We start from the raw sequence: 72,089 nt of genomic DNA, 5'->3' as shown, positions 1-72,089 counted from the left end.
GCAAGATCCTTTCCTTAACTCTAGCGCAGATAAATTAAGATCGTTTGCTCAGCTCTAGGCACTCATTTTAAAACATATTAGGTGAGAAACATCAATCAAATCATCAATGATTCATTGGTCGACTGAAGGGAGACCTTCTTTAGGATGATTTGAGTGTATACTGTCATTTATATTTTAACCCCCGGTTTTTGCCGTCAGTTATGACTTTTCAATTTCAAATTCGATCAAATTCGAAATTGATCAGTATTTTTAAATTTGGATTGAAAATCGAAGATTAAATGTCCAAAAATACAGGTAAACCCGATCAAAACAGATCAACTTCGTCTTCAGTTGATTCAAATTTTGAAGTAGAAAAAGTGTGGTGTAAAACAAACATAGAAACCGTGGGGTAATACCTAAACAGTTAAACGGATCCGTTCCTAAAAAAATAGAAAAGTAAAGACGAGATATAAGGATTTTAATTAAAATGAGTTCAGATTGAATTCGCCTGATTTTAGTCAAAGCAGAGAATTCAATATACAGTATGGCCTCTCAATCTCGTCTATAGACAGATAAGGAAACTGTTGGTATCGTTCATATCTGAGTGCATGACATTAGTTTGGCTTTTAGTAGTGAAGCAAATCCAAATGAATCTTTTATAGGTGGAGTTTTTATCTTCTTTGGTCGGATTATAATGTTAAAATTGGTACGAACCACACAATCGGATAGAAAAAGAGTGTACGTGAAATCGCTTTCACCAAAAAGATAGAGAAATTGAAACCAAGAGAGCCAACGCTCAGTCTTATATGCATAACCAAAAATCTCTGTCTTATCGGATTGTCTTGATTTGACTTCCGAATACTATCTACATTTACATGTGCATTTACACAAAAATTGTACGAAAATGGTTTTTGATGAATTAACTAAGATGTGGTAATGCAATGAGGAGGTTCCCAAAACACTAAAGATCTCCTTGGTTCTGGTTTGCAGTAAGCTGGAACTATCAAATGCTCAACAACCTGCTGCTTTTTTCCATTACCGTTCGGTTTCTGTTTCTCCTCTTTATAATCACTTACTCCTTTTGTTGTTGATGGAAGTAAATTATTACTATTACTGTTGGTGTAGTAATTATTCTTACAACTTGTGAGATTATTACTGTTGTAGTTGTTGTGGTAAGTATTTTTGCTGTTCTGTTGTTGGTCAAGTAGATGATGAATTCCACTAACTGGTACCACTGAGGATGTATCTTTTCTCCAACAGTACTCGTATCTGTTGAAAGTAGGCTCTACCGCGGCAGTGGCCGCAACTGTTTCTTTTTCCGGTACTAACCGGGATGCCGACATTCGTGGTGCCCTTGCAGCTAATTTTGGTGGTGATATTGGAAGTGACTGTGGTACTAGTTTTGTTGATGGTGAATTCATCGTTTTTTCAATCTTGTTTTCCAGGTTAGATGATGATGACCAATTATTCCTGTTGTTAGTCAGACCTGTAAACTTATTCGCCATCAATGCTGATCTGTGAACATTTATCACTCCAGTTGGCAATTTTGGAACTCTGGCACTAGTCATTTCCAACACAATCGTTTTGTCTTCTTCCTCTTCGGTTATGGGCTCTTCTTCTTGATATTGTTCAATCTCATCATCATGACAGCATCCGAATTCTACTTCCTCATCGGTCTCGAAACTATTTTCTTGGTTCTTGATGGATTCTTGGATAGGTGAAGAGAAAGTGAGAACAAGACGACCATCTCGACGTTGCGCATTGAAGCAGTTTGTAGAAGTGGGAACAGAGACAGCTTCAAGAATTAATCTTCCATCTTGACGATGAGTTTTCATTTGAATACCTCCTCCTCCTGGCTTTGAGAGTGATTTCAGTGGGGGTGGGAAATTAGAGAGTGATTTAAGTGGCGGTGGGAAAGATCTACGAACTGATGGTGGTGGTGATGATGATTTCTTACTATAATTCATTATTACTGCTAATTCCTTCTTTTCTTCTACTACTACTTGTTCGATTGATTCTTCTTCTACTTCTTGAATGTCTTCGTCTTCTTCTTCAGTATCGGAAAGACTAATGTCTGAATGAGGGTAACCATCAGAGCCGGATTCAGAACCTAAGTTTTCAGTACAAATCTCAAGGCTTTTAAGAGATAGACAACTCTTGGATTGTTTCACAAGAGGATGAACATATGGAGGTGGAAGAGATGATGGTTTTTGAATAAGAATTGAACACCAAATATCAAACTGTCCTGGTTGTTGTGGTTTTTGAGAATAATCATTCTTTGGTTCGACATATTGATCAGCAACTTTAGAAAACATGTCAACCGCTGAAAGTGTCCTCCTCATTAAAGTAGCACTACCACTACTAGTAGTACTAGTTATATATTCTGGTTTCTCACATTCAAATCCTTGTACTTGGTTTACACTTGACATCCTGATTATAAACTTTCTTTAAAATAATAAGTATCAACTCTGCAAAACAAAAGAAGAAAATCAACATTGTTAGCATCTGAAATCAACTCCAATTGTTAGTATCAAAAATGAAATTAAAGTGAATAAGATATTTAACTTACCAAAAACAGTGAAGGAACGATACAACCAAGCATCCAATAATGAAAATTAAGAGCTCAATGCAAGGATTGAGCTTTAAATTTTTTGGGTTTTGATAAAGTGATGAATATATGGAGTTTAAGTGATGAAAATTGTGAGATGAGAGAATGATGGATGGATTGAAGATGGCAGGAGCGGGTGGTATTTGTAGTTGCAGAAAAGGGGCAATGGAGCCCACGCTCCACTCCGCAATCAAAAGAAAAAGAAAGATTTTTATTGTTATTTGTGATGTTTCAGTCATTCATTATTGAGTGGAATTCATTTCTAGGCAGCATCATTGGGTGGAAAAACCAAGTTGAATTTAACTGAAAGGAAGAATTCAGAACGCGTCGAGTATGTATTTTTTCTAGAAATATGGTCTCCAGCTGTTCGTATGTATTTCCACGACTCTTAAACTATAACATTCACCTACGTGTTATTTTGATTTTGTTATCTCATGCAGTCATGTATAAGATAAGAGTGAATCATTGGCATGAAAAAATATAAAATATAGTAAAATATACGAAAAAATAAATATTTGCATCAAAGAATGCAAATATTCGTGGATTTTTGAACTTCTATTTACAAATGCATTCTCCAATGCAAAGATCCATCCTTCATTCTGTACGCGGCAGACCAAGAATCTTTCCTTCATATTTCAGCTGGCTCTGATTGGGCTTCCTCAGCGATACATGCAGAAGCAAAAGCTCTCTTAAATGCTTTAAATTGGCTAGAAAATAATATTCTTTCAAGCGTCTGTATAGTCACAGACTGTAAACTCCTTCTGGATTCTATCACTAAAAAAGATACAGATGCATTCTGGGTTGCAGAGAATACTATTAAAGAAGCAATTTCTTTGTTGGATAAACTTCATCAAGCTCAAGTAAAATTTATAAATAGAGATTACAATGTTGCAGCGGACTCAGTTGCAAAAGAAGCAAGGATCAGAAGACTTCATCATATGTCAACGCACTTGTGTCAACGAGTGCGAAAAGAGAATAATACTTCTACTACTTTTGATGAAAATGAAATTGTAGATCTTTTATATTACATTGCTGGAATTAATATATTAACCTTTTCCATCAAAAAAAATATGCAAAGATCCGTTCTCTCTCTCTCTTTCATATATTATATTATTTTTTATATTTTCCCACGCCAATGATTGGTTCTTACCTTGTGCATGGATGCATAAGATAACAAAAATTTTGATTATCTTAGACGTATAATTGGACATACAGCTAACTAAGTAAGATATTAATGCGCGATACACCCTGTTGTTTGTTTTTTTTCTAACTTAACTAAGTCGTCTGAATCTAAAACATTATACTTTACTCTGACTTTACTAAATACCCACCGTCAGATTACAAAAAAGGATAATTGGATTTTAGTATTCAGGTTTTGCACAACACTAGGCTTTGGTCTAATATTTGTACAACGTTAGGGCTTGGTACCTGAACTGGTTGATAATTATTCAAAAAATTATATAAATTTTATTATCAAAGGAGTTTACTATCTTACCCTCTCGTTTATTAATATTTACAAAATTCTCAGACCTTAGATAATCTCTCCTGCCTTCACCGCTACCATCATTTCTCTGTATTCATCTCTCTGTCATTACAAATGCAATCACCAACACTTTGTTTCTTTATTTTTCTTGTGGTTGACGGTGCAGGTGGTTGAGAATATGTGAAGATATCTATAGATTGGGTATTTAATTCGTAGAAGAGAAATGTTCAAATTGATAAAATTAGGGTTTATAGATTAAGAATCAGAAGAACATGTTAAATAGAGAAAGTGAAGTTAGGGTTTTCTTTTCGAAATCAATTAAAGTTTCAATTTAATGATGGATACGAAGAGATTGAAGATTTGGATGATTATTTCGGAAGGTGGATCGATATTGTTGAACTCAAATTAAAAAAAGGTGATAAATTAGAGATGAGAAAGAATTTGGGAAATTAATTTAGGATTTCGTCTGAGAGTTAGTGTTAGTGATGAAGATTGTTGGGTATTGGTTAAATTGAACAGAAGGGTTATTGTCAAACTGATGGTGTGGAGTTGAATTGATGAAGAATTGAATAAGTTAGGGTTTCATATAACAAAACTCAAAGAAGAATTAAAAGATTAAATGATGTTCTAGTGGAGTGATTAGATTTGGGTATTGAGTAATTGAATGGATTATGATAGAATTGCTGGTGATGAGGTGATTGATTCCATGATTTGAAATGATAATTTTAGGGTTTCTATATAAGTGGTTGGTGATTCAACAATTCATAGGATGTTAAGGTTTGGGTAAGTACCTAACTTGTTTTAATTTCAATATTTTGAATTGAGTTGATTGAATTGTTTAGTCTCTCTGATTGTGAATAAAACTGGGATTGAGATAAGTGTAGAATGTAGTTGTGGTTGTGGTGATTCTAAAGTTACAGGTGATATAATGGCGGTTAGCTACAAATAGTGGTGTTACGGAGTTTACAATGAAGGGTTGAATTGGTGGTGAAGTATAGAAGGTATTAGTGGAGCTGTGATGTGCAATACCATAAGATTATTTATTTTCCTTACAACGGTTGGATACTAGACCCGCTTCAAGGGTATACTTGTAAATTTCGTAATATAAAATATTTTTATTTCATAAATTTAATTAATGTATTGTCTTTAATAGTCAACGTGGGTCAACATCTGGTCCACGTACTAAGCCCTAACATTGGACAAATGTTAGACCAAAAACCAGCGTTGGACAAAACCCGAATACTAAAGTCCAATTATCCCTTACTAAAATATTTTGAGTCTATTTAGATATGTGCCTGGCTGAGTGAGGTGGTGATACCTGACTCAAATATCTAGTATACATAGATATGTGCCGAATCAGATTTATATTTTGAATCAGACCCAAACAAACTGGTTTACACTTCAATCTCCGGCTCTTTGCTGAACTGATGAGGATACCATCTCTCTCTGCTTTTATCTACTACGTCATCGTCCACTCAAACAAAAGGTATTGGTGTTGCCCGAAGTGACACAACCGCCGCTCATACGTAAGTATTCTGGTGGAAAGCTGCTTAACTTGTCTTTTCCCAAGATCATTCTCAATCATCCAATATATCACGCTTCAGCTCAAAATAGTAGGAGTATATTTTCCGTCAGCTGTTAGAAAAATGTTTCTTTTCCCGTGAACTAATCAACCTTTGGAACCCTGCTAATGACATGATTGACCAGTGTAAATTGCTAGAAAAATACACGGCCAATGAGCATGAGTCAAACCCTAGCCACTGGACCACACTATTACTATGTGTTGCCTACTCTCTAGAGCTTAAAAGTTTTATGCATGCATGGCCAATGAGCCAATGAGCATGAGTCAAACAGTAGCCATATTTGTTGATTAAAAGTATTACTAGATAACACTAGATTAATTATAAAATTGATTAAGAATCTATAGATTAAAACCCTTAATTATGTTTATAATGGGATTCCCACAACAAATTATGTAAAGTATCAACTAAGTCAAATCGAAACAGCAAACACCCACCGTCTCTTGATTTATTCGTTAGTACGCCATAAGGATAATAAAATTGGTGAAAGTTAATGGACGGCCGTAAGATTCTAAATACAATATTTTAGAACACCAATCTTCTTAATTTGTAAATTAAAGTTGAATTAGTAAGAAGATATATTTGTAAATTAAAATTGAATTAGTGAGAAGATATATGGTTGTTTTGATAGAGCTATAGCTAGAGATGATAAATGATGATGAGATGATAATAATAAAGCTTGTTGTAGATAAAAGAAGGTGAGTGTGATGAGACCAAACATGCATTATGGAAAGAAAGAAAGAGAGCATATGGTTCTGTTTTTCCAGCTCTGCTTCTTCTCTGATTCCCACTTGAGTACATATTGATTGAATAAACGACAAATTATTCTTCAATAGGAGCGTTCAATAAGGCAAAAAAGGAAACTTCTTCTAACTACAACCACACGTTCACTGTTACATACACCATACCGGCAATACCCTCCCTCATCAATGGATAATCAAATTCCAGTTGTATCTATACGTACATACACATTACAACTTGGAAGACATGACGACAAACTAACCTTTTGTTATTTGTAGATAGGACGAATTATGGACCTTTTAATTTAGCAACGTTTATCATTCCGAGACCGATATAAACGTTTCTAACTGATTTTATTTTATAGTACAACGGTATTTACCCAGTTTTACACCACGCTTTTTTTATTCTGTTTGAATTTGAAGAAATTGAAGTCGAAATTGTACTTTTTACACTAACAACAATGTCTTATAGGCATTATATTCAGAACAAAAGCACCACCTCTCCTTTCAATTGAGTCCGTCTTTCTAAGGGCTAAAGACCGTAAACCAAGGCACCACCTCTCCTTTCAATAAACAAATTATTGTACAAAAGAACAACAAAAGGTTGGGAGATTAAAGAAGAAAACGGAAAAGTAATCATCCCCATCAACAATGTTTCATAAGTTTTGGAAACAACTTTACAAGAAGAACATACAATAGTTATGAAACATTACATCATTGATAAAGAAATGTTTTGTTAATCATGCAATCAAAAAAGAAAAATTCTCTTAAGAGGATTAGATGAAGATCCCTCTCCAATAATAAGCTAGCTTTTTACTATACTTATGAATAATATTTCGCCATGTGTATGTTGTATATACGAACACGTACCATGACACGACAAAAAACACTAGAGTTTCGAAAGCATTTGTCGAGTGGTCCAACTCGTCTCTTTCAGATTATGAGAGCTATGGCAGCTTTGGTTTAACCTTTCTTGATCGAATCATTTGTTGGAAAACAGCCATATATAGCGAATTATTATGATATAGAATATCTCGATCGTACCCGGATGCAAGCATACTTGTGGTAGCATTTTCGTGCACACTTTGTGCTTTACTAGTACACATTACTATACGTGCACAGGGCCTGTTATGGAAGGCACTTATGTGTAATATCCCCTTGCCACCCAAAGAGCTTGGTACATATTTCCTGAATACCGTCATTTAAGAAGCACCGGGAAGTCCGGAACGGTAATAATAGGCCTATCAATATATGTTCGATATCCGGAATTCGTTTCCAAGTATTCGGGATTCTATAGAATTTTATCCATTTTATCGGATATCGATAGGATATTTATCGGGTATTTCTTCCTTAACCTATTGGAATCAGATTAGGTTCTATCCATTTGGTTAATATCCGATATTCGATAGAACATAGATTTATTTGTGATTTACCCTAACCATATTTGTGATTTACCCTAATATCCGATACAAATATCCGATATTCGATATGAAATGTTTGAAAAATTGAACTTAAATTTCAATTATCAACACGTTTTAAAGAGTTTTTAACATTTTTTTTCAGAACCGGATATTATCAGATAAATATTCGATATCCGATAGCTTAGCCTATCGGAATCGATATCTGATTTTGATATCCTATAGGATATTAACGGATATCGAATATTCGATAGTGCTTAACCTGTCGGATATCAGATTTCTAAATATCTGACGGATATTCTTCCATTGACAGGCCTAGATAATAATTCGCTATGATGGGAGAACCGAAAATCAAAATAAATCATAACTTTTTTTTAATCATACTTGAAATTTACTGTAATAGTTTTTTTTAGTATTTTCACAAATTGACTGATTATAAACTATAACATTTTACTTTTTCCCAAAATCAAAATAAATCCTAGTTCTTAATTTTTTTTTAAATAATATACCTTTTTTATCAATCATCATTACATCAATCAAAATGAAACTAACTGGTACACGTATCGCTGCCACGGTGGAGAGGGTTGACCGAAGAAAAACGAAACATCGTTGATTGCATAACGCGTTATATATTCTTTTTTGTTGGATTGTTATTTTTGAGGCATATACATCATTTTAATGGTTGCATAACCAAATTACTGGATGCATGAACCAAATTGACTGTATAAACTGTTATGCATCCTTTGCGATGGCTCCATAATTTGTTATGTATTTTTTCTTTTTGTTGAAATGGTATTTCTAGGCATATACTACTTTTGTTTAAGAAAAAAAAGATATTTTCGCAGTTTCATTTTTGTCAAAAAAAAAATTCATAAAAAAAAAATTGTCTAAAAATAGGCCAAATTGAAAAAGTGAAAGTGTCACTTTTCCTGAAACGAAGCGAGAATATCACTTTTCCTGAATCGGAGCAAAAGTATCACTTTCCCTGAAACGGAACGAAAGTATCACTTTTCTTGAAATGGGGCGAAAGTATCACTTTTCATGAAATTGGGCGAAAGTATCACTTTTCCTGAAATTGGGCAAAGGTATCACTTTTTCTGAAATGGCGCCAAAGTATCATTTTTCCTGAAACGGGGTGAAAATATCACTTTTCCTGAAACGGCACGAAGGTATCACATTACCAGAAACGTGGCGAAAGTACCACTTTTCCTGAAATAGCGCGAAGGTGTCACTTTTCCTAAAATGGGGCGAAGGTATCACTTTTCCTGAAACGTCATGAAAGTATCACTTTTCCTGAAACGGAGAGAAAGTATCATTTTTCCTGAAACGAGGTGAAGGTATCACTTTCCTGAAACGACGTGAAGGTATCACTTTCCTGAAACGAGGTGAAGGTATCAAAAAAATTTGCTTTGGGCGGAACCAAGATTTTTAAGGAGGGGTGCAGAAATTTGCTTTGGGCAGATCAAAAAAATTTAGGGGGTTCAAAATGCAAAATTAGGCTTATGGATAGTTAAAAAGCTTTGCTTTGGGCCCAAATTAAGCTTTGGAGCCGGCTGGGCTGGGGGTGCAAGTGCACACCCCTGTACTGGGCTGGCTCCACCCCGGAATGAAAGTATCACTTTGCGAAAGTATCATTTTTCCTGAAACGGGACGAAAGTATCACTTTTCTAAAACAGGTGAAAGTATCATTTTTCCTGAAACGGCAAAGGTATCACTTTTCCTGAAACTAAGCGAAAGTATAATTTTTCCTGAAAAGGGGCGAAAGTATCACTTTTCCTGAAACAGAACGAAAATATCACTTTGGGAAAGAACCATTTTTTCTGAAATGGGGCAAAGGTATCACTTATCCTGAAACGGCGCGAAGGTATCACTTTTCCTGAAACCACGAAGGTATCACTTTTCCTAAAACGAAGCGAAAGTTTCATTTTTCCTGAAAAAGGGCGAAAGTATCACTTTTCCTAAAACGGAGCGAAAATATCACTTTGCGAAAGTTTCATTTTTTCTGAAATGAGGTAAAAGTATCACTTTTCCTGAAACGATGTGAAGGTATCACTTGTCCTGAAACTGGGCGAATGTATCATTTTTCCTGAAACGGGGAGAAAATCACTTTTCCTGATTGCATAATGGCTATGCCCCAGAAAAAATAGGATACATAAAGAGTTATGTAATTGGATTAAAAGGCACGGACAATCTTGTCCAGTGAAAAAGTTACCAAAAAAGGAAAAAACACACTGAATTTTACTTGTGATAGGCATCTGTGAGGGAATTTTCAATCCCAATCTTTTTATCAAATTGTACATTTGTATTACTCTTTTTACAAATAAGTGGTCATAAAAGGGAGTTCTTCCCATCAGGACCTCCGGTCGGTCAACCTAATTAAGTTTTTGTTTTTTTCCAAAAGAATCACTCACTTGAACTCCATAAACACAATCAATAAAAAAAAAATATCTAAGATGATATATTTTTCTTCCTCAATCATAATTAGACTGAAATGGATTTTTGGTATTGATTATTCTTCAAAAATATTAATTATGTCACAGATCTTATCTAAATTTGGTGTTAGAGCCCAGCTTATTGTTAAGTTACCAACCAAAAACTTTGATAATTGAACTAATGATCTAACTTTTCATCCTAAAAATAATCTAAAAATAATAAATGTAAGAAATATATTTTAAATTATTAACTTCTTTTTTTTTGTTGATTTAGAATTTAATGATCATTATGGGTTATATATAATAATTTTATCAACTATGCAGAATGATCATGAAGATCTATTTGATTAACTAAAACACTTATTTTGAATGGGTTTTGATTAATAAAAATGTGAATTACCATTAACAGAAGCCTAAATCAAAATTGATCGTGCAGGAGTGATTAATATTTTTTGGAAGAGTTGTTGGGAGTAAATCAACTGTATCCACAAACCTAACTTCAAACCTAATCAAACAAAAATATAAAAGAAACAAAAATTAAGCATCAGCAAATCATGAAAAAAATAATCCTATAAAAAGAAAATAGTGAGGAAAAAGAAGAGATTCGTCGTCTAGAAAAGGTACTACGTACACTCAGCAATCAGTCACTGACTTGACTTTTTACTTTGCAGACAGACCAACAAACAAAGAAAGACAACCACCCACCAACTGCATGCACTCATGATCGTCCCCGTCATCTCATTTTCTGACTCCATTTTTTCCCATTGCTTCAAATAAAATATATCTTGTATGTCTAAAATCAAATGTAAACAGTAAAGGAATGTAGACAGTGGTAAAATTGTGAGTGAGGATATCAATAAATTGGATTGTAACGCATGTTTTGCATCCGCAAACCCCGATATAAATTTTCTTTCGAGATTAAATCTCGAATCTTTTAAACCATATCTGTTTACTCATGATTCATGTGGATCTGACTGAAAGCACCTGATTTGAATTAGATCTGATTCAATATGTTTGTTTTGAGTTAGATTTGACTCAACTAACTCAAAAATATATGAGACAGTGGTTTGGTTCTATGAGTCGGGGATATTTTATTACCTGACTCAAACAGGTCCAAGTCAAGAATTAGGTTTGAGTCAGAACTCAAATCAGATCCTCAAAATGGAAAACAAACGGTTTGACATTTGACTTTCGTCGAGTCAGAGGTTGACTCAAATCAAAATCACAAGTCAGATGCAAACAAACTTGGTGTTAGTTCGGCCGCTGCAATAGCCTATTAATTGGATTGTGACGCATGTCTTCTAAACTACGTATGCACGGTGAACATCATTTCCTCGGCTCTCTAGCGCTAGTAAGACTTGCAGTTTTGCTAGGACTTGTATGTTCACATAGGTGGAACATACTAGAAGGAAACAAAAACATCAAGTCTATTTTCCACGTTTCAAATCATGGATCTGGCCTACACCACGTGATACGCGTATGGTATATATCGTACCTTAGTCTAAGCCACTCCTTCACTCTATAATAATGTACGACAATCACTTCAGCAAAGGTGAGGTGATTGTTGGTTGAGGAAGAAATAGCAGCCGGATAGTACAAGTGTCATTAGCAAGTAAAGGAGTCGGTCAAAAGGAAGGGACAGTACCAATTTGGATCGACTCATTTCAAGTAACTATCAAACTAACTTGAAATCCCTTTCATGCATAAAGCAGAGAACTCTATATATGGCCTCTCAAGCTCATCTATAGACGGATAAGCTAATTGTTGCTGACCATATCTAAGTGCATGATCATGCTTTGGCCTTTAATAGTGAAATAAATTGGCACAAACCACACAAGATTTGATAGCATCCGGACACGTTGAGAGACAAAAAAAACTAATAGCTATGGGGTAAGAAGATATTGTGAAATCGCTTTCACCAAAAAGATGGAGAAACTGAGCCTAACGCTCATTCTCGTGCTTATCTTATCGGTTTATCTTTCGAGTTTGGAGCATTTACATGTGCATTTCCACAAAAATAAGTGTATTTATTTGGTTTGTTGGTTGGTCATATGCGACTTTCACTGAAAAGACTAATCGCAAAATCGGATCGAAAGAGAGTGTGAGATGGCTTTCACCAAAAAGAGAGACAAGTAAAAAGCAAGGGAGCCAGTTCTCATTCTTAAGCGTATCCAAAATCTCTTACCGGATTGTCTTTGGAGTTTGGAGTATTTACATGTGCATTTGGAGAAAAAAAATTAGTTTATCCTGTTCTTGTAATATAACTGACATGCACGTTACCCTTATAACTGAGAATCCCTATTTTCCTGACCTGATGATTATGCTGCTGCTGATCATTTTTTTTTCTTTTTTTTTCCTGATAGGTAGAACAACGGTTGCTAGACTACATCTAAATTCCTTTAGATTAATGGGAGTTTATTTCGCATGTAATTATAAGGTTCTAACCCTATTTTCGTAATGGGAGGGAACATAAAAACCATTAGGCCACTTGATGGTTTTTTTGGTACTAACCTTATCTGAGCGCATGGTATTAGTTTGTCTTACAGTAGCCAAGCAAATAGGTGGTATTTGGCGAGCTATAAGGCTAAGTTTTATAGACTAGATCGAAGATGCTAGATTAGCTAGATATTTTGGCTGCGACAAGATACGAAGTAATGAACGTGGGAGAGGCGCCCATTTGCCGAATGGAAGAGTGCCAATACACGTCATGCATGGCCCCCTAAATTTGGTGATTAAAAAATGTGGAAGAAAGAGAGAGCGTACGTGGAACAAAAAAAGGAATCCAACTTTATCAATTTTCCATAATATTTATTGTTTTTACAGTCCTTTACGTACTCAAAAACCGCTGGACACAAATTCCTTTTTTCTTCTGTGGACTCGTGCCCCCGGCAAACATGCAAGGTGAGTTTGTGTCCGACGGTTTTGAACTGGTTTATTCATCTCGGTTTGTAAAGAATTTTTATTGTCTTTATATGCAGAAATAGTATTTTAATGAAATAGAAAGAGTATGATGGAAAGAGAAGAGTGATTAAAATATCAGTTAAATTTTGAGGCGTTGTTTAGTTCAGCGTAGTCAGCCAGTTGACTGGTCAAGCGTTGTTTGGTTCAGCGCTCAGCTCTGTTTTACTTCATAACTGGCATGCTAGATTAGAACTTCTATAAGACTTAGGTGGTTGTCCTAGCTGACGTGGATTGTCAATCTAATTGTTAGATTAGTATCCATAAGACTTAGCCTAATGTCAAAATTAGTAGTGGAAAGTATAAACCACAAAGAAACTAATCACAATGTCAAAATTAGTAGTGGAAAGTATAAACCACAAAGAAACTAATCACAATCGGATAGGAAGAGAGTGTGAAATCGCTTTCACTAAAAAGCTAAAGAAATGGAAAGGGAACGAGCCAACGCTCATTCTCTTATCGATTAGTCTTTCGAGTTCGCAGCATTTACATGTGCATCTCCACAAAATTATTCTTTTTTGCTTTTATTGTCATAAGCAACTTTCATCGTAAAGACTAATCGTGAAATTGGATAGTGTGAAATCGCTTTCACCAAATGGATAAAGCGGTAACTCCAGTCCAACTGGCTGGGCTCGGTAGGGGCCTGGATCCGACTTTCGCGTATCAAAAAAAAGAAAACTTCTTATTTACCTGACATGTAACTTAGTCATTTATTGACTTAAATTTCAACTCTTCGTAAGGAGGTAGGACACTGCGGTGGGGTGGGCAAACGGAAAGATTTGAATATTCATATCCCACATTGAAAGGCCCAAGTGGTAAATAAATGGAAAAATGCTCAAATTTGAGCATTTACCTATCCCGTCTCAGGTTGAATGGATCAAATGGGTCTTTGCCAACGGCTGGTTAGTTCAACAGATCTAATTTTATTATCTTCAAACGCTTTCTCATTCTAAAATTACACCTTCTAGACCAGTAATTTCCAATAAATATTTTCTAATTTCAAAGGAAAAAAGGAATAGAAAATTGTCCGATTCATCGCAAGCACAAAATATTTAAGGGCAAAAAGTTCGCGGTCCAAAGAATAGATTAGATAAAGATAAAGTTATTGACCAAAGTTATTTTTTTTTACGCTTGATCTGATTAATGGTGTCCAAAAGACACAAAACTCTTTGGTGTATTATTTTTAATCAAAGTTTTCAAATATCTGGAAATCCAAGAAGTCGTGACGCATGTGGGTTGTCAGGGTATTTTAATACACCCAGCAAAGACAAACAGTTTGTCAGCTATGATGATGCAGATGAATCATTACAAAATGAGCGGTAAAATTGAAGTCAATGTGGTAAGTCTATTCGATTTTTTGTTAGAATAACAAAGTTGTAAATTTATTCAAATTGCACCAATGTAAAACTCGAATGGAATGCAAAAAAACATGATATACGGATTTCAAGTGTACAGGTCGTTTTCGTATCCTTAAGAAACTTAGTTGACATAACCTGTTACGTGGAACGGATATCACACGACAAGTTTGTTAGACGGCATATAGTTCCCAAATCATTCCAGAATTGTGGTGGCATCTAATTTTTTGTAGGTTTTTCCAATGGATAATATTGTAATTAATATCATATTTACTATGGTAATAAATGTCGTCCTTAAATGTGGTAGTTAATAATATTGTAATTTAATATCGTAATTAATATCGAAATGAATATCGTAATTAATAGGATTGTAATTAATATGACAATTAATATGGTGGTTAATTTTTGTAGCTACCTTGCACTTGCCAGAAGTTATAGCAACTAGGGGTGGCCTAAAAATTCCGGTTCTAAGAAGAAAAAAACATATGAACCAAATTAAACCAAAAAATTAACTTCATAATTATTAAATTCAATTTATATAATCATCTCTCTGTACAAAAATTACAATTTCATTTTTCACAAAAAAATGAAAAAAATATATATATGCAATCTCTTAAAATAAATACAATCCCATGAAAACCTATGGATCCAATTGCGACAACTAAAAAATACCAGTGGACAAGCCTAAAACAACTAAGATATTCATACTGCAGCGACCTAATATTTTAGATATGATTTTTAGATTTGATGGAGCATTAATTCCAGATCTGGTTCCTCCCTCCGAAATTGACAAACTTGAGTGACTTTTGCTAGGATTTTTTGTAGTGAACTGTGTGGGTGGTTTGGTTCCAAGAAAGAAAAGAGTAAATCCATCAGCTGCAATTCCAAGATGACACAAGCAAGATGACATAAAAAACAACGCATCAGAACCGGACTGCGGTTGACTATCTTGTTTCCCAACTTTAACCCATTAAAATCAAACTAGTTATCCGTGCAACTAAAATTAGCAACAGAAAATTCGCAACAGCTGGTAAGCTGTTGCTAATCTGAGTTGCTAATCCCAATATTTGATGTAGTGTGTGTCGCACATGGATATAGTCTGGGTGTTCTTGCTTTTTCTACTCTAGGGGAACTCGGAGAAGATACTATATGTTTTTTCAAACATTTGAAGAATTGTTTAGTTAGCAACGATGCTAGCAGTGATTTTGGTAGTTTTATTTTTCATAGGCTAGGTATTGCTATTCAAAAAAGGGTTGGTGCCCAGTTTGTTCTAGGTTGCCAAACTTAGCTTTGTAATAGTATCTTTTTTTAATAAGAAAATATAATAAGAAATAAATAATAATAAATTAAATAATTCTTTTTTAATATTTAATCTGTATTTAATTTTTAAAAAATATATAAAAAAAATTAAAATAAAAAATATAAATAAGGGCAGCTTTGGTATTAAGCAAAATATATGGATAAGGGGCTTTTAAGAGTACTACCTAATAACCCGTTAAAATAAAAAATATAAATAAGGGCAGCTTTGGTATTAAGCAAAATATATGAATAAGGGGCTTTTAAGAGTACTATCTAATAACCCGTTTTTGTTTTCATATGGTATGCCCCTGAACATGGTTCGGACTCAAAACAGCTTTGTAAAAGAAATGGTTGGGCCCATTTACTTATGCCAGTGATAGAGGTGACAAGCCCAAGTGCCGTTGGATCTCCGCGTGGGATTTCATTTCAAAAATCTTTTGGCGAGTCATCTGACCATGTGTCGACCTTCAAGCGTAAGCAGATCGAGCCTCTCGACAGTATAATAATATGATGAATGTTTAGATATCACCAAAATTGAAGCGCGGTAGCTGCTGTATCCGCAAACCATGCACACTAGACCCAACCTTGTCTGCAAACATCTCTCGCACTTAACTCCATCCAGCTATTTTAACACTTTCACTCCGAACTCTCACGAATTCAAAACCCAATTCCAGCAAAATTATCAGCACCAAATTTCTTGTTCAAAGAAACTCTGAGATAACAAAAAACGGAAGAAATGGAAATCTCAGAGAAGCAGAATCAATCTTCAACCAGTTACCTACTAAAAACATCATATCCTGGACAGCGATGCTCACTGAGTATGCTGAAAACAATGAAATTACAAAAGCACGGAGGCTGTTTGATGAAATGCCTCAACGAAATACTGCAACTTGGAATGCTTTGATTACGGCTTATACTCGTAGTAATTCTCACATTAACGAAGCGTATGAATTGTTTTGTAAAGTTCCTGAGAGAAATGTTGTTACATATGCTGTCATGATAACGGGTTTTGTTCGTGTGGGAAGGTTAAACGAAGCTGAGAAGATTTACTATGAAATGCCTGTAATTGGTAGAGACCCAGTTGTTTCAAATGCAATGATTAATGGGTATTTGAAGCTTGGTGAATTGGATAGAGCGGTTTATGTATTCGATTCTATGGCGGAGAGAAATGTGGTTTCATGGAGTTCTCTTTTAGATGGGTACTGTAAGAATGGAAAGATTAATGAAGCTGAAGTCATGTTTCAGAAAATGCCAGAGAAGAATGTTGTTTCGTGGACTACAATGATCAGTGGGTACATGAAGAGTGGACAACGGGCAAAGGGGTTTGAGTTGTTCTCGAAGATGAGAAGAGAAGAGCATGTTGAAGTAAATTCTATTACCCTAACGGTGATTTTGGAGACTTGTGGAAGTTTGGGTAGATTCAAAGAAGGTATTCAGATTCATGGATTGGTCATCTTAATGGGTTTTGATTTTGACGTCTACTTGGATAATTCAGTTATTAACATGTACTGCAGAGTTGCACGGATGGATGACGCAAGAAATGTATTTGACATGATGAACAAGAAAGATGTCGTATCTTGGAATTCATTGATTACTGGTTTTTTTCAGAACGCTGATACCGAAAAGGCTTGTAGATATTTTGAGAAAATGCCGAGTAAAGATGTTGTTTCCTGGACTAATATGATTATGGCCTTCTCGAACCAGGGAAGAATGGAAGATTCTATGAGATTATTCAATGAGATGCCCAGGAAAGATGGTATTGCTTGGACTGCCATTATTTCAGGATTCGTGGCAAGCGGAAGATTTGAGAAGGCTTTCCGGATGTTCATTCAGATGGTTCGAGAAGCAATCAAGCCAAATTCTCACACTATGAGCAGTGTACTTTGTGCATCTTCAGGGTTGGCAAGTTTAAACCAAGGAGAGCAGATACACGCAAATGTTGTTAAATTGAAAATGGAATCTGAGTTATCTATCCAAAATTCATTGATTTCCATGTACTCAAAATGTGGAGATGTCAACACCGCGTACAAAATATTTTCAAGTATTAGTACACCTGATCTTCTATCTTTCAACTCAATGATCACATCGTTTGCTCAACACGGTCTTGGAAAAGAAGCTTTAGAGTTATTTACGAAGATGCTGATAGAAGAAGGCTGTGAACCAAATGAAATTACCTTCCTAGGGGTTCTTTCTGCTTGTGTTCATGTCGGTTTAGTAAACGAAGGTTGGAATTACTTTCGAGCAATGAGTTCTATGCATCATATAGAACCAGGACCAGATCATTATGCTTGCATGATCGACTTACTTGCACGGTCAGGACTCTTTACTAAGGCACTTGATTTGATCCAGTCTATGCCTATGAAGCCACATTCTGGTATATGGGGAGCTTTACTCAGTGGAAGCAGAACCCACATGAATGTCGATATTGCAGAGCTTTCTGCCAGACACCTTATCGAACTGGAACCTGATAATGCAACTCCATATGTGGTTTTATCCAACATTTATTCGGTTGCAGGGCTTCAAGAGGATGGGAAGGAATTAAGATTGATAAAGAATCGTAATGGAGTGAAGAAAAGTCCTGGTTGTAGTTGGGTTACATGACTTATGCCACTGAATATTAAGTCAGTCAGGCAATCATATTGTAGCCCCCCACCTTTCGGATTTCTTGGCTCCGCCACTGCAGTCAGGCATTGAGCACACCAATAGGAGCCAATGCAGCTGCTGCTGCTAGCACTATGGCAGCACGTTCAGCAGTCAGTGGTTCAACGGTTTCTTCAGGTTTTCTGCTTGCCCGAGGTGTTGGTGATACCTCTGCTGCTGTTTGTTCATCATCTCCTATTTCAGTATTATTGACAGATTATCTCACTGTATTAGAGATATGATATCTGCCTGGCTTACTCGGCTGCCTTAGTCCACACCAACTGGGACCTGCATACGATACACGTCACTTGTAACGGACCCCACACGCACGTGTGGTGCAGGCGTGCCAAATGGGGAGCCTAGTTAGCAATTCGGGATTCGGCAAACTTACGGAACGGCAAACGTACGAGTATTATACGGTTTTGTAAAATCCAGATTCGGTCCGAAATTCGGTCAACGGGACGTGATTCGTCATTAATTCGGAATGGCATACGTACGTGTATAATTCGATTTATAAATGTGAGTTCGGCTCTGAAAATTCGGTATCTATATATAACAAATAATTTGTATTTATAAGGTCATAGACCAATTTTTATGCATATGTGTGAGTTATTTAAGGAAAAAATAAACTCAATACGATGATATTAATAATATATACAACATTAGTTATCCAAGGACGTCGTATGGTGGTTTAGTTTGGTTAGTGAGTTTGAGATCTCTCTCACCTTCACCTTCAAATATCTTCAATCGTTTTTGTTTCATAAAAATTATAACACGTCTAATATTCGGTCGTGTATGCTCGGGAGGCAGTAAAGCCCAAAAAATGGAGTCTTTGAAAAGTAAAAGCTAAAGAATTTATGGCGAATTAAGCAGACGTATCATTCGGGATACGTAAAATTCGTGAACGATTCGCGAATAATCCGGGAATACCACATAATACGCGATTTGGGTTCGGAGTTGCAAACGTACGCGAATAAGTTCGTGATACGGAAAAATTCGTCAATCATTCGCGAACTTACTAATTAGGATGGGGAGATATTTCCATTCATCTTATAAACCCTAGAAAAAACTCTCTGCTCTGCTGCCTCCTTCTCTGGTAACTCAAAAAGAAAAATGGGTGCCAAAGCAAAGACAGCTTCCAACAAGAAAACCCTTAAAAGGGTTACTGCATCTGCTTCTAAATCTAAAACCAAATCGTCTGATTTGGTGGTTGCTGCTCAGAAACCCGAAACTGCTGATTTCTTGGTATGTATCTCAAAACCCTAATCAAAATTAGATTTTTTTCAGTTGTTTTTTGAAGATTTAGAAGAACCCTAACTTTGATTTTGTTGTATTTTTATGTTTGATGTAGCCATTAGAAGGTGGACCAGCTAGAAAACTACCAAAGAGTGGAAAACCATTGGATACTTCATCTGCTGTTTTGTATATTGGTAGAATTCCTCATGGGTTCTATGAAAAGGAAATGGAAGGTATAATTTGTGATCTCTTTAATTTTTAGTATAGAAGTTCTTATTTCTCAAATGAAATTTGTGCTTTTGTAATTGGGTTTTAATTTTATTTCAATTTTGTAGAGTTTTTTAAGCAATTTGGTTCTATTAAGCGGTTGAGAATCGCGAGGAATAAGAAGGTTTGTTCTGTTTATAAGTTTAGGGATTATTCGGGTTTGTTTGTTTTGTAATTTGTACTGATTGTTGAGTTTTGGGTGTTTTACAGACAGGAAAGTCTAAGCATTTTGGGTTTATAGAGTTTGAATCTCCTGAGGTTTGTACTTGTACTTGATGTGTTTCGATTCTATATGTAGCTTGTTCAAGTTTGTATTGTTGGAACTGAATGTTCTTGTTGCCAAATGTAGGTGGCGAAGATTGTTGCAGACTGTATGCATAATTATCTGCTCTTTGAGCACTTGTTGCAAGTTCATATTATTCCAACAGAGAAAGTTCATCCTAAACTGTAAGCAATTCTTTTGATTTATTTGGTATTGGCCATAAAACAAGATGCGGTACTGGGTATGAAGCTTTTACCTTGTGCATTAAGAGTATCGGATACTGAGTTATCTAAGATTCTATGTAACAAACCTTATCAAGTAAAACTTCTACCTCAAGCCCCTGAATAGCAGAACCTACACATGACCTATGTGGTGTCTTGATCCTTATTTTGTTTTGTGATAGTATTTGCGCGCATGACAGATATTGTAGGAATGTGTCCATTTTGTTTTCAGCATACCCAGTACCGAGTGATAGCTTCGTGTAAGACACTTGGATTAGACCTTTAATATGCTAAACATGAGAACTACAATTGTTTGTCATTTACTTGGAATTTTTCCCTGTGTATTGAGATTGAGAAATAAGGAAAACTGGTTCTACTTAGATGAAGTGTTTACAACATTAAGAGCTCAACCCATGACTTGGGTCCTGTGTCGTTAGACATAAGTACTACCAATCTTAGTAAGCATGTGAGACTATCTTATGGGTGAAAATGAGAGAAGAAGCTCAGAATTCGGTTGTTGTTGTTTTTGTCATAAAACTTGTGCAATATTGAAATGTGTTACTGTATTGTCCTGTCTTCATGACCATCACCCATGCCATATCTGGTTACCCCATAAGTGTTATTCCCAAGAAAGAGTCTTAGTTTGAATTTCAGTGTTATCATAATCTGTTGAGTCTTATATTAGCAAGGCCCTTCTTTGGGTTGAATCAATAATGTTCTTGAGTTACTGGAAAGCCTGCTAATTTTGTGGTGTTCTTTTATAGTTGGTATGGTGTAACCCACCGATACAAACCGTTGAACTGGACTCAAATTGAACGCAACCACCATAACAAGGTATTGTAATTTTAAGCTACACATTGTTGACAGCAAGGACTAGTATCTAACCAAACTTTACACTGCCAAAGCAGACTTCACACTGTATTTTCATGTCACTCTTAACGCTTATGATGATTTGTGTACAGGAAAGAACACTGGAAGAACATAGAAAATTGGTGGAGGGAATCATGAAGCGAGACAAGAAGCGACGACTGAAGATAGAGGCTGCTGGTATTGATTACGAGTGCCCAGAAATTGTAAGAATCACTTTATTCACTTTGCTAGTTTTTTTCTTTCTCATTTTGCTTTTCATTAGGATTAATCGATCATTAGGTTACTTCACTGATCTAGTACTCTATTTTTCATAGTTCATGGTAAATTGATGTAAATTATCTCGTTTTAATTGCTTGACTTCGTTTTTTTGCCTCAAAATCTTGACACCCAATCTCAGCTATGTATGTCAAAATCAGAACATTAAGTCATTCAACCTATTATGTCTAACTATTGCATACAGCAAGCATTGTGATGATCTGAACAATCGATTTTCTGAGTTGGATTACTCTCAATTGTTTTGAGTTTTACAGTCTTCCCTGGATTACTTTCACTTTGATGTATATCAAGTCTGTTAAGTTAGCTATGATACAAAGCTGATTATCTGGGGCCAAATATATATATATATATATATATATATATATATATATATATATATATATATATATATATATGCTAGTTTGGATGTCCAAATACAATTCTTTGCTTGGATGCAATTCAAAGTTCAATGTAACCTGGCTTGAAGCTTTGGCTTGATCCAGTATATTTAGCCATATTTTTTCTTATATGTGTGTGACCTTGTTTTTACAGGTGGGTAGTGTCCAAGCTGTTCCAAAGAAGATCAAGTTTACCGAAGATTAGGACTTTTACTAAGGTACCAATCAAAAACGTAACATACCATTCAGTGTTGGTGGCTTGTGGCGGACATATACCCTGCCAATCTCTTTCTTCCTTTCCTCGGCTGTGTTCTGCGTTGGTATGAGTCGGTCCTAGTTTCTGAACACCCAATAGTTATGCAACTGTGATAGAATTAGCAGGAAACTCTTGGCAAATTTCTTTGTAATATTTGATTTTGATTGTTTTGGAAGTCGCTATTTAGTACAAAAGAATTTTTAATCTATATATGCATGTAGAATTAATTGTCAAAGATATCTGATCAAGTACTTTCTAGTCCTGTCTTTCTCAGCTGCTCATACCTTGTGTAAGTATAGAGGAGCTGGATCGTTTGTACATGTTATAATGGCTGTTTTGACCTATACTGAGCCCAGTGTTATCACCTTGGGGATAGATGTCTAGTTTATCCAGAAAATCCGGCCCATGGTTCTTTTTTTTTTACCTAGCATGTTTACTCATTTTTCACAAGATTTTAATGGACTAGTTAATCCGAAATTGTCAAAATAACAGTTCTTGTTGTAACTTTTTCAATTTAAATTATAACTGACCCAATGATGGTTCCTCGAATGCTTACACTCATATGCATATCATGTTATAATCCGAACTGGACAAATAATAACTTTTGGGATGCTTGTATCAACTTCAGTTCAAATAAGAAGTGGACAACCATTAGAAAAAAAAAACATCGAGCTAATTCAGAAAAATCTAGAAAAATTGTTTAAAAGGGTATTTTGGTCATATCCGATTCAGTCAGATAACAACTACATAAATAATGGCTCGTTGAGATGCTTACAACCTCTATGAAAAGAAAAAAGTACAAGGATCCGATGACATGGTTAGAATGACATTATCATGACATGGTGACACCATTTTTTCTAAAAAAATCCAAACGAAGATGAATTTGAAGTTAAGATTTTGGTGACATGTTCCTCGTATAAAACTCTAAATTCCTACCAAAAAGGAGAGTATTCCGAAATACGAAAATTCACCATCCACAAATTTTAATTTCAACCGTTAATCTTCAACGGTTGGTATTCAAAGTGGTAGATGGTAGTCTTATATATTTCGGAATGCTCTCACTTTTGGTTGGAGTGTAGAGACTTATAAGAAGAACATGTCACCGAAAAATTAGCTTCAAATTCATCAACGGTTGGATTTGGAATAAAAAATGGCACTAAAATGTCAAGATTATGCCACTCGAACCATGTCAACGGATCCTACCTCAAGAAAAAATAAGATTTGACCAAAAAAAAAAGTAAAACTGGGTCGCGAGTTATAACCCCAAAGGTGTCACTATCCATCCACAAAAAACCCATCAAAATAAAAGTAACACAAAAACCCTAAATAACAAAAGTAACACAGAAACTCCAAAGGTGTTTTTGCCACCACTAACTACCACTACTAGCAACTAACACCACATCCACTAACAAATACTAGCACTACCATCACCGTAAAAAGCACCACCACCACTAACCAGAAATAATACCACCAAAATTTGGTTTCATCATAAACTTACTGTTTCATCATTAAATCTTTTGTTTCATGATAAAAAATATGCAAAATAAGCTGAAACAAAATTTGGTTTCATCATAGAATTTGATGGAACCAAATTTGTTTGGGGTTTTTCTATCCATTTTTAAAAATTTGGGAGTTTTATATCAAGTTTGTTTAATATGGAGTTGTAATGGATCCCAACATTGAAACGGAGTTTTTGTACTCCAAATATGGTCACCTTGGTGTTTTACTACTAATTCGGTTCAGTAGGTGAAATTTTCAAGATACATTTAGGAAAATTATTAACAATGTTATTTTGATCAACAGGACAAATGATGCCTCCTTGAGACGTTATAATCTATAGAAACAGGTTACGTTAGAGATATTTCCCGAAAATTTTGGCTCATCCTGGTCGAGTTTCAATATGGTAACCTCTCGAAGAAGTTGTCGAAAAGGTTATTTTGATCATGTCTACTTGAATTGAAGTCAGAAATAGGGAATCAAAACTCCTTGGATAACTTCTGATCAGTAAAAACACATTATTTGGAAAAATCTACAAAATGATCAGGCTTATCTCCTCATGTTTTTATGTAGACAAGCTGTTACAAAAATTGTTAAAATCATATTATCGTCATGTTTACCAAATTCAGGGTCTTAAATCAGTCGAAAAGCAAGATTGATATATACTTGTCTTGTTTGTACATCCTAAGATAAAGTATTTATCACATGGAGTGCGCTATCGGCTTCACTTATTTATATATATACTCTCTCCTCAAATAAGTGGTTATTCACTTTCCGCATTATCAATTATTGAGTCTTGTCTTGTATTTGGATGAACAATATACTAATATATATATTTAATATGAGAAACGGTTTCAATTTATGCAATTAATATCAGATAAATAAATGAAGACCGGATTAAAAAAATTATTGGCAATTATTCAGATGTTGAACTGTATAAATTCCTTGCTGAATTGAAAAACACAAAAGACTATATGAGTCAAGAATCTTCCTAAAGATATTCTCTTCGTTATATATATCATATCGATGTAACAACTCAAAAATGTCTTATCTTAATTAAAATTGGTCAAAAATAGCATGCATTATTTATGGCTTACAAGTTAGTGGAGTACGTCTCACTAGCACTCTGATGTTGAATTAGCCATTAGAATATCTCCACGTTATTTCGTTTGATATTAGGAAATAAATTTCAATCCAAAAAGAGCTTGTGAAGGAAATCACTACAGTCCGGTTCAAGTTTGTAGGGAAGAGGATCTTTGTTGCCCATACTGTTGCTAACTTTTCATAGCAAATATGGGTTCTAGATGGTGGTTATTCACCCTTTCTCCTTATGTTTCTTCTCTTCTGTTAGACATAAATTTTTCAAGTTTTTCTTTTCTTCTCTTAGCAAGAAATATAAAATATTAATAATAACTTCTCGGGATGCTTATGGTCTATAGAAACATATCATATCAATAAAAAGTAGAAGGGATTTTTACAAATCTAGGCCTGTTTTTTTTTTATGGTTTACAAAACTAAGCCTCTTTTTTTATTTCTTACAAATTTAAGCCTTGTTTGACTAAAATTGATGGATGGAAAGTTACCATCGTTAAGCGGAAGTAAAAATACTTATTAGTCCTTTGAATCACTGATTTAATTTTGTCTCATCACCAATACTCAAGCCATTACTTCCTGCACACTACTATTGCAACACCTAAAATACGTATATTGCAGCACATTACTCAAGCCATTTGCAGTTCACTTAAATTTTCATTTGCAATTACAGACTTATTCTTCTCAAGCCATTCACTGCCTGCACAACCAATTTCCTGCAGCTTCCTGACTTTACTCCTCAAGTAACTCAGTGCAACAACAACTTCAAAATCTCTTTCTAACACATCAAACATAACTCCACAGACTCCATTGTTCACAATAGCAGCTGACACTGACTTATAAGTTCACGCGCATTCATCATCAAGTTCACAACAGAACCCAAAGTTGTTTTTCCATGAAATATGATTTATACACATTGTTAGAGGAATCTCTCGCCTTGTTAACTCAGCAAACTGCAAAATTTCAGTTATCCGTAGAACAAAGTCTACAAGCTAGTAACAGGATAGAAAAAGAAAATAGTCAGACTATTTCCGAGTTAAAAACCCAGGTCGGTCTGATAAGTGATTCTTTGAGAGAAAAAGGTAATTTTCCTAGTCAAACACAACCCAACCCTAGAGGAGTTCATGAATTAGGTGTAAAACCATCGAATCAATTGAATGCTGTTAAAACCCTTAAAAGTGGTAGAGTTGTTGACAATAAGGTAACCATGATCGATAGTGAACATACTGTAGTTCACCCCTCATGATCTTACCTCTCAGGACCAGTAGCTGAAGAGACTGATAAAGTTTATGATGATGTGAATTCGGTTCCTGAAGGTCTGAATTTAGGCCTAGAGCCCCATTTCCTCAGCTATAGTACCAACAAAGAAGGAATCGAACTTTAATGATATAGTGGAGGTTTTTAAACAAGTTACCATAAACCTTCCCTTATTAGATGAAATTAGGCAAATTCCAGCTTATGCCAAGTTCCTTAAGGATATGTGTACGCGAAAGCGAAAACTTAGCGTCCATAAGAAAGCCTTTTTAGCTAGTCACGTAAGTTCAATCATTCAGAACACCACAACTCCAAAATACAAAGACCTAGGTTCTCCTACCATTGTTTGCACAATAGTTAACTTCCGGGTAGAAAAAACATTACTTGACTTAGGAGCCAGTGTGAACTTACTGCCATTCCATGTATACTTACATCTAGGACTTGGTGAAATGAAACCTACTCAGATGACACTGCAGTTAGCTGATAGGTCTATTAAAATCCCTCGAGGTGTTATCGAGGATGTTCTTATTGAGGCCGACAAGTTTATTTATTCAGTGGATTTCGTGGTCCTAGATACCCAACCTGTCCCTGACCCAGATAACCAGATACCTGTGATTTTTGGTCGCCCATTTTTAGCTACGTCTAATGCGATCATTAACTGTCGAAATGGTGTGATGAGTTTATCTTTTGGTAATATGACTATGGAGATGAACATTTTTAATGTCAGTAAGCAACCTCATGATCTAGATGACACATGTGTTGAAGAGGTGAACATGATAGAAGCCTTAGTTCAAGAGTCATTACCAAACATTTTGTCTGAAGACCCATTAGAAAGTTGTCTATCCCATTTTGGTTTAGATTTTGACGACGACAGCACTATTTAACAGGTGAATGCTCTATTAGATTCTACCCCTGTGTTAGACACTGATAGATGTAAAGCTATGTTCGAACCGTTACCAGTTTCTGAAACTACCCTAATTCCTTCTTTAAAAGAGCCCCCAAAGTTGGACCTTAAACCACTACCCGATACTCTAAAGTATGTGTTTTTAGGCCCATCTGAGACTTTACCTGTGATTGTAGCTTCTGATTTGGATAGTGATCAGGAAAGTAGGCTAGTAAATGTACTTCAAGACAATAAGGAAGCTTTAGGGTGGACTATAGTAGCAGACATTAAGGTATAAGTCCTACTGTGTGTATGCATCAGATTCATTTAGAGGAAGACTCCAAACCTCTAGGGAGATGCAACGTCGACTGAACCCTAACAAAGAACAGTGTAGTCGTTCAAATTGTCGAAAGAGGGTGCTTAAGTTGTTAGATGCGGGTATTATTTACCCAATTTCAGACAGTAAGTGGGTCAGCCCTGTTCAGGTTGTCCCCAAGAAATCAGGTATCACTGTAGTCCAGAATGATAATAATGAATTAATCCCAACCCGAGTGACCACGGGATGGCGTGTGTGTATTGACTATAGGAAATTGAACAAGGTCACAAGGAAGGATCACTTTCCCCTTCCTTTTATCGACCAAATGCTAGAGCGATTAGCTGGACATAGTCACTATTGCTTCTTAGATGGCTACTCCGGTTATAATCAGATCGTTATTGCCCCAGAAGACCAAGAGAAAACCACTTTTACCTGTCCCTTTGGTACCTTTGCGTATAGACGCATGCCTTTCGGGCTATGTAATGCCCCTGCAACTTTTCAGCGTTGTATGATGAGCATATTTTCTGATATGGTAGAACGGTTCTTAGAGGTCTTTATGGATGATTTTTCAGTGTTTGGTTCATCTTTCGATGAGTGCTTGCATCATTTGACATTAGTGTTGACTAGGTGTAAGGAAAAAAATTTAGTGCTTAATTGGGAAAAATGCCATTTCATGGTTAAATCAGGAATTGTGTTAGGGCACATCGTCTCTTCAAAGGGTATAGAGGTAGACAAAGCCAAAGTTGACCTTATTAAGACTTTACAGGTCCCAAAAACCGTAAAAGATATTAGGTCATTCCTAGGATGCAGGTTTTTACCGTCGATTCATTAAGGATTTTAGCTTGATTTCTAGACCTCTTTGCAATTTGCTTGCAAAAGATGTTAAGTTTGTCTTTGATGATGCTTGTTTAGAGGCTTTTGAGAAGCTTAAAACTTTACTCACTACTGCCCCGATAGTCCAGGCACCTAACTGGAACCTACCCTTTGAGATTATGTGTGATTCTTCAGATTATGCTATAGGCGTCGTTTTAGGACAACGAGAAAACAAATTACTTCATGTGATTTATTATGCTAGCAAAACTCTGAATGATGCCCAAATGAACTACACAACTACCGAGAAGGAACTTTTAGCCATCGTGTTTGCCTTGGATAAGTTTAGGTCCTACCTATTAGGTTCTAAGATCATAATCTATACAGATCATGCTGCTTTGAAATACCTTTTATCTAAGAAGGATACCAAACCTAGATTGATTAGATGGATCCTATTGTTACAGGAATTTTCCCCAGACATTAGAGACAAAAAGGGTGCAGAAAATGTAGTAGCAGACCACTTGTCTAGGCTAGTTGTTAGTTCCCCTAGTGATTCCCTTCCTATAAGGGATAGCTTTCCTGATGAACAATTGTTCTCTGTTTCCCAATCACCTTGGTATGCAAATATAGTGAATTATCTTGTTACTGGTCGAACCCCTCAACATTGGGGTAAGCAAGATCGTTCTAGGTTTTTAGCCGAGGTTAAGCATTTCTTTTGGGACGATCCTTATCTGTTTAAGTATTGTCCGGACCAGATTATTAGGAGATGTGTATCTGAGAGTGACCAGTCTAGTATTATCTCCTTTTGTCATGAACATGCATGTGGGGGTCATTTTAGTGCTAAGAAGACTGCTGCTAAGATTTTGCAGTGTGGATTTTACTGGCCTTCGTTGTTTAAAGATTCCCATAGTCATTGTGTTTCTTGTGAGCGTTGCCAGAAGTTAGGAACCATTTCCCGTAGAAATATGATGCCTTTGAACCCTATTTTAGTGATTGAGGTCTTTGATGTGTGGGGCATTGATTTTATGGGTCCATTTCCTATTTCGTTTGGTTATCTTTACATACTTGTCGTGTAGACTATGTGTCTAAGTGGGTTGAGGCGGTTCCGTGTAAAACGAATGACCACAGGGTCGTAGTCCAGTTTTTGAAAGAGAATATACTTACACGTTTTGGTACGCCGCGAGCTATAATTAGTGATGGAGGTTCACACTTTTGTAATAGACCGTTTGCTCTTTTAATGAAACAATACGGTATTACCCATAAAGTAGCAACCCCATATCACCCTCAGACTAGTGGTCAGGTAGAGGTTTCCAATAGGGAAATTAAACGTATTCTAGAGAAAACAGTTAATCCAAATAGGAAAGACTGGTCGTCGAGGCTTACTGATGCCTTATGGGCTTACCGTACTGCGTTTAAGACACCCATTGGAATGTCACCTTATCGTTTAGTGTTTGGAAGGCATGTCACCTGCCTGTTGAGTTAGAGCATCGAGCCTATTGGGCTATTAAGAACTTAAACTTTTCACTTGACAAGGCAGGAGCTCAAAGAAAGCTCCAGCTCAATGAGTTGGACGAGATTCGTAGAGATGCATACGATAGTGCTAAGGAGTATAAGAAAAAATGAAACTTGTGCATGATAGGAATATTTTACGAAAGTCATTTTCTCCAGGTCAAAAAGTTCTTCTGTATGACACTCGTTTGCATCTATTCCCGGGAAGTTGCGCTCTCGGTGGACCGGTCCTTTTGTGGTCCGTACTGTTTTTTCATGGCGCTGTTGAGATTGAGACACCAGATGGTAGTAGTTCTTCGAAGGTTAACGGTCAGCGATTGAAGCCCTTTTTAGAGCCTTTTCCTACAGGTGATGTTGAGGAGGTCCCTCTGGAGGACCCTGTTTACCTTGATTGACCATCGAGGCGATTTTGTATGTTGTATAATATTTTTGTAGGTTTTTGGTTACACTTCACCCAGGTACTATCTTTCCGACTTCTCTCTTTACTATTTCCTCATGTTACTTATATTTTTGGTATTGTTCTTTGATTAGAAACATTGAGGACAATGTTAGATTTAAGTTTTGGGGTGGGGTAGAACTTTTTGTTACCTTTTCATTGCAATAAATAAACTTCAGATCCTAGAAATTTATCCCTATTAAGGATGGCACTAACCAATCTAAGTGGATGGAAGCATTTTGGTTGTAGGAGTTGAGGAACCAATCTGACTAGATGGCAACATTTAAAGAGTCTATTTATAAAAGCACAGATCTCAGGTGTTAGAAATAACATGATAGTTTCACCATATCTCGTTGAGTCCTTTTCACTTCTATTTTTATTTTGTTTTGTTTTTAAACTATGTTTCTCTAAGTGATTAGGTGGGGCTCACGATTCAAGTTGTTACCAATGCTAGGGTGAATTAGAGTGATTGAGATACAAAAAAAAAAAAAAAAAAAAAAGAGAAAAGAAAAGAGACCAGACCATCAGACCAACTGGAATAAATTCAATAAAGTCGACCACTGGAACCCTTGTATATGCCAGTTGTGTTGACCTAGAGTTAGGATTATCGACCACTGGTACCCTTGTATATACCAGTGTGTTGATATTAGTCAGACCGGTATCTCAATCCATTAGGATAGGTTCATTTTGGAGGAGGCCTTCAGACATATATGAGAAACACCGTTCACCTAGTAAACATCAAAACCATCTATGTTTTTCTCTATACCCATCTTGTTGATCTATCCATGTGATTAGTTTCGACCCCGGATATTGATGTCCATAGTGCAACTATCTGAGTAGAGCTCTGTCACTTATATATGAATTTTAGTATGCTTGAGTGCAAACTCGTGTACAACAATTGGAATTTCGCATCAGGGTACTTCCTCCTGTAGTCAATAAGTATGCCACCAAGGAGATTCTTTAGTTCCTTCCAAGGTTCTGTGTAGATAGCTAGGGTGTGGAGTATAAAGGTTTTGTGGGTATACCTCTGGTAAGCCCTCCGTAGACAACACTCCGCCACTAGGGACACCTAGGGGTTTAAAGGCTTATTGCATACGCTAAATGCAATCGACGATGCCTGCGACAGTGAGTTAGGATTTTATTTCTATTTTATTTTTGCTCGAGGACTAGCAAATAATAGGTTTGGAGGTATTTGATAGATACATTTTTGTGTATGATACAATCTCAATTGTATATATTGTTAGTGCTCGATTTTGTATTTATTTTGGCTTTTTATGTCTTTGTAGGTGTTTTTGGAAAAATAAACATTTTTGGAAAAAATTGGCTCGAAAAGTTGTCGAAAAGCACCCGGAGGACATTTGTTATTCGGACTCTCACTTTGGATAAGGGGTAACCTAATTACTAAGGGGTATCCTATTTACAGGAAGCTGCTAATTACACCCCTACCCTGGATAAGGGGCAACCATCTTCAACATTTCAAAAACCAGAAAATTGGCGGGAAAGTAGATACAGTTCTGACAGATTTAGGGTTCCTGATTTGGACGAGTTTGAGGTCGATTAAACCTCTGATTTTCATAGGATAGACTCCTTGTGGGTCTAGGAATCTGATATGGGTGTTGAAATCGATTAGACTGGGCTCAATCCACGTATTTTTATCACAACAGAAAATATGGAAAGTCACGTGTGCGACCTGTTTTAGGGAATTTTAGAGAGATTAAAGTGTTGTAAACCTTCCCAAAGATTTGTATCTATCTAAGGAAGAGTTTAGAATAAAAAGGAAATCTCAGAAACGCGTAGAAATTCTAAAACAAAAAATTGCCGCAACTTGGCCGTGAAGAGAAGGAAAGAGATTTTGGAAGATTTCGGAGAGATTTAATCGGTATTTTTAGATATAAATAGATTGTTTGGGTCATATAGAAGGAGTGTCGAGAGTTTGGGGACCTAAGGAGAGCCAGAGAAGAAAAAATCAGAGCTTTACCAAAGTCTGTTTCTACTGCTGCTGCTGAAGAGGAAGAACGCGAAGAACATTGACGCATGGGAAACAGTCGCAGAATAGTGTCGTTGTTTAACAGCTGAAGAACATTAATCTATGCAGGACAGTCGTATTCTAGGGTCTTAAATTTATGATCCTGTAACAGTTGATTAGTAACGTATATCTTCATATTGCAACACCAACTGTAAAGGTGATTCTGTAACATCTATACACCGTTGCAGATCTGCTGTTTTATATATTCTCTTCAATAAAACCACCTTTTGAGCCATGATTTATTATTTTGAATATGTTTTTGATATGAGGAGCTAAACCCCATTGTTGAGGCGATAGAGGAAGCTATTTTTCCAACAAAAAGCGGTACAATCTATTTAATTTAATTTACTGCAATTATTATTATGATTATTTTCCTTGGACTATTATTGAATATGATTTTTATTTGAGTGCTGTGATATATTTTGATGGAGTATGCTTAGTTTATAGACTCTTAATGCTTCATGCTTGGTATTTACAATTATTGCTTTTGAAAATCTACTTGTTGCAATAGTGATGTAGTTTTTTAAGTGGTAAATAAAGTTCGTTCAACTCGGACTTGTGTAGACTCAATTTGAGACTTAATAATAGAAAACAATAAAAATAATGAAAATATATACACAAGGTTTGTCACAATGTCGAGAGATTACTGAGACTCAGGATTCCACCAAACCTCATACCATGTGGTTCAAAAATCAATTCTTAGACAATTATAGCTCTTGTTTATTGACTCTAATTCTTTGCCAGGGTAGATTTTAAAAAGATTAATTACAAATCACTAGCATGATGCATCAAAAACACTTAGACCAAGCATACATCATCATACGACTTCACAACTAATTAAAAAAAAATCATAAAACGATTAAATTAATGCAAAAAATCATAAAAAGAATTAAATATAATTACCACACATGTGAAATATGGCTTCCTCCGTCATCCCAGGGTTGGGGTTTAGCTCCTCATATTAATCATGATCTCAAAATATGTGTTTGTTGCTCAGAAGATGATTAAAAGAGTGAAAAGTAATAACACAGACTGTTTGCAACGGTGTATTGGTGTTGCAAAACAGCTGTTAAAATGGAACTGTTACAGAAAAATTGTTGCTTTGTCGCTGATTTTAAAACCCTCGAATAAGACTGCCCTGAACAGCTTAATGCTCTTCAGCTGTTAAACATCGACACTTTTCTGTGACTGTCTGCTGAGGGTCAATGTTCTTCAGCTGTTCTTTTTCTTCAACAGCAGCAGCAGCAGAAACAGAGTTTAGTAAAGCTCTGATTTCTTCTTCTCTGGCTCTCCTTAGGTTCCCAAACTCTCGACACCTCTTCTATATGACCGAAGACATCTATTTATATCAAAAATACCAATTAAATCTCTCCCAAATCTTCCAAAGTCTCTTTCCTTCTCTTCACGGCCAAGTTGCGACAATTTCTTGTTTTCGGATTTCTACGCGTTTCTGAGCTTTCCTTTTTATTCTAAACTCTTCCTTAGATAGATACAAATCTTTGGGAAGGTTTACAGTGTTTTAATCACTCTAAAATTCCTTAAAACAGGTCACACATGTGACTTCCATATTTTCTTGTTGTGAGAAAAATCCGTCGTTTGAGCCCAATCTAATCGATATAAACACCCATATCAGATTCCTAGACCCATAAATAGTCTATCCTATGAAAATCAGAGGTTTAATCGACCTCAAACTCCTCCAAATCACGATCACCAAAACTGTTCTTTAACTGCACTATTTTCCCGCCAATTTTCTGGTTTTTGAATGTTGAACATGGTTGCCCCTTATCCAGAGTAGGGGTGCGATTAACAGATGCCTGGAAATGGGATGCCCCTTAGTAATTAGGTTACCCCTTATCCAAAGTGAGGGTCCGAATAGCAAATGTCCTTCCATGAAAGCAAAAAAACACTTTTCGAGCCAATTTCGCCGAAAATTTTTATTTTTCCAAAAATACCTACAAAGACATAAAAAGCCAAAATAAATACAAAATCGAACACTAACAATATATACAATTGAGATTATATCAGACACAAAAATGTGTCTATCAAATAGTAAGAATCAAATTGAACAAGAAAATTGCATGAATATAAATATTGAATTAAATCACTTTGAATTTGGAAAATAGTGGAATCTTAGCCTTAGTGTTCTTTTAATATTGATATCAACTTTGATTGAGTTTGCTATAATTTTTAGTGAGTTTTCTATTTTAATATTAGAATTTAAGTCTAATTAATATCCTTCACAAGTCTGAGAATCGAACCACTTTTACCACTATCTACAAATCACATCAGTTCACGCGCATTCATCATCAAGTTCACAACAGAACCCAAACTTTTTTCCATGAAATATGATTTATACACATTTGTGCATCCATCTCACTGCAGAACATCATGTACACATATTTAAGAGAATGAAATATAGGCAAAAAATCCGAAAACTCAACACAAGCAGTACTTAAAACATCAATACTTACTTTCCCAAAACCTTTGATAGTATTTGAGCATAGTAATCCACCATTTGTGCTTTTGTAACAACTTCAACAGTAGGTTTTTCCATTCTAACTAACCAATACTTATGATTCCCCTACGAAAACAACCGAGATGTTCCAGCACTTAAATTCGACACACCACCCAATTGAATATTGTCTAAACTGTAATCCTTCTCTGCAGATTCAAAATCCCGGTCAGGCCTAACGGATAACACTTCCAGCAAGCCTAAAATCACAAGTCAAATGACAACTAGCTAAACTCTCTCACTATAATCTCTTAAGTGTGATAATTGATAATTCAGAACACCACTTTCACAGTAATTGAACTTACTAGAGAGCTCATGAGAAGCCGCTTCATCAATATCGCAAAGAAACCCAAAATGAGTTTCCTATGAAGCATTGTAAATGCACATTTGAGCTTCTTTTTCACTGCAAAATCAAAAATACCAAAAACCCAATTAGCAGACTAAGTAATTCAGTTACACCACAACACATGGCATTGTAAACATAACTCCAGCTGCACCTAGCCATTTCTCACACAGACTCATCATTATTTCAGTCCATTGCAGGTTAAAGACTGAGCTCATGACCTCAACCCCTGCATTTATGTTCATACATCCATACCCATTCATTCTCACATTCCTGCAATTATGACATACAACCTATTCCATCTGCAACTTTAATTCTAGCTTCAAATACTACTCAACAGCACTATCTTCTACAGTAGCATCAGCCAATAATCACAACAACCATTCAACACAAAAAACCCAAAAAATCCTACTATGTGTCCATGGATAGAGCAGCGTCCAAGAGAAGGGACGCGGCTGACTGCTACAAGACCTGGCCTGTGGTTCAGGTTTTTTGTCAAATGGTTGTTGTGTACACTCAGATGGTGTTTTTCTCCGCTAAGGAAATACCTTCTGTAGACCTCCAATTCCCTGCAAATTCAAATCACATATATACCCACCATTTCTAATTCATTCAAAATCTGCATCATCATCAATCTTCACTACGTAGAACTCGAAAACATCCATTGTCAATCTTCATCGTTTACTGCCATTACCAACACCAACAACGGACTTTCTTTCACTGAATTCCTTGCTGAAATCCTCACTAAATCTTCTCATAACTTTATTTACAATTGAGTCCAGCAAGAACCAACTCATAATTCATCACAGAATCTTCAAAAAAACTCTTTCATTACCACCATTCAACAATAAATTCAACGGAAGCTATGCTTGTTTCTTACATGTTTTTCTTTCGAAGATAACTCTGTTCAGACTCACGCAAAAATCTTACCCAAACCAGTGAATAACTCGGAGCCGAACTCCATACCTTCGATTTAGAATAACCAGAGAGGAGAAGAGAAGAAGAAAAAAACAATCGGATCGTGAAGTTTTGTTGAGAAGAAGTAGAGGGCATTTTCGTAATGTCCGCACCTACACGAGATCTCGCTATATGGGATTTTGGTGAGATATTGACTGAGATAATGGATTTGGATGGAATCTGTTCAACTGGCTTAGATTTGTAAGAAATAGAAAAGGGGGCTTAGATTTGAAAACGACCTAACAAAACAGACCTATTTCTGTATATATTCCAAAGTAGAAGAAAACGGCTCATTTTAGTCGAATTTTTCGTATACTAAAACCCTTACCAAAAATTTTAAAAGGCTATTTTTGTCAAACAGTCAAAATTTACATCTTACTAACTACTCATCAGGGAAATTCTATAAATGAGCATTTTGGTCATATCAACTTCAATTGAAATTAGAATAGGAAAGATGATAGCTCTTTGGATATCATTAGAAATATACAAGGTCAAAGAAAAACCTAGAACCAACTGACTCATTTTAGTCGAAATCCATAAAATCGTCAAAAAGACTATTTTGGTCATTATAGCTAAAATTTTCAATAAACTAAGCATTTAGGAAATCTACTTCAATTCAAATCAGAACGGGATAAATGATGTTTCCTTGAGATGCTTAGAATATACAGCTCAGTTGAATTTTCAGTATACTATCTCTTGGGGAAATTGTCGAAAATGCTATTTTGGTCATATCTATTTCAGTTTGAAACTGAAATTCCAAATCATGACTCCCTGAATAGCTTTTGATCCATCAAAACATATTATTTGGAAAATCCATGAAATAATCAGGCTCATCTTCTCACTTATTTTTATATACTAATTGTAACGAAAGTTTTTACTAGTTTTTTCTAGTTTTTCTTTTTTTCTATTAGCAAAATAAATAAATAATAATAACTTCCTTGGATGTTTATGGTCTATTGAAACACATCATATTAATAAAAATAAAAGGCTATTTTTGTCAAATCCATTTTAATTCAAGTTAAATCCAGACAAAGGATGGTTCTTTGGAATGCTTGTAATCTATAAAAACATATATTTTTCAAGAAAAATAAAAAATGTATTCAATTAATCAAAATTTTCAATGTACTAATTATTATTCATTGGAGAAATTCTTATATCAACTGCAATTCAAATAAGAAGTGGAAAAATGAACAAAAAATAGCATACACACACAAAAAAATAACCATCGAGCTCTTTTTAGTTGAATTCTAGAAAAATTGTTGAAAATGGTACTTTGGTCATATCTAATTAAGACAGATAACAACTAGACAAATAATGCCTCGCTGAGATGCTTACAACCTCAAAAAAGAAAAAATAAGAAAAGTTTCGGTTCATTAGCTAAAATTATCAACATACATTCAACGAAATTATTAACAAAGCTATTTTGGTCGTATAACCTTCAATTCAAATCAGAAGAATACAAGTGACGCCTTCTTGAGATGCTTACAATCTATATAAATACGTTATGTTCGAGATATTTTCGAAAAATTGGCTCATCTTAGTCGAATTTCAATATGCTAGCCTCTCGGGGAAGTTGTCGAAAATGTTATTTGGTCATGTCTACTTCAATTGAAATCGGAAATAGGAAATGAAAACTCCTTGGATAGCTTCCAATCAGTAAAAAAATAAAGATTATTTGGAAAAATCCGTAAAATGATCAGGCTCATCTTTTCACTTATTTTTATAGACGAGTCGCTACAAAAATTGTTAAAATTTCATGTTTACCAAATTCAATGCCTTTAAGAAGTCGACAAGAAAGATTGATGTATGGTTGTATTGCTTGTACATCCTAAGATATACGCTATCGGCTTCACTTGTTTATATATATACCATCCCTTTATGTCAGTGGTTGTTCATTTTCTGAAGCATCAATTACTGGGTCTTATCTTGTGCCTGGATGCATAATATACTTATATAAATGTGTATATATATATATATATTCAATATGGAGAAACGGTTTCCATTTATGTAATTAATATCATAGAAATAAATGAAGACCGGATTAAATTTTAACGGCGATTATTCAGATGCTTAATCGTAAAAATTCCTTGCTAAACTAGAAAACATAAAAGATTATATGAGTCAAGAATCTTCTTAAAGATATTCGTTGTATGGTATGGATCACATCGATGTAAAAACTAAAAAACGTCTAATCTTAATTGAAATTGGTCAAAAATAGAAGGGATTAATATTACACTATTTATGTCTTATAAGTTAGTTGACTATGTGTCACTGACAGTCTGATGATGAAATAGCCATTAGAATATCTCCACGTTATCGGTTGATATTAATTAGGAAATAAATCTGAACTCATAAAGAGATTTCAAAGAAAATCTCTACGGTCTAGTTCAAGTTTGTTATGAAGAGTAGCAACTCTGCTGCCCATACTCTTGCTAATTTTTCATAGCTAAACCATAGTGTTCTAGCCAGTGATTATTCACCCCTCCTTCTTATGTTGCTTCTCTCTTATCTGAGATAAATTTTCTAGTTTTTCTTTTCTTCTCTTAGCAAAAATAAATAAATAATACTAATAACTTCTCCGGTTAAAATGGTCTATACAAACATATCAAATTAATAAGAAGAAAACAAAAAATTGGCTCATTTGAATCGAAAATTTTTGTATACTAAAAAACTTACCGAATATATCAAAAGGTTATTTTGTCATTTCCACTACAATTCAAGTTAGATCTTGACAAATTATGGTACTGTCGAATGCTTATAATCAATAAAAAATAGAATATGTCAAAAGCAAAGAAAACACTCACATAGTCGAAAATTTCAGTGCACTAACTACTCATTAGGAAAATTCTGTAAATAGGTATTTTGATTATATCAACTTCTATGTCAGAGAAAAACCTATAACCAATGGACTCATTTTAGTCAAAATCTAAAAAATTGTCAAAAAGGTTATTTTGGTAATTTTAGCTGGAATTTTCAATAAACTAAGCATTTGGGAAATCTACTTCAACTCTAATCAGAATGGGACAAATGATGTTTCCTTAAGAAGCTTATAATCTACAGAAACACCATCTTAAAAGTCCCCAAAAAAAATTCGCTCATCTTAGTTGAATTTTCAATATACTACCTCTTGGAGAAATTGCCGAAAAGGCTGTTTTGGTTATATTTATTTCAGTTTGAGTCGGAAATAGCAAATCACGACTCCTTGGATAGCTTCTGATCCATAGAAACATATTATTTGGTAAAACCCATAAAGTGATCAGGTTCAACTTCTCGCTAATTTTTATAGACTAATCGTAATGAACCCTGAACCATATAATATTTACCAAATTCAACGCCTTAACGAAGTCGACAAACAAGATTGATATATTGTTATCTTGCAGGTACATCCTGAGATACATGTTAGTAGCATGGAATACAATATCGAATCCACTTATATAAACAATCTTTCATAGTGTTAGAGCAGTTCCTATGGACTCAAAAAATTTCAAGTTTGTTGATTTTTCTCCCATTTTGGACTCTACAAATTTGTTAGTTTGTTGAGCGAGATGGAACACGTAGTGCGCGCGTGATGTTAGACCGAGAGAGCTTGGCACCAACGCTGGCGCTTGTCTTTCTAATGCGCGTTGTTATTTCACACGCCAGCGCCTTTCCTAAAAGAGTCGCGTTTGACACAAAGGCGCCAACGGCTCCTTCCATCCTACGGTTGTTGCTCTTTTTTGTTCCCCTATAAATTTAGATCATCTTCAGACTTAAAATTCACACCTTCTTGATCATTACCTCAAAATTACACAATATCATACCATCTCTAATATATTTTTGCAAACAAAACTATTCATATCAACTCAATCTTCCATAAAAAATTTCATTTCTAAACAATATGGCATCCTCCCAACAACGATCACAACAACGATCACACCAACAAACACCACAACAAACAGCACAACAAACACAACAACAATCACAACAAGAAACAACACAATCACAACCAAGAAACACAAGAATTCGTGGTGTCAAGTATACGATGGATGAAGACGAGTCACTTTGCAGAAATTATATATTACATGCATTAGATGAAATCAACGGTATTTATCAAGAAAAAAAACTTTTTATGATATGAATTTACAAAAAAATCATGAAGAACCAGGTAACCCCAATAGACGTGATGTCGATGGGTTTTCTCATCCTTTTCACACAATTTCAGCAGCCGTTAGTGAATTTTTAGCTTTGATCACTCAAATGTGGCACAACAGAAGAAGTGGTGAAGGCGAACCGGATGTGGAACGAAGATGTCGGGAAGAGTGGCAAATATCCCACAAACAGGGCTTCCGACATGAAACTTGTTTCACCATTTTGAGGGTGCTTAAGAATTTTAATCCATACTTGCTGGAAGGTAATCAAGTGCCTGCAAGATCACCACATGGTCCAATCTCGCAGGATTTTCAGAATGGAGGGTTTGCTTCCTCACCTGATAGAACTCCAAGTAGTCATGAACAACACAACACTAACCTAGACGTTAACACCAACTCAAGAAGAAGAGGATGGGGCTAGAAAGATGCAGAAGCAGTGAGAGACGCAGCGAGTTCAACTATGCTGATCACAAGGAATTCAAGATGTAGATAGATCCAGGGACCGTGTCATTGGTATAAATAATCAACAACAAAATTCATTTTTCGCGAGAACAATACTACATGGATCGTAATCTAAACAAGTTACTCTCCTTGAACACTTCAACAATGAATGAACAACAAATTGCTGCATGGACTAAGGGAATGGATGCGACGGAACAACAACAAGCCACAGCCGAACAACAACAAGTCGCGGCCGAACAACAAAAAGTCCCCCTCAACAAACTGGCAAGTATGTGAATGTGGAAGAAGACGAAGATGATGCCTCGGAATAAAACGAAGATGAATACAGTCTTGATAACTGATTTTAATTTTTGTTTAATTTAATTGTACTCGCTTATTTAAAATTAATTTTAATGTAATTGCTTCAATTTTAATTTTAAAGTGTAGTCGTTTAAACAAACAACTTTAAATTAAAAAATATATTAATTAAAATAAACAACGCCAAATTGAAAATAACATCTATCTGCCTCTCCCTCTTCCTCGCCCCCGCGCATCCTCTCTTGCTCCGATTAAAGCCCAAATGTGCTTAGTTAGGTCTTTCCCGGCTTTGGAGTCTGTCAGTGGAAAGTGTATATTATCTTGCCGGACGCCCATGCTCCACCAAAAGATTCGGTGCCAAATCTTCATCTGGAAACTAGTTCAGGTTGGGTCACGCCTGGTTTCTTCAATGACCATGTTATGCAGAATGATACAAGTCAGCATAATTTTGTTCATTTCTTGAAGATCAAAAAAGCGTGCCGGCCCAGCTATCATGGAAAACTTCATTTTCAGTATGCCAAAAGCGCGTCCAACATCCTTTCTGCATTTCATTTTTTCGGTGTTAAAGTACTTCGTATCCTTCGAAATCGTCGGTCCAAAACCTATTTTTTTATAAGCTTTAACCATAGTTGACTATTCTGGATAGATTCCGTCTGCTAGATAATGAACCTGAGTGTAGTGATGGCTGTTGATGGTGAAATTACAGTGCGGCGCGATCCCATTCTTAAGATCTTCAAACAATAGTGACTTATACAAAAAAAATGTTGAGATCGTTATTTGAACCCCGGAGTCCAAAAAAGCATGCCAAAACCAACAATCATAGCTAGCTGAAGCTTCCAAAATTACAGTTGGTTTTGGATAATGACCCTCATATTGACCTACCCATTCAACCGGACACGCATGCCACGTCCAGTGCATGCATTCAAGACTACCTAGCATTCCTGGAAATCCCTTCACGCTGTTTTCTTCAGTTATTTTTGAACATCTTCCTGAGTAGGCTTTCTTAAAAAAGTTGGACCAAAATGCTCGATAATTATTTCGCAGAACAATTTGAGATACCTAAAGGCGGTTGTTTTCCCAATACGGATGTAATCATCCGTGGAATCCGCTGGTACCCCGTAACATAGTACATGGAGGGTCGCAGTGACCTTTTATTCGGGACTAAAGCCTCGTACATGTCGTGCAGTAAATAAAGATTGTACTTGGAAAAGCTCGGCAATAATCCTTTGCGTCAAGTTACGGCCCATGCAGAATCGTCGCTGAAAATCCTCATCGGAATAGACACAATCATGATTAAAATAATCATGCATCATCTTGTCGTGGTAAAAATGTCGATATCGCCACGTCCATCTTCTAGTCGCAACTTCATACGGATTTAAAGGCTTTGGAATGATCCCGGATTGTAATTGCAACATAAAAATTTTCCTTCTTCTATCTTGATTTGTAGCTTCCTCCATTTTGACGCAAAAACTCCATACACATTTCTTCCTCTTCTTCATACAACATTTCATCCATCTCCGTATCTTCCTCGGAAGAATCAAAATCAGAATTCATGGTTGAAAATTGAAAGAAATTGAAATTAAGAAAAGATTGATCGGATGAAAGATTGTTGTGAACTTGTGAGATTAAACTTGAGTCGTATTTATGGAGGTAGAACCTACACGTTCCGGTGACCGTTTAAAAGTAGTCGTTGGCGGTCTTAATCGAAACGCCAGCGGATCTTCTGCGATAACTCGCATTGCTAACTGGACCGCCAGCGCTGGAGCTACGAGCGCCAGAGTTTGAACGATGCGCGCCAGCACTGTAACTTCGTCCGGCCGTTTAACTATCAACCACCCACTTCTTTTCCATAGTGAAGAAACATGTTTGGCCATCCACCTGGCTCTAACAAAAAATTTCACAGTACCATAGGAATTTCCCTAGTGGTTGTTCTCTTTCTATGCCTCGGTTTGAAAAGACGGTGCAAGTCTATAATTAACATAGGGAAGCGGTTTCAATCTATGTGATTAAGATCATAGAAGTAAATGAAGACCAGATTAAAATTTTAATACAGATGATTAACCGTAAAAATTCCTTGCTAAATTAGAATCTGAAAAGATTTTACGTGTCAAGAATCTTTTTAAAATGTTCTCAGCATATAGATCACATCGATGTAATAACTAAAAAACGTCTAATCTTAATTGAAATTGGTTAAAAATCACAAACATTAATTTTTCAGTATTTATGGTAATAAATCGGTAGATTACGTGTCACTGACAGTCTGTTGCTGAATTAGCCTTTAGAATATCTCCACATTATCCTTGACGATATCAAGAAATAAATCTCAACCTAAAAAATAAGAAAAGGAAACTAATAATGTTTGTCAAAAGAAATCCAATGAAAAAAACTTGGTGAGAAAGATTAGGATAGTTCTAGAGATATTTTTCCCAAATCTATTGCCAACTATTAACACACAAAAATAAAAAAAAAACAATTTCCAAAAATCAAGAAAAGAACTAAACAAACGTAATCTAAAATAGTAAATTGAAAATTCACAAGAAGTAACCGACTAACCTTATTTATTTTTAGATACAACTAATAATAAAAATAAAGAGCTCAAAAATAAATTAGTGTAATTCCCTTGATCAAACAAAACAGGACTTAATCACCTTACAATGCTCACCTGACAACTATAATAAATTCACCTATTTTAAGGGATTAAACAGGCTATTTTCGTCACACAAAATCCCATATTTTTCACCTATATAAGCTCATCTAATTAACTTTGATTAGACACAAATACAGAGTGTAAATATATCATTATAATGACAAAAGATTCAGGAAGAAAGTGTTCCAGTTGTGGAAACAATGGACATAATTCAAGAACATGTAAATGTAATAGCGAAAAACAACAAATGGGTGTGAAATTATTTGGTGTTACAATTATGAAAAAAGAGGACGAATCGATGAAGAAAAGTTTGAGTATGGGAAATTTGTTACATGCACATAATCATCTTGATGATGATCGAGGTTATCTTTCTGATGGTGGCCCTAAGAGAAGAGATTCACATGAAAGAAAAAGAGGTATAATTTCACTAGTTTTGAAGAAGAAAAAAATAATAATAATCTAATGATAGTTTTATTGAATTTCCATTTATTTATTATAATTAGTTTTATTAGAATCGTTTAAGGGTTCTTTGCTGTGAAAGATTTGTTTAAATATGGGTATTAAAGGATTTGTATTTGAGTTCTTTGTTGTGAATGATTTGTTTTAAAGACGGGGAATTAAGGATTTTGTTATTGATAAATTTTGATGCCGATGAATTTTAAACTCAGATATTATCGCCTTGTCAATTTATTACTTTAGTTTTTCTAATTTGAGGCTTCTTCCTTACGAATGATTTGTTTCAGAGATGCGAATTAAAAAAGTTATATTTGGTTTTATTACGAGAAGAATTTTTTACTCTTTTCATCAATAAAGATTTTGGTACCGATGAATTTCGAATTCCGATTATGGATATCATCCGTTGTAAATTTATTGTTGTTCCTTTTTTAGCATTCTGATATTATATGGATTTTCATTTTCTTTAATGGTTTTAGGCTAATCAACATTAAAAATATGCCTCAATGGTTTGTAAACTAAATTGTGCATCTTTGTCAACCAGGTGTACCATGGACAGAGGAAGAACATGAAACATTTCTGAAAGGATTGAAAAAACTAGGGAAAGGTGATTGGAGAGGGATCTCAAGGAGATTTGTTACTACAAAAACTCCAACTCAAGTAGCTAGTCATGCTCAGAAGTATTTCCTTAGGCAAAAAGCTGCTAGTTCTTCCTCTTCTATCAAGAAGAAACGAAGAACAAGTCTCTTTGATCTTCATCGCAAATCCAACAACCACCATTCTCCTCTCTCTGTAAGCATTCATCTCTTTATCCATATCTTCGTTTTACGAATCCGAGGATGTTTGTTTATTGCTGATCCGCGTTCGGAAGCTGGATTGGGTCAGAGTCAGATGTCGGTGCGTTTGTTTACGACTTGTATTGTGTATTTTGAAGAACCTAAACCCTACAAAGCAGTTGACAGAACAAATGGCTGCCTTGGCAACAACAGCTACACCTAGGCCATCAATGGAGAATTCAATTTGGCCAAAGCCTGCTGCGAGTAGGGCGTCAGTAGAAGCTTCATTGTGGCCAAAGCCTGCTCCAACTTGTGCAATCACTCCCCATGCTAATATTCCTCACATGGTAAATAACACTAGCCATTTCGACAAAAGAAATTTCCAGGCTTTAGGTGTTTTTCTTCTTTTAATCTGGATCTAATCTTCATTTTCTTCTCGTTTGGTGATTGTAGGCAGGAGGTTCTACCGGGAGATCGAACCATGCAGGACTGTCTATGGTTTCGACTATGGATTATGCAAACAGTGGGTACTTCTATGCATCACAAAGTATTGGCAAACTTGCTATTGGACCTCCTCATGCAGCAGCAGCAGCAGCAGCAGCAGCATCTGCATCATTCTCATTGGCATCGCCACAGCCAAAGTTCAAAGCTCAGAGTGAAGAGCTTGGAAATTCTAGCTCCCCTGTGAATACTGATTTGAAACTCAGCATTGGAGGTCATTCTCCTATGCCAAAAGATAGAAACAAGTTCTCATCCGAGACTTCAAACTTGATCAGTGTTGTATGATCATGATTTTTGCAGTTTGAGCAGTTGTCAGGACTCAGGATTTAAGATAATAAAACATTGTTTCAATTTCAGAATTTTTTTGTTCATTTTGACACCATAAAAGTTTGTGTTTTAAAGAATGTTCATGCCATGTAAATTTTTAAACAAAGCACAACAAAGAAACAACATGGACGAAGATGACGACGGCTTGTCAAGGTTGAATAGGCTCAAAAGACTGAACTGCCAGTCAAAGAGATCTACTCTTGTACAAACTACACTTACAGGCATAAAGAGTGCTACAGACACCGTGACAATTGCACAAAGAGAAGCAACACCTGCCAAAGAGTTTTTTAAGGCAATCGAATCCAACATGATGATTCTATGCTACAGGCACATACAAAGCTTCGCAATGTGTTTATGTAGAAAGATGGACATGGCATATCTTCCAGATGGAATGCACATGTAAGGCATCCTACATATGCAACAGGGTTTCACAACATGCAATCAAGTGATTTCAGGAATAATGCTAAATTATGAAAATCATAGGAAATAAGCGAGGCTACTAAGAACACCTAAGATGTATAATAAGCCAAAATATTTAAAACAGTTTAATTTGATAAATCTTCTTACACAGGAGAACGCCATTGTTTCCTGTGGATATCCTACCACTCAAACCAAAAAAACAAGGGAAGACAGATGTGAGAAAAAGATAGAGAAGTTAATCTCACTTGCCACCCAAGGTTGGGAACTCCCCTTGATCTTCAATAGATGGAGCCGCAGCACTACTTTTATTCACCTGATTGCCACCAGCATAATTTCCACCACGACCACGTCCTCTTCCACCACGACCACGTCCTCCCTGGTTTCTTTCCTCCTCAGTAGGCTTTAGGAACTCATTAATGCTAAGGGACTGAAACCACCAGACAAATAGAGTATGTTAACACAGAGACATGTTTCATTTACTGTATCTTGTACTTGGGTAGAAAGGCTCTATTTTAGATTATCGAATCTATATAGACCCACCTTTTTGGCTCTCTCTTCTTTTTCAGAAACTTCTTTTCGCTTATCCTTATCAGAGCCCTGAGAGTGAAAAATAACATGATATAAGCACTACAAGCTTAATAATCTGAGACTAAAATGTAAAAAGCCAAACAGCTGTCAGGGATTTTAGGTCCTACCAGTTTGACGAAAATTTCATCGTTTTGCTTTTTGTTGGAAATCAGCTTCATGGATTTTAACTCTTTGTCCATCTCAACCTTCCTTTCCTCCGTCTTCAGTGCTTCCAGAGCCTTTCTCTTCTCTTCACAAATCTTCTCATATTCCTCGAGAGTCATCTCCTGTTAATAACAATACATAAGGATATAAATAACTACAACTAAGTGATTTGGTAAAAGTGTAAACGTATGTTTTGGAATTTCGAACGGAACCAAATTCTGGGAAAACAAACACAAACTAAGCAGTAAAACCAACATATTATCCACTATGCTACACAATAAAACACCTTATCCTCAGGTTCCTTCTCTGCCTCAGTTGCAGGAGTCTCGCTGTTGACTTTTGTACTATCCTCCTCCCCTGCGAACTTCTCTGCACCTAAGTTCTTCTCATTTTCATTGGGTTGCTCAGTATCCCTGTATTAGATGGAGTGGAAATTAGGTACATGTCCACTAGTCAACAACAAAACAATATATTTGAACAATAATACTGGAAATGAACCAAATAATTTCTTTGCAGATATTTGACATGCCGTTCCCAGTAGTAGTTTGCTACCACAGAACAAAAACAGATACTTCGCGGAGTTAACAATAAAACTGCTCTTGGTAGCTGGGCTATATCAGCACAGCACGACGAATGAAGATTCTCAATGAAGAATCATAAATACGAAAAGTTACCCACCGAGCAATTTCATCACCAGCAGTTCCCCAATTGCCACGACCAGATCCTTCACGTTTGAAGTCATTTCTACACATAAAACATAGAAAAGCTATTAGTAAATTTCAAATAGAACGCAAGAGAATAATGACTAGCAGCACAAAGATAAGTAACTAAATAACCATAATAGTTACCCGTGTCCAGTTCCACTGTGTCGTTCGAATACCCTTCTAGGGCGTTCCTCATCTCCGCCATCTCCGTTAGATCGGCGGCCACCATAACCCCCACGCCTTTCAAATGAACCACGTGACCCTCCGTAACCCTCACGCCTTTCGAATGGCTTCTTCTCTCCCTCTTCAGTATTGCCATATCCACCAGAAGCATTATTGTTATATGAATTTCCTCCATATCCAGAATCTTGTCCAAATCCGCGTCCACCGCCACGTCCACCGCGACCACCTCGTCCACCACGCGACCCTCCGCGTCCTTCATTTTTGGCATCCCTCACTACCAAAAAAAAAAAAATCAAACCCAAAATAAGTAGACAAATAAATACAACAAAACAACTAATATTGCATGAAAGACGACAACACCTAGAATGTCACAAATTACACACAACAAAAATGCCCGTAACGGTAACAACTGACAAAAAGAGAATATATGGATTTAACACCAAAAAACACAGATATCATACCATAAAACAATTTGATTTTCGTCGAACAAAAACCACAAATCAGAGATAACAACTGAAAATGCAAATAATTACAAAACACAAACAATGAATAAAATCTAATCAACAGAAACCCATCAATTGCTGTTGTGGTAATACTACAAACATGATACCTACAGCCATCCAGGAACACAATAACATATAAAGATTAATGCATTAAAACCCATTTCCATAAACCCTAATAACAACAAATTGGAGATATCTGCAAACACTTTCCTCATCAAACCCATTTGCATAAACCCTAATAACAGCAAATTGGAGATATCTGTAAACACTTTCCTCATCAAAAATCCAAAATAAAAAAGAAAGGGGCTACCTTTTCCACAAATTTCATATCAACAATCCAAAAACCCATAAAAAGAGACACCAATTTCATTTTAATCACACATCAAAACAAAAAAAATACTTTTTTCACAGAATACAAATTAAAACATCAATAAAATCAATCAAATGAGTTCCCTTTGTAACCCCCCAGTACTAATTTGCAATCAAATCAAAATCAATCGAATAAAATCAAAAGAAATCTCACCAGCCTGAGTAGGAGGCACAGGCTTTGTAGGCAATTTAGCCTGTTTGGTAGGAGCAGCAGCATTTGTTACAGGAGCAGCTTTCTTTGGTGCAGCAGCAGCAGAAGCAACAGCTTTCTGGATCAACAGTGATGGATCATCATTATCATCATCACCCAAAAGATCAAAAGGGTTTGTTGATGCCATTTCTTATCTCCTCTTTCTTTGTATACAAAAACTAAGAACAAAAACCCTAATATTGTTAAAACCCTAATTACTAATCTCCATGATTAGAGATTGAGATAGATCTGTAATGAGATTGAAAGAAGAAGAAGATGAGAAAGTGAAAACCCTAGCCGCAACAGGATGTTAAAAATGTGTTTTCTTTTCTTTGGGTTGTTGAAACCCTATTTATGTGTATTTTTAGTAAGTGAGTGTGGATGAAGCTAATCTTCTCAGGAGTCAAGAGTCCATGGGGGTCTCTTTTTCGTTGCACGTGTGCTAAGTGCCTAAGTTTATTGGGCCTTGTAAGTTGGATGCCATTTTGGGCTGATGGACATAGTGTACCTATGTGGGTTGCGTCTTGGCATAGCCATGCTTTTATGAAATAAAGTCTCAAGCCCTACCCTCACTTGCTGGGACAAAAAAACTTTCGGTTTTCGAATCGGACAAATGCACCTATGTGGATTTCGTTGGGGCTTTGGCAAGCTGCCGTAAAACTCTGTTATAGTTTTTATGAGATAAAATCTTTAGTCTACCTCAACTTGCTCAAAAAAAAAAAGAAGGCTTTCTTTTTGTACATATTGTAGTGTATTTCGAATCTCGATTTGTCTCGTCTCAATGGTATTTTGGTAATCTTCGCGAGACACCTAGGTACCTTGGTAGCTTTATCTCACTAAAATTTTTGGTAGAATTATGGGATGTTTGTTTCCAAATTTTATACCACTTAATCACGATATTTTAGAGTGAGTTATACTTGTGCGTCATAATATGATTCACAATGTCACATATAACATGTAGCAGGAAATACCAATAGGTCCTACAAATAATATATTAGAGAGAGTTTGGTCTAGTTGACCTAGTTAACTGTCTGTTTGGTCCTATTTTGAAATATAAATTGGTCCTACGGTGATGTTATGGATGATGTAATTGTCATTGTTTGGTGGCAAAAATACCCTTTGGGAGCCACATATATACAAAAAAAACGATAGAAAATATCTCATTCTCAGATATAATTTCTCTCTCCTCTCTATGTTTAGATCTAGTTTTTCCCCTCTCCATTTTCTTTCTTTCTTTCTTGTTTGCAGACGATGAACATGATGATAAGTGGTGAAGATTTGTGCGTTTTTGTTCTTTTTGTTGCTGCTGGTGCTGTTGAATATGGTGGAGACGATTAAGATGGAGAACATGATGATGAACGATGAAGATTTGTGTGTTTTTTTTTTGCTGCCAGTGTTGTTGAAGATGGTGGAGACGATGAAAATGATGAAGACGACGAAGATTTGTGATGAAGATCAACTCGAGTTTTTGCTGCTGATGAAGATGAAGATGTTGTTGAAGATGAAGATGAACAAAAATTAGGGTTTCTCTGATGAAGATTTGTGCGTTTGTTCTTTTTGTTGTTGTTGTTGTTGTTAGTGTTGTTGAAGATGATGATGCTGCTAATGAAGACAATGATGTTTTGTTGCTGCTGCTGTTGGAGAAAACGAAAATGATGAAGATGATGATGCTGCAGTTCATACCAGAAATGAAATCTGTTTTTTTAGGTTTTTATATGGAGTTCATTTCTGGAATGAACTCTGTTTTTTTAGGTTTTTATATGGAATTCATTTCGGGAATGAACTCTGATTTTTTTAGGTTTTTATATGGAGTTCATTTCCGAAATGAACTCTGTTTTTTTTTAGGTTTTTATATGGAGTTCATTTCTGGAACAAACTCTAGTTTATGTAGGTGATTTCTGAAAAAATAAGTAGAAATTAACAGGAGTTTATTTTGACGAATGAACTGCTACAAAAAAATAAGTAGAAATTAACACGGAATGGTATTTTTGTCCATTTAATATTTTTAAATAATTATGGACCAAACAGTAAAAACGTTTTTCCAAAGGACCAAACTGACTTGGGACCACCAAAAAAAGGACCAGATATTTTTCCCTAACATGGAAGGAGTTGAGTTTTATATGGATAATTTTGGTTTTTGTTATTTTTTATATTGCCCCTTAACTTTCTAATTCGTCTCAGTGAGTCGAGATACCATTCGTCTCGCCCGAGATTAACTAAATTGGGGACGCTGCAAATTTTTAGGGTCATTATAACAAAAATTACGGGGAAGTTACATATTTTGAGTCACATGAAAGTTCTTTAAATTGTAAGGAAAGACCGAGGTCAGATAACAAATTTGTATATATTTGGGTTATTGATAAAGGGATCTTGTTTTTAAGCTTTAACCATAAGTGATAGCAACCTCCATAGCTGGTGTGGAGAGGTAATTAAATATGATATAGGTCCTGCATGTGCTAGTTATAACAATAACTGCACCTTTTCCTAGAATAATATGAGAGAGATCCTTCTTTCCATTGTATTATGTCCTTCCTTTTATAGGTTATTCTCAAAATCCATTCTTCTCATGACATCATGTCACATGTCATTAAAACCCGTTTATTTACTACTATTGTCATCCTCTCTAATATAACCTCTAGTTTCTCATTAGTCCCCCGCTTATTCTTGCTATTCCAAATGCAAATTTTATTGGACTTGGACTTTAGTCCAGAAGTACCCATTTTCTTAATGGGCTTGCCCTCTCTTTTTAGGACTCCCTGGCCTTACCAGAGGGTAACTATTTCTATTTATCAACAACTGGCAATCCCTTTGGCAATCCTACTTGAGTACTGATACTTGATGTGGGAAAAAAACATAGACTAAGTAACCATAGAATGAATATCCTCGCAATTTATGTATCTCGGGGTTGTATGTATTCGAGTCAGGGTCATTATTGTGTGATTTGTTATATACAACTGACTTCAAACTAGAATTAAGAATTCCACCATCTCTCAAGTTTGTATGCTTCATCTCTCTTGTTGCGTCTAGGTACAACAAAAGTTCATCTTTATATATTTCTTTTTCCAACCAACCTTCTTGGTTAAATGAAACATAATCTCATCAATTTCAAGGTATCCTGAGTATGAAGAAAAAATCTAATGGTTTTGTTCCTTCAAAAACATGAACATTGTTAATTTCATTTACATCTTCATATTTATTGCATATGAACTATAAATTAAAATATTTGATTCTGATATTTATTGCATATTTATTCTCTATTTCAAAGTCTTCAACATAAAACGTGTGTGTAGTATACTATTGATGTTCCACTAATAAAAAAAAAATTCTGATATTTATTCCTATTAATATGGTAAAAGTAAATCAAGGAAATTTATTAACAATAATTTTAGCACCATGTGGCAGCTTTTCATAAAGTTTTCTTAACTTCGTACCAAACACCTCTTGCTTATCGAGCAACGCTATCTCATTCAATTTCTTTATACAAATGACCTTGATCTAATTCTGGACCGAAAAGTAGATTGGTATCATTCTCTTCACCCGAACTTCACTATCTCATCAGTATTATGAATGGATTTGATCCTAAGTGTTTTTTTTATATCTTTTCGCCTAACTGTATCTTGAAATTGAAACATTTGTATTGATAAACTTATAGAATTTGAATAAGATTATTAGAAGGATTTTTAGTACAGAAAAAGAAAAATTGTAAAGTAGATGAATTTAGTATGAGCTGATGTTCAAAAGAGTGTGTTATATATAAAGTTGGAAAAACTAGACGTTTTTAGATATCGTTGGAACTTGAGTACAATGTAGGAACTTAAAACATACAATCAAGTTACCACGGTCAACTAATAGATATATGAAATGTTTATGGAATAACATATTTTTGGATTTACACCACACTTACACCATCACCTTTTTACCTCTTCTCTTCCCTCTTTACTTTGTAACCACCACTACTAGTGGTAATAGGTAGTAAATGGGTGCATGCCTTAATGTCATTGTAAATGTTCATGTAAATGATCATATTTTTTTTCCCTATAAATAGAGAGAATTTCTATTGTAATCTTACACACATAATAAGAAATTCTTCTTCTTTCTTCTTTTTACTTCTTTTCTTTATTCTTTCACAACACGTCATCAACACGCTCTACATCGAGATTCGGAACTTCTAAGAAGAAAATCAGCAAAGGAGAATTGGTGTTAAAAGGAAATTTTCTTTCTAATAATTTATATTAGTAATTGGTTTTTAAATCTCTAAATTTCTTGCATGGTATAATTTAAATCTTATGCTAACTTTTGGTTTCATTTTGGATGTACTCTACTTGGATGGACTAATACAACTTTGATGCATAAGTAAACAAACACGATCAATCATATTGTTGGTTTCATTGCTAATCCTTTTTTTATACACCAATTCTGTTAAGGTATTTCTATTATATCTTTTAATTATTTTGTTGGATGGTAACTGCATAATTGATTATTGAATCAATTTAGTTAGCCTTATTTGGCATATTATTGTTTTGTCTTATTGACAATAACGAAACCCATGTCTATGAGATCATAAAATATGTTCTCATTAGAATGATTCTTTTTCTTTTCTGCGATGAATTTCATATCTTCGCTGCACCAAATTTTAATTTTTGGGTGCAATTGAATTAAATCTATTGATTAATTCTAAAGAGACATGGTCCATATATATAGGGCGAAGGTGATCAATATTAAAAATTGATTTTCTTTCTTATCTATTTCTTTTACAAAGAGAAAGAAAAAAAACCATCGAAAGATGGTGTATAGTTTCTACTCATTTGGTAAAATTATAATCACCAAAAATTGGTGTTGTCGCAATTTAATTACCTCTCCGGTAACTAATCACGTGCATGGTTGAAAAGCGTACAACCAATTTTTTTTGGTACCTTCATTCATTGGAAGAAGATCATGTGATTTTTATTCTGTTACTATTCACCTACAAGAAACCATTCGTCTAACGACAAAGTGGTTTTTTCCCTTTGTGATAACTAAAATAACAAATATTTTTTTATTTTTTCAATACGAGAGCTTGATAAATCGTATAAACCAATTGGTGATAATTTTCTTCATCATTTCTATAAGATGGGAAAATAAATTGGCGTATTTTATAAATTTGTGCCAATAAAGAGTGATTTTTTTTCTTCCACTACATAATGGATTTTTGTCCGGAAGAATATAACGATAATGAAAGGATATATCGTTATTATGGTAGATGAACAGTTTCAGATACCAATAAAATGAGGAATCGTTTCTTGAGGGATATTTAGAAATTTTTGATTTTTCCTCGTGGTAATAATCTCCAATATTGAAACCATTCCACTTGTAGATGGAATGTGGTTGGACATAAAAGATCAAACGGTGCCCACCCGTCTAGTTACCTTATATTATTAGTCTTTTAGTGACTATATTGATCTTGGTGTAATTTTCTTTTGAGAAATAATATGTCCACAATTTCCTTATAAATCATTATTTCATTGGACCTCAAGGTCACGAAATTATTGGAGATTTATTTGCATATTTTATATTTTTTTGTCTGTAACAAATAAAATCCATGGTTGATTTTGAATTTGTACGTCTAATGGACTACAATTTTAGGACATTTTTTTATGGCTCTTGAATCCATAATAATTTCTAACGTGGTATTGTTAAAATCCAGAATTATTAAATGTATATTTCCTCGAATTAATCGGATAATACTTAGCGAAACTTGTTTTCGCGTATGAAATGAAAATTTTTCAGTCATATTGAGGAGGAGACTACACATTAATAAGTTAGTGTAAATTAAATTTATAGAAGTTATGTCAATTTCTCTCCCATCATGAGAAGATTCAAAAAGGCCGTCATCAAATAGGCGTGAAAATATCTCATTTAGCTTTTCCATAAGCTTACGCCGTTTGAAAGAAAACCCGATCCCATATAGCAAGCATGTAATTAATGTTTTAGCACTTGCTATAGATAGTGCTCTTATAGAGTCTATCATATTATAATTCACATTCTCAAGATTAATATCTCCTCGTTAAGCTGGGGAGATTATAATGCCCGTGAGCGCTGTTACCAGTAAATTTTGATGTTTTCAAAATATGCATACATTAGAGAATTGTGCGGGATCGTTGTAAATTAATGATTGTCGAATATTTGGTTGTGAACCCATGTACATATAAATATCGACAAATGTTATTGGTAGCCACAAAATCCAAATTATGTTGGATTAAAATCTCATGAATAACGCAATTTTTGGATCCAAGACTTAACACATAAAACGTGCAAGCCTGAATTCTGAAAATTACAGGTTTGTGTACTCTTCATGCATTATGTGAGAAATATGATCGTTGTAAAAACGAATTGAGAATTTGACTTTTTTTCTCAAACCTTAGGATTGGTTGAATAATACTTTGTTCACCTTATATGATGCATTTGGCATGGTAGTCCTTGAGGACTCATATTGCATTCACACAAGAAATATGGGGGAACATACTTTAAGTCAGACAGCCACCTGACTCTATTATGTCACAATCCTTTATGTCTTTTTATAAATTTTGTACAAGACCAAAATCCGGAAATGAGTCCTTAAAAACACAAAATTCCACATTTTAGCAGCATAATTTTTTTTCTTTCTCTCTTAAATCTGCAGTTTAATATTATGCTTGCATGAAACTCTTCTATGTTATAGATTATGATTATTATTTTGATGCTTGGTTTCTATAATACTCATATAGTTGAGTTAGCATCCATAAATCGTTAAAAGTTGTACTCTTTTTCCTTTGTTTCAGGTTGTGTCCCATGTGGTTTTTCCTGACAAGGTTTTAACGAGGCAACATCAGACGTTAATTTTTTTTATGTAAAATGTTGATATTATGCTCTTTTTCCTTCGTCCATTTTTTTTCCCCGTTGGATTTTTAATCACAAGGTTTTAGTGAGGCAATTTAATTCAACATGGTGGTAATCCAAGGAGGAGTTGTATCATTTCTGGTTATTTGGTGGATTCTCCCATTAACAAGGTCAATCTGTTAGATCAAATCTGCATAGCCATCTCCTAGAAATTTGGATGTCCTTTTGAACCACATAAGGTTTAGTTACATATACGACTTTTTGTTCACATATTGTAATGTATACATATCTTGGTACTTCATTGAAAAAACTACATCAACTACTTCTGCAAATCATCTACGAGAAACTAGCAATTCAAGACATAGGTCCTCTATGCATTTAAAGAAGTATGAAAATTCGAGAACACTACTATTAAAAGACTAGAACAAAAGAAAACTTCATCAACTAGCAATTTCTTCATGAAGGAACAAATAATCTATTACATTCAAGAAATTCGTTCATCCAAATAAGGTAGTGTCCACTCAAAGATTTGCAAGCCAAGATTTAACTAAAGTACTTATCAGGGGGAGGATCATACTAAAAGGTATTTTAATGGACTATCGCCGTTGTACTCTTTTTCCTTCGTCAAGGTTTTGTCCCACTGGTTTTCCTTGTCAAGGTTTTAACGAGGCAACATATGCTTGTCCACATCACTTTTTGTACTCTTTTTCCTTCCCATAGGTTTTTCCCACCGGATTTTTCTAGCAAGGTTTTAACGAGACAATCTTAGTAGTGTGGTGTCATTCAAGGGGGAGTGTTATGGAATAACATTTTTTTGGATTTACACCACACTTACACCATCACCCTTTCGCCTCTTCTTTTCCCTCTTTACTTTGTAACCACCACCACTAGTAGTAATAGGTAGTAAATGGGTGCATGCCTTAATGTCATTGTAAATGCTCATGTAAATGCTCATATTTTTTTCCCTATAAATAGAGAGCATTTCTATTGTAATCTTATACACATAATAAGAAATTCTTCTTCTTTCTTCTTTTTACTTCTTTTCTTTATTCTTTCACAACATGAAAAACTTTTTCTTTAATCGTGAATAATTTTCCCATGTACGTAGATAATCAAATAATTACTTTTTCTTTTAGGGGATCTTTATATTTCGTCCGTCCTACTATTAGGTGACCTATTTATTTTTACATTTTGTCCCACTATTAAGTGACCTTTATCAATAAATAAAAACATATTTCTAAAACGGTAGAATTGATTATCAGAAATATGCATAATTTGATAGGCATGTTTATATTCGTTACGTAAGTGTTTTAAAATACTTTTCAATGATATGAAGTTTGCCAACATCCATGATGTAGTTTAAAAGATAAATCATTTCAAAATTCCACTAATTATTATCCATAAGGATATAATTATAAAATATGCTTAAAAATACTTTTTCCCTTTATTTATCTTAAAAATTGTGCAAAATTTGAATTACTTACTAGTGGGACGGAGAAAGTATATTTTAATTCATCCTAGCAAATTCTAGATTTTGGATAACTAGGTAATTTGGTTTACATGATGAAAAATGAGGCACATTTTTAAGGTACGATATAATTTGTTAGTCACGTGAACAGTTTGGGAGTGTAGATGATGATGATTTCCAGATACATGAAAATTAACGGTGAATGAGTCATTTCGGGTACTAGCATGGCTTAACCATGCTTTATTCACTCTATTAAGGTACAACTTAGTGTTTTATTAATCTTACTCTAGCATGGGAACATCCAAAGCTGACTCCTTGAGCATAAGTACCAGCGCGAATGGATCCTGAGCCTCATGAGCGTGTCTTGTACCTGAGCCTCATGAGATATAAGGGAGGCTCACACTCTGCTATATATCTAGGGTTTCAAGCCAAACCATGCAAATATTAAGCATGATTCTTCACGAGTCTCACCCACATGAGACTTAAGAAAAACTTTTAGTAAATATTCACACTAGTCGCGTCATATCATCCTGAATCGGGATATTTATTTCAGGAAAACTAACAAGCCTCCCTTTCATTCTCATAAGCATGTTGGTAGGTGACTCTATGAATCCTAGCCTCATGGGAACGTCCATGACTGACTGCATGATATCAGAGCCATGCGAGATTATCATAGTATCGTACAAACATGAGACACTCGTCGGGCATGCATACAAACCTCATACGTATACTCATCAGAGCTACACGAGCTCACCTTAATCTAATACAAACACGAAATACTTATCTAAGGCCTAATAACAAGCCTCATTCTCGGGTGCAATTTATTCTCAGACACGAGCCTCATCCTTAGTCTCATAAGCATGCCTATGACAGATACCGTGAGTTAGAGTCATACAAAATTATTCAAATACGTAACGAAAGTATACACAAACTCGTGAGAGTTGCGGCCGCTCATCAAAGGGACCTACGAACGATCCTGACGAATATAACACGGTTAGAAGTATAATATTAATACGACCGGTTTAACTTTAGTTTTGTACAGCCGTCCGTGAGTTGTAACCCCAGAGGTGTTACCATCCTTCCACAAAAAACCCACCAAAACAAAAGTAACACAAAAACCCCATCAAAACAAAATTAACACAAAAACCCCAAATTTTATTTTGGTTTCATCAAATTTTATGATGAAACCAACATTTAAATTTGGGGTTTTTGTATCAATTTTTAAAAATTTGGGGTTTTTGTATCTCTTTTGTTTACGATGGAGTTTTAATGGATCCCAACATTTGAGTGGGGTTTTCGTACCACAAATTTGGTCACCTTGGGTTTTATGACTAGTTTTGTTTGTACAATAAACACCAACAAAAAGAGATTAGTCATCATGCATACCGACTGCATAATGTCTTTAATTTTGTTCCTCTCTCATACAGATTTCGGTTATGTCCCCGGCTTCTAAAAGTAAGTACTTCGTTCACGCTATAACTTATCCTTTATATTTTGGTATGACCCATGTTCAACCCGTAAAAACGACCAGTTTGAAAAATTTACCCGTACGTAGTCCTTTGAGAAACGGTTTGGGTTTCTACCTGCTAAAATGCGGATTGATTTGAATAAAATCCGCGAATGTGGGTGTTTTTGCTCACCCCTCACTGGGTTCAATCATCAGATTTTAGAACCCTAGATACCTCAATATTTTGGGTTTCCAATACATGAAAAGGCCTTGTTAATAGCCCAAGTCCATTCCAGTGAAGCAACAAAGAACCCTTGTCTTTATATCTGTACAGAGGAAAAGAAACAATGCTTCAAAATAAAAAGGAAAAGAAAAAAGAAACAGAGAAAGTGAAAAGAGAAAGAATCAAAATCAATGGCTGAAGAAGAAGAAGTACTCTTTGAAGTTGAAGCTGTTGAATCTGTATATGAAAAAGATTGTTCTGTACTCCAACGTTACCCACCTCAGCTCAACATTCATATCAAACCTAGAACTGCTGAGGATTCTTCACAACAGGTCTTCAATTATACAATTTCTACTTTTTTCGCAGTTTTTTCATAATTTTTATTCCCAAAGTTATACTTTTTTATTTCAATTTTACTATCTGGGTTGTCTTAGATTCTCAATAAACGTGTAAAGATCATATCTTTTTCTCCAATTTGAAGTATAGTTAGGGTTTTGGAAATTTGGGGGTTTCTCCAAAATTTCTTTTTTTTTTTACCCCAAACTAATGATTTTTACTTTTGGGGTTATCTTACATTATCATTAAATGTGTAAAAATCAAATCTTTGGGACATTCTCCTGTAGTGTAGGGTTTTTGAAGATTGTTTTTTCAATTTTCATTGTGTTTTTTGAATTGTGTCTGATTTTTCCTATTTGGGGTGTTGCAGTTTGTGGAAGCTGTTCTTTGTTTACAAGCAGGACCTAAGGTACGAAACAGCATTCAGTTCAATTGTAGTGACACTTTTACAAGAGTAATGCTAAGCAGATAGAATCCTGTGAACCAATTGAGGGGCCGACTGAATGAGAAGAGGGCGGGGTGATAGAGTGATGAGCTCCATACCCCCGGGATCTCTCAATTTGGTGTACTAGGCATTGATCTTTTTAGGATCATATATTGTATTGTTTCCCTTCAGTGATTTTGAGGAATAGTTGCTGTGTGAGTAATTTTGAGTACCAATAAGCATCTCGAGAAAGACGTCTTTACATAACAGAACTAATCACGTCCATGTTCGTGTGTGCAATATGGAAATCGTAAATGTGGATAAGCATAGATAGAGTAGAAGCAATTATATAAATGTATGCAGAACTAGCTCTTTCATATTGCCTAGTAACTGCACGGTATCGGCTTCCACAAAACAAGCAGGTGGTTCTAATCGTGTTAACACACAGCAAGAGCGCAAAACCTACTTTAATAGATATTTGTTTGGTCTCCTTATTTATACATTACATATTCTAAATGTGGTTACTTCGAAGTCACCGTAGCAGAAACTATTGCTACTTTAGTTCCTTCAAAGATGATATAATACGTTTCTTACTGAATACTGCTTGTAAAGAAGTTTTAGTGTATTCTTTGTTTAATTCATACATGTATGGCTGTCAAAGGGTCTTAGTCTTGTATTTCATTCTTTTGTTAGTACCCCGAGGAGCCACCACAAATCGACATTAAGGAGTCAAAGGGTCTTGATGAGGAACGGAAAGTACGTTTGTTAAATATCTTAAGGGAGAAATCCCAAGAACTGTGTTCATGTCTCATGCTTGTAGCACTTTGTGAGGTAACTTCGGTCTCTTTCTATCTCTATGTTGTTTTCATTTTGTGCTTGGGTTGGTGAATGGTTTAGTTCAGTATTTGGTCTCTCGTTTTAAAAATATACTAAAGTAGCTTGGGGATATGTTGGCTAATTTCGAAAATTTAATCAGGAAGCAGTGGAGGCTCTAACAAACATGAACCATCCTGATGGGGATTGCCCTTTATGCTTGAATACTCTACGTAAAGATGACACAGAGGGCGATTTCCTGCCATTTATGAAGTTGATGTCCTGCTTTCACTGCTTTCACAGGTAATAATATTTGGTTTCTTATACCTCATAAATTCTTCCTGTGCAAATAGAATAGATATTTTCCATCAGTCCATCTGGTTTATTGATTAGATATTAAAAAAAAAAAAACAATGAAGGGGACGTGAGCCTCATCTCAGTGTTTTCAACTAAATTTTATGATCTTGACCTATAGAATCTGAAACAGGGCGAGCTGAAGACACCACAAATTCTGCCTGAAACAAATTTCCAATGCCATCTCTGTATTGAATCAATGCTTTGAACTTCTCTTATTGGGTTGCTGACGTTTATTTTTTACTTCTAGTGAATGCATTATAAGGTGGTGGAAGTGGCTCCAGGAGCAAAAGGAAACAAATCCGAATGTCTCAAGTGTCTCTTCTTCACAATCTAGAAATTTAGAGAGGTAATATAAATCTGCTTTACCTGGAAAACACTGGTTATGAATAAGAAGCTCGTTTCTTAATTTTTATTCTGCTGAATCCTGTAATTTCATCTGGCGGATCATGTTTCTTACTTAGAGTTGTTGATTTTTAGCTCAGATTCACATGGAACAGTTAACCTGAATCCTGGACTCTGTCCTGTCTGCCGCATGGTTTTTCAAACGAAGGACATTGAACATGTCCTTGATTTGGTTGGAACCAATTCATCTCAAATGGTATGTTCTAACACACTAGGCAATGGCCTACTTTATTTAGCCAAAATTTAAATAACTGAAGTTTGCCTGAACGACTAATCTGTGAATCAGAATTTTACTGGAGCTGAAATTGAGTATGAAAATGAGGTCTTGCAATCGGAAGCTGAAAATGCTAGAAGAAAGAAATTTGAAGCCGTGTTGAAGTTACAAGAAGAGAATAGTGGGCTAATTGAACCTAAAAAAACCGAGGTTTTACGGCCAGGAATGTTTCTTCCAGAACCACCTGTCGTGCAACCTAAGGAGACTGCTGAACCTATCTCTGAACTACCACAACAAACAGATCCAATCTGCAAACCTACGCCTCCCTTTGAGACAGGTTCAAGCCGATCCTCAAACAAGCCTAGTAGCAGCAGCCAACGTAAGAACTGGGGGTCAAAAGCAAAGAATAAATCGCGAGATTCAAGAGAACAACAAAGGAAGTGGATCCAGAAAGACATTGGACAGTAACAGAGGGTGTGCTTATAACATTTTATTTATCGGGTTTGTGATAAAGCAAGTTTGTAATGGTGATGAAAAAGAAAATTAGGCTATATAATTATACTCCCATCTGTTAGCGTATATGATGGTGGGATATGCACAAGAGAGAACTTTCATGTTTGTGGTTCTTGGCACATAGAAGTGTTCCATATCCCATCCTACCCAAAAACTGAATCAAGCAGAAACTTTTACATACTGCTGAGCTGATTTTGAATGAAGCCCATCAAGGTTTTATATTCTCTATACTGTGTCATGAATCAAGTTTCATTGGGTACTGATCTTTGTGAATCAAATTTTTCTTTTTGTGAAAATATGACTTATTTCAGTGCAGGACTGCTATAAATGAGGTCTTTGTACATGTAAAAGGAGCTATTTAAAAAAAATCACCCTTTCTAATCTCCAAAGTAGACTTTTCAAAACATTTTAGTCTTAGCGACCCGTTGACTGATCCAGAACGGAAAATTTCTGTCCTTGATCAGTTGGCTGAGTCCAGTTGACCAGTCAAGGATGAGCATGCACTCATATATATTAGTGCTGTTGACCAGATAATATTTGCAACACACTGTTAACGCATTCCAAAAATTATTCTTATTACATTTATCTTGCAGTCATGTACGGCATTATTTCGGGAGCATAAACGGTATTTTCTTTTTTACTCGTATGTTCCAATTTTGGAATCCACGAGGACTTTTGGGGGACACCGAGTTTCACAATTTTTTTAGGTCCTCTTGCGGCAAAAATTAATGTGGTAAAAGGTATTAGGTATCCAATTCTTTTCGGTGGATTATATTACTCATATCCCAACGATTCTTTGTTTAAGAATTCATTATGTTCCTTTCCAAATCAACATCGTACACAAAACGGCAAAAATGAACAGAAAATTGTACGCGTAGTAGGAAAGTTTCATTGAGTTAGCAGAGAGCTTATAAATAAACACTTGTATCCTATGGAAAAACTCAGTTCAGAAAATTATGGCAAAAGCTCTTCATCATCTAAGTTTCTTTTCTCCTTTCCTCGTCGGGTTTCTCTTGGTTTTGTTTGTTTCAGACATGGCGTAAGTTATACCCTTTGATTGGTCTTGCTTGCTGCTGCTGCTGTTTAATTCATTTGTTGAGACAATCTGTTCAAGTTATACTATATCTACTTGTTTCATAATTTTCATTCTATATAAATACATGTAAATGCTAACATCTTTATTATATATACAGATACGTCCACAGCCAATCATGTTATCCACAGGGGTCTGTTGAATTAGAGCCGAACAAAAACTGTGATGTGAATGAGTGTTATAATTATATATGTGTGCGCACCGGTGTATTTTATGATTCTGCCGCATGCGGATGGAATCCGGAAACAGGCAATAACGTCTGCATATGTTGCCTAAGAGGATGAAACACCATGCCAGGTCAATTTCCATGGCACCGATTACTATCTTTCCTTTCTCGTTTCCTTGTAATAAGTTCCATTTCATGAACAAGTTATTGGCTTAATTATCAGTTTGATTGTGTCATTCGCTGATCAGTTGTTGATATTTCTCCGCATATGTCAATCATCTTGGATGGTCTAAGATATTAGGGAGTAACAAGTTTATGCAAATTAAGGGGATCGACATTTTTTTTTGGCCGAATTATCTACTGATATATCATATAAATTCTGAGTAAAGATAATCTGTAGATATATGTTGGGAAAAGTGCCACCCTAACCACGGAATCCCAGGATCGCAAAGGATAATTGGTGATTTGGACTAAATATGGTAGAAATAATAAGAGAGAGACAGAAAATAAAGAAAGCATAGATAACCACAACACAAGATATACGTGGTTCACCTTTACATGCTACATCCACGACCAATACCACCAGAAAAACTTCCATTAACATCAAAGACCATTACATGCTCTTTTCGCAACCCAACACAAGTTTTAAAGAGTTGACAAGACATACCCGAGAACACCATCGGAGAAACCATAGAAATCAACTCTCTAACATTTGCCAAACCAGCCTCGTGTCTTCTCTTCTACACCATCTTTACGGCTGCTAGTAACAGAGGAGAAACATGGAAACACTAGAAACTAGGTTTCGGGCAAAGCCCCAAACCCTAAACACTAGAACACCAAAATCCTCTCTCTACATGTTTTTCTCTCACATCGATATTGACCTTCACGGTAGCACACGATCTTCCCTAACAAAGAGACCAAAATCCTAAGCACAAAAATTTACTGTTCTTTTAGGTTGGATGTCTACAAACCTACAATTCTTATCATATATATAAAGAACACAAACTTGACCGCTAACTATTAGTCTCCTATTACAAAACTGAACTCTTACCTAAAATATTCCAACTCTAACTAGGGAATCCACCTCAATGTGGAATGGACCTAAAGTAGGAAATACACTGTTTTCCTAACAATATATATATTTTTTTAATTTTGAAGCATATCTCTGATTTTATTATTGAAGCGAAGCGAAAAATAGGTAAATAAATACAAGATCATTAATGAAGTCTTGGAGTAAGTACATTTTAGAATACGTAGGCAAAGGCATCCGATTCTGTTTAGAAGATAGATTATACCAGAGCGCTCTGAACACCGCGCAGGAGTCTTGCGTTTCTCATGTTTTGCACGGGTTAAGTATCTTGTTGAGCTGATTTTGAATATATATGAAACTCACGGATCTTCAAATTGTATTAGATTAATTTCTGCGCATCAAGTTTTTCCTTTAGTATTATTTTCAGTGTAGGAGAGTACTATAATGATTCGTGCTTACGAAATACAGTTGAAGGATCAACAACACCAAAGAACTTGTACGAAAGGAATCGAGTGAACTATATGTTTTGCTGTTTTTGAAGTAGTTATATGTTTCTTTCCGTGTGAGGTGATTTGAGACTACCAGAAAGTAGAGAAATGTCGGCAATCATCTCGGTCCTTGGACGATGTGAGATGAATAGGTGCATACGGGACATACTTTATTTTGGTTGAATCATCTGCTGAGGTACCTTATTCAGATTAAAGATAATATTTGCCTGTATTATAGAAGGGAATATGTGTAAACACAAGACTATAAATGAAGTCCTCCGGTAAGTACATTCTAGAGTATGTCAGTATGGGCATCGGATTCTCTTCATAAGATGGATTATAAAAGGAAATAATAATAACAAAATACAAGTGAGCTCTGTATATAGATTATACGTACAAGGCGAACTTTTTCTTTGATTGGGAAAATTTTTGTTCCTGACGAATTTAGAACTCACATCATTGGTATCGTTATCCCGGTAACTTACCATTGTGAATAAGGCTAACTAAAACCAACTATTCTTTGATTAATATAATAATTCTTTGTGAAGGTCGTCATTTTACACAAAAAGTAATAATAAAAGATGCACTGCTGATAAGCTAATTAAAGAGCTTATAAATTAAGATTATGAATCAAAAGAAAAACATGCTCAATCCAACCCAAACAATTGAAATCGAATTCTTTTTAATGGCAAAACCTCATCATCCGAGCTTCTTCATTCCTTTTCTGATCGGGTTTCTCTTGATTTTGCTCGTCTCAGACATGGCGTAAGTTATACTTACTGAGTGTTTATCTCATCATCATCTAAAGTTTCATGATTTATCATTTCATATAATATATATTTGAGATATGCAAATACTGATATCTTTATTACATGCATATTCACTATTCAGGTACGTCCATAGCGATTCATGTTATCCACAAGGTACCGTTGAATTAGAACCGGGAAAAACCTACTCTCCGACGAGTGTTATTTTGTATTTTGCTGGGACTTACAGGTGAAGTATGGCATAACGTATGATTCCACTACAAGCGGATGGAATCCAGAAACAGGCAATGAAGTCTGCATATGCTGTATCACTGGATAAACCGGCAACTCCACCTCCACCGCCAATGGCGTATCGACTTGGATGGCAGTTCCCACCAGTATCCTTTTCCTTTATAGTAACAAGTTTCATTTCATGAACATGTCGTTGGCTTATTATCAGTTTTATTTTGTCAATTGTCGAACTTTGTAACGGCTAGAGGCTTTTCTGTAATGTTCAATCGAGTTTCAATTGTGAGTTAAACAATTAAAGCTAAGTAAATCAGTGACTATTTCTTTTCTTACGAAAATAATAGTTTGATTATGACAGTGCGATCCAACCATTACAGTAGATCAAACGTTTCCGTTGGAAATTGTAGAATTTTTAACTACAACTAAGTGACCATTTTCACGTCCGGTGAACGGAACTATAATTAATGAAATTGGAGGAGAATATGATAAATTGTTGGATATATTATTGAAAGAATGAGAAGAAATTTAAACGAAATGAGTCAAATCATAGGCTCATTGAAACGAGTTTGGACAAATTCGAATAAAATTGAACAAATTGGAAATTCTAAGGATGTTATACACAACTACGCCTGGTATTCAATCCGACAAACAAACTAGGCCCGTTATTTTTTTGAAGTTTGCATCCAAAACTGTTATACTCGGAAACCCGTGTCACATTCTAAAATAGTTATCATCTCATCTTAGTAATCTGTTACTATTATACAGGGAAGACCCCTTTGGCACTGTAGCAAAGAAACTGTAAATTTCGTTGGACCATTTTGCCCTTAATCCATGCCCTTACAAGTGATATGAAATAAATAATATAAGGGTGTATTAATAATTTAGTTTATTTGAAAATTAACTTTGTAAACTCAGACAAAAGTGATAGACCTGCATCCAGCTTGCACGTGCATATAGTTTTCTAATAAAATGCACGCTAAAGATTAAGAAGACTACCTAATTAATAACAAGGACATGTGGTGGCATCCGAAAAATGGATGGTGAGGATTATTTTGTCACTCTGGTACTATCACTACACCGATCTTCTCCGGATGCATCCATCTCTATTATCTTGGAAGGTCAGGATAACAGGATTACACAAAATTTCAATTAACCTAATAACGACAATTCATGAGTGAAAAAAACGTGTAAAATTTGATATTGTTTAAATGGAAAAGAATGTAAAAATAGTCAGGATGCAAACAGTTTCATACTACCCATTTTCAAATATATTTTCTTACTTTTAATTTATATCAAGATGTATCCAGTTTCAATGTCGCTATTTTTTCAGTTTAAGCAAGTTGAATCCAGATTCATTCTTGCTATTTTTTTGGTGGTCCATTTCATTCATACTAATTTTTACTTGTTACTTAGAATCATGTTTTAAAAATATTTGGACAATTTACCCAATTTCTCGAATAGGGGGAATAGAGAAGAAACCGACATAATTTTTCAGTCTCTTTCATTTTCTGTCTTGTCTGTTTCTCTCCATTTCCCCTTTTATCACTCCTTCTCTGAAAACGACTCATAGAAAACTTAGGTTCTTGTTCGATTGAAACTCTATGCGAAGATTGTGAAAAAATGAACGAAACGAAAACAAACTGAAATGTCAGTGACTAGCTAGATTTGTTTTCAGACAATATATGAATCATGTTTCTGTTTAAAATTTGTTTGATTTTACACTACACCAAAAATGAAGTTTCAACTGGCTCTCGCTATTGCAAACCGAGGTCGCAACTGCACTCAGCTGTTGCGAGAGGGGGCGACACGAATTTTCGCAACGAATAGCTGTTGTGAATTTCGATTAGCAACTGTATTCGCAACTATTGTAACCGAGGCGACTGAAAGTTTTGAACAGCTATATAGCGGTTGCGAAATTTTCACTATTCGTTGCGAATGCTTGACTAAGTCAACGAAGACTGACCTACAAACTCACGGTAAAAATTTACAACGATATCGGATGTTGCTAATGTTCAGCAACAACAAAAAAGAAAGAAAGCAGGTCTTTGTTGACCTGGTCAAAATATATCCCTCTTCTTTTTTATCATGCAACCACCCATAATCCTGTGATTCAATCCATCAATCAATATTATTCTGCATCACTTATATTGATATTGATATGCTCAATGATTACATAAGAACAACATTTAAGAAATTTATAAAAGAGAGGGAAACAACTATCATTTGTGACCATATTTACTCCAGATTTCAGTAGACTTTAACGTAGTCTAGTTTCAGAAGAGAAGGCATATATATACAGAGAATATAAGAAACTCCTACTTGTGAATCAGTTGTTTCGTTCTCTCGTTTTGGTTGTTCTTTCAGCTTCCTCCTGATGCTTTTTGATTTGCCTTCTTCATTTTAACTTCTTCTTTCTCACGGTGTTTTTCCTCCTCTGCCTTTTCTTGCCAGGCGATTTGATTCCTCTTCCTGTAACACAATAAATAATCATCTTAGGAAGAGATAAATCCAAAATGGTGTGATATTTTTCGAAACAAGAATTAAATATCATTGTTGGATATGTAAACATGAACAATATAAGTAATGAATCCAACATATCCAAAATAAATCGCAAAACAAGTCTTGGAAAAAAAGTAAAGAAATTTGACTTTATACCAGTAAAGGAGAAGACATAAACATAGAATAAACATCATCGAGTAACAGCGACAATGGATAAATCAATATCTCAGAATTTTCTTAAACCCACTACCAAATACCCAAGATTCAATTGGCAAACCAACTAAGGATACCACTTTATAAACTATTTGCACCATGTTTTTTTATCAGCACATCAACCATCACTGGCAAATTATAGAGCCATATGAAATTTTACCCGCATATTCCACCACTATCACTACCACTGCCACTTCATTTTCACTAAAAGGGATGTACAATCTATAATCATACAAACAGAAATAAAATAAACCGTTCAAATAACTTAATGAATCTTTCAATTTGTTGTTAAGAACTTATAGCATTAGGAGGAAGAAGACTCCGTCATCAAAAAAACAACTCCCTTATTAAAAATCAGACCACACTCATCAATAATTTATCCAACGTTACCAATTCTAAGGGCCTAGACGGAACCAGTTCGGCGAATGTTTATAGATGATTCAATTTTTTTTTAGTGTTAGACTGGGGTCTATATAAGAAAGAGCACGCTTTTCACTTCCTAGAGGACTTGAATGCGGGGATCACACTGACTGGTTATCTGGAGTTGCAGGCATTTCTCCAGATACCTGAAATATTCACTACAAGAAAAACCATTTATTGCAACACCAATCTGCCACATCCTGGCAATATATGCGGCAAAAACTAGTTTTTTGCCGCACTGCCACTGAAGTGCAGCTAATAGTAATGTTTTTTTGCCGCACTCAAAATCTGGTGAGGCAAAAGAAATCTTGTTGCCACACCTAATATTTTAGTGCTCCAAAAGTGGAACTTTTGCCACATTGGTGTAGCAAAAAATTCATTTATTTCCTTCTATATATTAAATGGACAAACAAATGAAAAATAAATTGTTTCACGGAAAATGCAGGCGCCAATTTTTTTTCGCAAAAATGAAAATCCAATTTTTTTCACCTAGAAGAATCCACAACCAACCCTTTTTCTCTTAAGCAACCACCGAAACAAGCGGATCCTCATATCCAAAAGAACTGAACCCAAAACTACGGAAAGAACTTCGCCATCATCCCCCTCTTCACCTCTATCTACACCTCATTAGAAATCTAGGGTTTCAGTTCGATTTCTTCAAATCTATCCAAAAGAAAACAGAAAAATATATCGGCCGCCCATACAAATATCTTGATAAAGATTTCGATTCTATCGATCGCTGCAAATCTCGGGCCTCATCTCCAACATGTGTAGAAAATAACGAATCTGGAATACAAACATTTGTTTCCACGATTTATTGGTGTTGAAACATTAGATTTCCGTTTTGTTTTTTAGTTATGATTTTGAAATTAGGGTTTTTTTTTTCAGATTTTACTTTTGGTTTTTTCTTTGGTTTCTAATTGTTTAGGTGGTATACATGGAAGATCATGTTGGTTTGTTTATATAATCGATTTCTTGTTTGTTTGATTAGTAGGTACAAAAATTAGTGCCAGGAGGTATTTGGCGAATGGACACATTGTTAACAAGGTCTCAACCTGTTATCTTTGATATATGCTTATATTATTATGATTGTTCGTTTCTGATATGGATTTTGTGTTTATTATTTCAAGAATTGCACAGATTTCTTATGAAGCCTAGAAATCAATTGGAGGTCTTTTGATCTGGAGAAATTATATCAATCCAGTTTGCTTATATGAAGAGATGAGAGATCTATTTGGTATATTCACTCTTTTCTTCCATACAAAACTTTATTTTAGGATTTGGTCATTTCAGGTCTAATTTTGGTTATTTGCATATAATTTCATTTTTACTTTGCATTTGGATGGAGGGATCTTATAGAAAAAAGTTTGGTGGATCTGCTGGTTAGGCGGGGGTGGAATGCTCTTGTGGGAACGTAGTCGTTGCTTTCTTCGTCTTCATTGAATTTTTTAAAATCAAACATTTGATTTAAGCATGTATACCCAAATGAATCTAGCTACACATTCATAGATATTGTTCTTTTCTTCATAGGTGAACCATGTCCACTGGTTTGTGTGTAAAGATTAATGTTAGACATGCTTATGTCATTATTCTAAATTTTTTCCATATGCTTAATTATAGGTACTGCAATTGTTTATAAAAAGATCCCTCTTACGGATGTGCTACTTGGTGATTGGCAATGTGTCTGTTGTGTTAAGAAGAAGATAGAGTAAGTGATTCTTTTTCTGGCAGAGTGGAGTCCAATTTGGTTGGCAGATTATGAAGGTATAAGTTTCATCACTAAGAATAATAAATTAATTTTGCAATAAGAATGTAACATAAATCGGACTCCTCTGAGTTTGTTGAATACTGCCCTACCGAGGTCTTCTCAACCTTCCCAGTGTGCAACATGAGCAGTATTGTGCTACCCTACTTGCTTATTACGCATTAATTCGTTCAAATTTAAAAGTGAAACTGGAGAAGCCCTCCACAGTCTTCTTGGCAAGCTGATCAATGTAGTTGTACTTGATAAATTTTGTTCTCATTAAGCAATAAAGAAAATGCTCTCCACGTTAAATGATCATTTACCTGCTTTATGGAGCAAGAGTTAAGGGTATGAGTCTCTTTCTTGTTTTTCTTAATACACCTCTGCTGCAGGCTAAAGCATGAGTGATTCATAAGCAGTTTAAGAGCAGTTTATTGGTTTTTCTTAAAATATGTTTATTGTCTTGAAGGCCGTCTGGAACTCAAGGTACCCTTACCCGGAGCACCAGCTGACATATAGGTCAGATATTATGTCCGAAAACATCGGTCTCCTCACAAGAGAGAGAAGTTCTCATGTCTAGACTATATGATGTTGCTGCTATGGGAGAAGGAATATCTTAGATTTGTTGAATTAATCTAAAAAATTTCAACCGAAAAGCTTCAAGTGACTACTGGTTGTTTACAAATTAGTTTGTAGGGCTTGAAACCTCTCTAGCTAACTGTGGATTTGTTTCATAAGTAATGAGTTCTAAGTGAAGCTTCGTCCCTTTTGCAGGAGATGCCACAGAAGTAATTGAAACTCTACATAGTAACAATGTCAATACCGTGTCAGAAGCTACTGAAACTCACAGTTAAATAATTTATTGGACTTGTTATATTTATTATTTCTTTAGTTTTTCTATTACTTGGTCACCTAATGATGTTTTACTGTTTAGTAGGACACTAAAGTCTCATAATGGAGTACTGGAGAAGATTCAGTATACATGCATCTATCTGAAGCGTGAAGTTTTTTACTATCGGCCTATCACACAAAGATTTGTAAGGGAACCTGGATGTGAATTCGAGAGTGAATCTGAGAACCTGTAAAATTATTTGTTTATGTTCTTATTTCTCTCATTAAGGTTGTGTACTTTGTAAAACACTGGGCTTTATCAATAAAATCCGATTTCTGGCTTTTTATTCAATTTTGTATATTTGTTTACAAATGCTACAAGTAAAATGATAATGCATATGGTTTATGTCCCGTAATAGTTGTGTAATAAAATTTCTGGCAACAACTATGATGTTGCAAAAAGAAGTCTTTTGCAGCAGATAATTGGTGTGGCAAAATATTTTTAAAATAATAATTAATTAATTAAATTAAATTAAGTGAAAAAGAAAAACATTTTGCCTCACATTATTTCCACACCAGCTACTGTGGAAAAAATCCCATGTTCTGCCACATTATCTAATAGGTGTGGCAATAACTTTTTGTCACACAGGTTGTTTCCACACGGTGCGGCATAAGATTTTGGTGAGGCAAAAACATTTTGCTACAGCAAAATGGGGTTCTTGCCACACAATTTATATGTTGCAATACACTCATTTTCTTGTAGTGATTTGTTTTCATGTAAGCAAACGATAATGCTAAACGAACTCTGGCAAGTTTAACCAAAATGTGATTTCACTCAGAAGCATTAAGTTCATTTACTTGGCGCCCATGAGTAAGACTTGGAACAGGGAGTTTTGATTCATGTCTAGAGGATGAAGAGAGTTCGACGTCATCTCCTTGCCACTACCTCCTTGAAATCTCTCATCATCTCCCTCG

At 35.3% G+C, this 72,089-nt stretch overlaps 6 protein-coding genes and 1 long non-coding RNA gene across 7 annotated transcripts; 5 read left to right on the top strand and 2 right to left on the bottom strand.

The window, feature by feature from the left end:
• Nucleotides 1-747: 747 nt before the first annotated feature.
• On the bottom strand, nt 748-2,691 carry LOC113345847 (protein FAF-like, chloroplastic). Its single transcript, XM_026589509.1, has 2 exons — nt 2,549-2,691; nt 748-2,447 (listed from the first exon to the last, which is right to left on the bottom strand). Exon 2 carries the CDS (start codon nt 2,406-2,408, stop codon nt 903-905), a length of 1,506 nt encoding a protein of 501 aa, XP_026445294.1. The 5' UTR covers nt 2,409-2,447; nt 2,549-2,691; the 3' UTR covers nt 748-902.
• Nucleotides 2,692-16,467: 13,776 nt separating this feature from the next.
• On the top strand, nt 16,468-18,896 carry LOC113345882 (pentatricopeptide repeat-containing protein At1g53600, mitochondrial-like; the record flags this gene model as incomplete). The annotated part of the gene is made up of 1 exon (XM_026589536.1): nt 16,468-18,896. A coding segment is annotated over one exon (1,986 nt), but the record flags the coding sequence as incomplete, so codon positions are not given.
• A 657-nt stretch (nt 18,897-19,553) lies between these two features.
• Nucleotides 19,554-22,519, top strand: LOC113345833 (MKI67 FHA domain-interacting nucleolar phosphoprotein-like). Its single transcript, XM_026589499.1, has 8 exons — nt 19,554-19,737; nt 19,844-19,961; nt 20,064-20,119; nt 20,206-20,253; nt 20,345-20,442; nt 21,243-21,312; nt 21,441-21,551; nt 22,156-22,519. The coding sequence occupies exons 1-8, from the start codon at nt 19,606-19,608 to the stop codon at nt 22,204-22,206; spliced, it is 684 nt and encodes a 227-aa protein (XP_026445284.1). The 5' UTR covers nt 19,554-19,605; the 3' UTR covers nt 22,207-22,519.
• A 21,050-nt stretch (nt 22,520-43,569) lies between these two features.
• Nucleotides 43,570-45,526, top strand: LOC113345920 (transcription factor MYBS3-like). The gene is made up of 4 exons (XM_026589564.1): nt 43,570-43,841; nt 44,423-44,670; nt 44,813-45,001; nt 45,108-45,526. Exons 1-4 carry the CDS (start codon nt 43,583-43,585, stop codon nt 45,438-45,440), a joined length of 1,029 nt encoding a protein of 342 aa, XP_026445349.1. The 5' UTR covers nt 43,570-43,582; the 3' UTR covers nt 45,441-45,526.
• A 424-nt stretch (nt 45,527-45,950) lies between these two features.
• On the bottom strand, nt 45,951-48,917 carry LOC113345918 (RGG repeats nuclear RNA binding protein A-like). The gene is made up of 7 exons (XM_026589563.1): nt 48,548-48,917; nt 47,483-47,795; nt 47,313-47,378; nt 46,921-47,047; nt 46,598-46,756; nt 46,443-46,499; nt 45,951-46,329 (listed from the first exon to the last, which is right to left on the bottom strand). The coding sequence occupies exons 1-7, from the start codon at nt 48,729-48,731 to the stop codon at nt 46,144-46,146; spliced, it is 1,092 nt and encodes a 363-aa protein (XP_026445348.1). The 5' UTR covers nt 48,732-48,917; the 3' UTR covers nt 45,951-46,143.
• Nucleotides 48,918-58,713: 9,796 nt separating this feature from the next.
• LOC113345945 (E3 ubiquitin-protein ligase RNF25-like) lies at nt 58,714-61,861 on the top strand. Its single transcript, XM_026589584.1, has 7 exons — nt 58,714-58,908; nt 59,283-59,321; nt 60,030-60,167; nt 60,313-60,452; nt 60,754-60,852; nt 60,984-61,104; nt 61,195-61,861. Exons 1-7 carry the CDS (start codon nt 58,768-58,770, stop codon nt 61,588-61,590), a joined length of 1,074 nt encoding a protein of 357 aa, XP_026445369.1. The 5' UTR covers nt 58,714-58,767; the 3' UTR covers nt 61,591-61,861.
• Nucleotides 61,862-62,530: 669 nt separating this feature from the next.
• Nucleotides 62,531-63,157, top strand: LOC113345844. Its single transcript, XR_003358324.1, has 2 exons — nt 62,531-62,674; nt 62,829-63,157. It is a non-coding gene; the product is annotated as an uncharacterized LOC113345844 (long non-coding RNA).
• The last annotated feature ends 8,932 nt before the right edge of the window (nt 63,158-72,089 follow it).

The sequence above is a fragment of the Papaver somniferum genome, unplaced genomic scaffold (assembly GCF_003573695.1).
Source record: "Papaver somniferum cultivar HN1 unplaced genomic scaffold, ASM357369v1 unplaced-scaffold_84, whole genome shotgun sequence".
Lineage (NCBI taxonomy): Eukaryota > Viridiplantae > Streptophyta > Magnoliopsida > Ranunculales > Papaveraceae > Papaver > Papaver somniferum.
This window is presented reverse-complemented; position numbering and strand designations above follow the sequence as displayed.

Coding starts and splice junctions, on each gene's coding strand:
- LOC113345847 (XM_026589509.1), bottom strand. CDS start 2,408: ATGTCAAGTGTAAACCAAGTACAAGGATTTGAATGTGAGAAACCAGAA.
- LOC113345833 (XM_026589499.1), top strand. CDS start 19,606: ATGGGTGCCAAAGCAAAGACAGCTTCCAACAAGAAAACCCTTAAAAGG. Junction 20,443..21,242: donor GAGAAAGTTCATCCTAAACT/GTAAGCAATTCT, acceptor GTTCTTTTATAG/TTGGTATGGTGTAACCCACC. Junction 21,313..21,440: donor AACGCAACCACCATAACAAG/GTATTGTAATTT, acceptor ATTTGTGTACAG/GAAAGAACACTGGAAGAACA.
- LOC113345920 (XM_026589564.1), top strand. CDS start 43,583: ATGACAAAAGATTCAGGAAGAAAGTGTTCCAGTTGTGGAAACAATGGA. Junction 44,671..44,812: donor ACCACCATTCTCCTCTCTCT/GTAAGCATTCAT, acceptor TGTATTTTGAAG/AACCTAAACCCTACAAAGCA. Junction 45,002..45,107: donor ATGCTAATATTCCTCACATG/GTAAATAACACT, acceptor TGGTGATTGTAG/GCAGGAGGTTCTACCGGGAG.
- LOC113345918 (XM_026589563.1), bottom strand. CDS start 48,731: ATGGCATCAACAAACCCTTTTGATCTTTTGGGTGATGATGATAATGAT. Junction 47,796..48,547: donor TGTGCCTCCTACTCAGGCTG/GTGAGATTTCTT, acceptor TTTTTTTGGTAG/TGAGGGATGCCAAAAATGAA. Junction 47,048..47,312: donor GCTGGTGATGAAATTGCTCG/GTGGGTAACTTT, acceptor CATCTAATACAG/GGATACTGAGCAACCCAATG.
- LOC113345945 (XM_026589584.1), top strand. CDS start 58,768: ATGGCTGAAGAAGAAGAAGTACTCTTTGAAGTTGAAGCTGTTGAATCT. Junction 58,909..59,282: donor CTGAGGATTCTTCACAACAG/GTCTTCAATTAT, acceptor GGGGTGTTGCAG/TTTGTGGAAGCTGTTCTTTG. Junction 60,453..60,753: donor TGCTTTCACTGCTTTCACAG/GTAATAATATTT, acceptor TTTTACTTCTAG/TGAATGCATTATAAGGTGGT.